The sequence below is a fragment of the Anticarsia gemmatalis genome, chromosome 1, assembly GCF_050436995.1.
Source record: "Anticarsia gemmatalis isolate Benzon Research Colony breed Stoneville strain chromosome 1, ilAntGemm2 primary, whole genome shotgun sequence".
NCBI classification, from domain to species: domain Eukaryota; kingdom Metazoa; phylum Arthropoda; class Insecta; order Lepidoptera; family Erebidae; genus Anticarsia; species Anticarsia gemmatalis.
Window position 1 is genome coordinate 6108415 of NC_134745.1, and position 70730 is coordinate 6179144.

Genomic DNA, 70730 nt, shown 5'->3' on the forward strand with positions numbered 1-70730 from the left:
TGCACGGCCGTGGGCGTGGAAGTGGGCCAGCATGGTGCATGATGGCCCGTTGTTTGGCGGACGCATCAGCCGTTTTATAGTCGTCCCATTATCTATGAAATTATCTATCTACAAAATCTTTGACTGCGACGCTTTTCAACCAAAAATATTTTTTTACCCATTGTCAAATTGACAATTAATGCCGTTTTTGCTGTTATTATTTAATTTTTATAGATATGGTTATTTAAAATACAATACACCTTCAAAAACTATACTAAATGGGAGTAACAGGAGTGTAAGCGCTTATTTATGTAGTGAACATAATATACCTACTTACTTATGTGAAGTAAACAAGTTTTAAAACATCGAAGAATTTGTTATTTTCAGGGAACAGGGTTCCAAGTGCCCTGGCTGTTCTAAACGAGACAGTTGTGATAGTTTCCAAAAAATCGTTGAACTGAAAGATCCTGGTTTGACCATATATTGCCATATTTCGCACCCGGAAGAAGTAAGCGAAAGCAAAGCAATTTCTTTTAAGTTTAATGCATAGACGTATCAGCTAATCCCCTATTTATTGGAATTTCTTTTGTCTTTAACGATAAGTACAACTGAAAACAAGTCAAAGTTTAGGACTATACCCACCTATTTATCTCTAGGGCCGCGCTCAGATTGATCGCTCGTTTTTATATTTCACTGGTACGAACATAATATGACGATTGATCATAGCCTACTATTGTACGTAGGTATGTATCGTGTATCTCACTCAGTTGACAAATAATCGATAGCCACTTCGCAGTAGGAACACACCTACAATGCTTTTTTTTTCAAACTATGGTGATTGATGAATTATGTCACAGCAGCTGCAGTGCTGTATATCGGCTATCAGATTGACATACATAGACATACTAGTTGTCAACTGAGAAACACAGTAGGTACGCATGCTGCGGGCACCCTCATCATCTTCTACTAATAAGAACGTGCGCAATATTCCCTTGTGCCGACTACTATGTTAGGTAGGTATGGTATATAAATAAAACCTAGAGGTTCCACTTGCTGTCCGTACCTAAGTAAGTATCTACTAAGAGCTATACGTAGGTACCTACTTAGTAATTGATTAATAACAACTTAACTATTCAATCACTAGGGTAGTCGAGCTGGAAATACTGCAGCAACGACATCGCAATGTACATTCATTTTACATAACACGGAAGACATTGATATCACATCTGAGGATTTAATATTACAATTAGGTAAGAAATTTTTTTTTACGTGAAGCACGTTAGTACCTACTTATCATCGGAAAAATAAGTCTCTAGCAAATTCACGTTCTGAATTTCAAGTTTTACGAAAACACATGGTCTAATATAAAGAAATCTGTTTCCAGATAAAAATGCCATTCCCTGTCCACGTTGTAAACAAATACTTGAACATGCTCAGAAGTTACTTGCTAAGGTGCCTATCATTGATAAAAATGATATTGTTGGCGTATGTGATCATTGTCGGTTAAAAACACGAGCACAAGAAACTTGTATAAAATGCAAAGATACTGTGAACAAATTCTTGCTAAGCCGAGGCGTACAAAAGGACGATACAAAAAGGAATATCAAATTGTGGTTAGACAAAATCGGGCTCGTTTTAAGTAATGTAATTTCTAAAGAGGCACCAACAAAAACAAAACTTCGTTCATATTCCGAAATAGACTTTGATCTAATAAAAATACAATCGTCCAGATCATTTCGCGAAATTAAAACGGAACAAATGTTTCGCTCAGAGGCAAAATTATTGCACTCTCTTGTAACAGAACAAAAGGGTAGAGATCGACCTTTAAAAAAGCCTGTAAATTTTAAAGAATACACTGAACCTGCAGACATATTTCCCTTGACAAGATCTGATAGTATGTCGCTTTCATTCCAAGACCATTTAGATGATGACTATAATCGTAAGAAATCAGTAAATCGATTTATGGACGAAGAAATTAATATCATGCGAAGAAAACCGGAACATTTAAGTAAAGAAGATATAGATCGTTATTTAAACGAAGAGGAAAACATTATTCGGCGCAAACTGGCGAAACTTTCGGTTGAAGGGAAAAGCATATCGCAAAAAGTGACAAAACAAAAACAGGATAAGGAACAACCAGGAGATCGTTTTTTAACAGATGAAGAAAAAAATGTTTTGCGCAAGATGGCGGAATATGGACATGATAAAGAACAACCAGAAGATCGTCGCCTGATTGAAGAGGAGAAAAACATTCATCTTAAAGCAACAAAACCCACGCTAGATAAGGAACAACTAGGAGATCGTTCTCTGCCCGAAAAAGAAAAACATGTACGTGAAGAAGCAAAATATGAACACGATAAAGAACAACTAAAAGATCACCATTTGACTGAAGACGAAGGAAACATTATGCGTAAAGTGACAAAACAAACGTCGGACATAGAACCGGGAGGACGTCCTGTAATGGATAAGGAAAAACAAGAACCACAAAGAGATCGTCATTTAATTGAGGACGAGAAAAAAGATCTTCACAAGGTAACAAAACAAGGGCTTGATAAGGAACCACCAGGAAGTATTCCTGTGCCAAAAGAAGAAAAACGTGATACTCGAGAAATTACAAAATACGCACGTGATAAAGAACAGTTAAAGGATCAACCTTTGACAAAGGAAGTGGAAAGCCGAGAGCAATCGGGTGATCGTTATTTAACTCAAAGAGATAAAGATGTTGCACGCGAGGAAACAATATCTGTGCATGATAAGAAACAACGGAAAGACCAGGAATCGGATGAAAAGGAAAAATTTTTATCTGATAAACTTGCAAAATCTACACATGGCAAGGAAAAACTAACAGATCGTTTAAAACCAGAAGAAGAAAAAGGTGCTGCACGTGAGGTAACAAAATTAACGCAAGATAAAAAACAACCGACAGACCGTCATTTGTCTGAAGAAGAAAGAAATATTTTACAAAAAATTCAAAAATCGACTCACGGGAAGGAACAATTAGGAGATCATTATATGACTGAACCAGTAAAAATCGCTGAGCGTGAGTTAACAAAATTAGTGGACGATAAAGTGCAACCGAAAGATCATCAACTGACTGAAGATGAAAAAAACATTTTGCAGAAAATCACAAAATCAACGCATGTTAAGGAACAACTAGAAGAACGTTATTTAACTGAAAAAATTAAACCCGCAGTCCCCAAGATCACAAAATATACATTGGATAGAGAACCACCCGGTGATCGTTACAATGCCGAAAAAGATAAGTCCTACATGCCCCAGAAAATTACAAAAAATATGCAAGACATCGAGCAACCAGGAGTAAGTTACTTACCAGAAGATAAAAAAAATATTTTACTCAAAGGAACCAATTTATCCCAAGATAAAAAGAAAGAACAAGAAGACATTTATTTATCAGAAGAAGAGAAAAGGGTACTTCGTAAAGTTACAAAATTTACATACGATGAAGATCAGCTAGGAGAACGATTTTTAACCGGACAGACAGCAGACATTATAAACAAAGGAACAGAATATATAGTTGGAATGGAAAAACAAGGCGATAGCTACTTAACTGAAAATGAGAAAGTTATTTTACGTAACATAATGGTAAAGTCTCAAGACAAGCGAAAGCCTGAGGATCGACATTTAACTGAAGAAGAAAGGAAGGCTGTGCGTAAAATAGCGAACTATACGCTCGACATTAAACTCAGTAGTCTTTCTACGGACGAGAAAAAAAATGTTTCACTTAAGGGCACAAAATATAAGGAACAACAAGGAGATAGTTATTTAACTGACGAAGAAAAAAAAATTCTACGTAAGGTCACAACATTTTCACATTTAACAGAACAAACAAAGGATGATATTTTAACAGATGAAGAAAAAAAGACTTTGCGTAGGGTGACCAATGTAAAGGTACCAACAGATATAACTACAGAAGAAGAAATTTTACTACGCAAGGTGACAGAAGTTGAGGCAGAAGATTTTTTGACTGAAGTAGAAAAGGCAACTTTACGTACAGTTTATATAAAGTATACGAAAGAGAAGAAGTCAATAAAGAAACCCAAAGAAAGTTTACAAGCCGAATTTAAAAACTTAATACAGTCTAAAGTAAAGGAAATAAGTGTGGAAAACCTTCAGAAGGACCTGAGTTTCTTTTTCCCTAATATGTCTCAAGCTGATGTGCGTAAACCAAAACGACGCGTAGTTACTTCAGCTGAACTTATCGAAAACACACGTGAAAATCTTCGGTTAAAAGCTGAGGAAGAACAAAAGAAATTGGAACTAGAGCGGAAAAAACAACTCGAGGAAGAGGAAAGAAAAAGGATTGCTCGTGAAGAAAGGAAAAGGCAAAAAGAAGCAGACCGACTAGAAAAAGAACAAAGAGAAAAAGAAGAAAAACAAAGAAAGCTAGAAGAAGAAAAAGAAGAAAAGCGCAGAAAACTCGAAGAAGAAAAAGAAGAGAAACGAAGAAAGCTTGAGGAAGAAAAAGAAGAAAAACGTAGACGGCTCGAAGAAGAAAAAGAAGAAAAACGAAGAAAGCTCGAAGCCGACAAAGATGAAAAACGAAAGAAGACTGATGAAGATAAAGATGGTAAAACTAAATCAACTGAAGAAAAACGAAAACCTGTCAAGGAAACTACTAAACCGCTCGAAGAAAAAACACAGAAAAGCTTACAACCGTCAGAAGAAAAAGAACCAAAGAAAAGGCAATCACTTGATGAAAAGGAACAGAAAAAAAGACCGTTAGATGAAGAAAAAACAAAAGTAGCGTCGAAAGTCGCCGTGGGTAAAAAGGAAAGCTCACACGCACCACAAACTAATGGCGATATGGAAGCACTAAAACAATTACGACTGGACCACGCAAAAAATAAGGAAGAAGAATTAAAAAATCGAAAAGAATTAGAAAGGCAAGAAAAGCTTGCAAGGGATGCTGCTAATAAAGCGCAAGATGGCAAAGAATTAACCACGACTAAACCTCTAGAAAGTAAACCATTAAGAATAGAAACTAAAGATAAGAAACCAGCACCAATTAAAAAAGAAGAACCAGAAATAGAAGTTCCAATGAATCAAATAAAGCTGCGTCAACCTAGTATGGACGATTTAATGTTACGTTTAATTAAAATAAAACAAGCCATGGATCCTCATAAATTACGTACACGTCCAGATGTCGATCATCGAACATTACTCAAAGAGCGCGATAAAATAATTAAAAGCTTACGTCATATGAGTAAAGATTCGGATATGCAATTGACACGTGAATTACTTGAGCGTGCAATGATCGCTGAAAAAGAAGCTGATGAATTAAATGATATCATTATTGGTGATAAAATTGCAAAATATAAACTACCGTTCCCGCCTGCTGAAACTGAGACACAGGAAGCAATTCCTATGGTATTTCACATCCAAAACCTAGAAGATCCTCCTTTGGTGGTACTTCCGCCTAAGGAAGAAAAAGTTGAAACCAAGGTGAGTAATACGAATGTCGAGTAATTAGAATTACTTTGGTGTTGTCCATAACTACTTATTAGCTGTCCTGCTCATGCCATTCTTGTTATGACCTGGCTATCCCGGTAAGCGAAGCGCTCACAGAAAGATCCATATTATTCAGCAAACCACCGTGCTTTATAAACATTGCCATAATACATTGCAATTTTACACAAAAACCATGCTACTCGGTCGCTCTGTAAATACTACATCTCTTCGTGAGCACTTTTAAAAGTGATAGTTTTTGGTGCCCTCGGTCGGATGCCAAGCGTCTGTAGTTGGTACAATCAAATCCAAAGTCCAAAAGTCGCGTAACGGCTTCATATATTCAAAACCTCTTTATTTTATTGCAAAATGTTAATAAATACCTGAACAAAATTAGGTGAAATTAGAATGAACAAAACGTTTTAATCAATGCCAAAGTTGTTAGAATAATCTGCATGCTTCGGAGTATAGGAAGATGGAATATGTTAAGCTACTTTTGAAGCTGACTATGCCTACAAGTAGGTAGGTACATATATACACTTAGGTATGTGCGTTATTATTCGTCAAAAAGTTTCCTGTGGAAATGAAACTGGTGAAAAGATTGCACCGATTTTTTTAAAATAGTAAAGTTGTTCTTATTTTAAATTGCAATGTCGTGCACTTTGTAAGGAACTTTGTCGGGTTCAGTTCTACAAAATAAAACTTATTCACTGACTAATATTAATATTGTTAACTATTATATAAGTAAGTATCTGTATAAGTAATTGTAAGAGTTTAGAAAGTGCTGTGGACAAGGGTTATATGTGTTGGTAAGGTATCTGAAATCAAATTATTTTGTAGCGTAAGTTCACACCTCTTTTGACTAGCTACATCAATACTGGCTGACAAACTTTCTAAAATTATAAAAAAAGAACATTTTACCTACCAATTGTCACATTATATTTATGAAGTTTTAGTGCGATATATTCAATTTGTTTTACGTTTTTATTTTTAGTACTTTATCAAGTACGGTTTTGATATCCCGTTTATTTACGAACAAATTATATTCAACAGTATAATTTTTCCATCCGATATGTCAAAGAAAAAAGCAGCGGTGGAAACGGTATGTTTTGCCTTACCTACAAAAGTTTTATAAAGGGGAATAAAAAATACTACGTCGCTGATGTTTAATAAGCATATTATTAATTAAGAATGTATTTACAAAAATATACTAGCTTGATACATAAGTGTCAAATAAAAAACGTTCGGTATACAGTCGGTGGAGAAATCAGTGAATAAGTACGTAAAAAAATAAAAATATAAAGTGGACATAAAACCTCTTTTTTTTAAAGTCGTATAAAGCCGAGGAAATTAATCGAATTTGATTATAATCATCATCGTCATCATCACCATCATCGTCATTGCGTACCTGGCATTTTCAAGCGTAGATCACACTGGCACGTTAAGAGAAAGACGCGTTTTCTTCTGCTTTAGACTTTCATTGTAATAGTTCCTTAACCAACAAAAAAAAATCTTTTTTATGGTCATGTTAACTGATAGCGTTTAGTAGAGTACACGGTAACACGCTACGAATTTACGGTGTTGATCCCGGTCGCGGTCCTAGTATGATTTCACTGGTTCATTGTTAAAAACATGACCTATGTAGGATTCGATTTTAAACACAGTTTACGGAGGACCAAGAGGTCCAATACATCCTGAGGATACTTAATTGAAGGTAAAGATTTACATCGCTAGCGACTCATACTTACCAAATATTTTAACGACAGCTTCCTTCTGGCAATATAAACTGGCGCTGGGCGTAAAATATGTGACGCGGTCGGTATTGTATGCGACTGCCGCGCAAGAGGTCTCGGGTTCGAATCCTGTGTCGGGCTAAAACATCTTCTCTGTTTTCTGTTAAGAATTTCTCAGAGATTGCCCGGAGTCAGGAAGTTGAGGTCATAGAACTCCGTACCCTCGGATAACACGTAAAGCCGTCGGTCCTGCGCCTGACAGCCACGGGCTATAAGAATTGAAGAATAGACTGTATCTGTGTATTGTGCACACACTTGGACACTATAAACAAAGTCCTGCACCGCTGGCCAGTTTCAATGAAACTGACCGCCGCCGCCGTAGCCGGATATCGTACAGGACATTATTATAAACTTTATCTATCATTCCTGACGAAAATAAATACCTCAAGATGATTGGCTACCAGCGCTGAAAACAGAGATAAAAAGAAAACTTATTTACAGGTTGACCCAGATTTGACTAAAGGTATTATACGGTACGCTTTGTCCGATCGAACTTTCATCGAAAAGGGTTGGACAATGCTGCCTACTGAAAAAGTGGTGCGGAAGGTATGTTTATTATGGATGAATTGAATTAAATTAGGAGGTCTCATATCATAAGCGTGTATATTTTTATGGGTAGGTACTGGTACCTACTTTTACAATATTTTAGCGTGATTAGGGAATGGCTTCCTGTCTTTTTTATTCTTATTGGAAATAATAGGTAAGTAGGTATTTGATCATCTAACTCATCAAATGAAAAGATTAACCCATTAATGCCCCACTGCTGGGCAAGGCCAGAGTCTCCAGCACCTAATGAGGGAGGCTAAACTAATTTGTTGGTTTTATATTACCAGATGAATGTTTATCGAATGCGACCTGCTCATCCCGAGTTTGACTGGTTTGAACATAATAAAAATAAACGCCTAATGACCTACGATACCGGTGAGAAATTAGCAGAATTTGAAGAAAGTGGACGCGGTCGATGGTACTACCGAAATGGTCGTCTCGCTCTTGACTATTATGATGCAGAAGGTTACAATTATCTCGTTGCATTTGACTATTACATATCGACGTATTGTTATGGTTTTTACGTAGGTACTTACGTGCTATAACTCTAGGGTCCCGCTTTTATTAGCAGCAAAAAATAAGGGACTTTCTTCACTGGTTCCTTGGCTATGTTAGATGTCTTGCGGACTCTTGCGACGCAATACTCATACAGCGAACGAAGACTATTTCGAATATATCCAACTTTTTTCGGAGTATAATATTAATTCTGTATTTTCTTGTAGAAACAAACGCTCAGCAACGGTTTGTGGTGTATAGTAGTGGAGAACCTGACGAGCGTGGCCGATCACACCCAATAACAATTCTTGCAACATTTGATTATCTCGGTAATGGCATAGTTTTTGATCATGCTGGTAAAATAAGGTTAGTACATTATCGATTTACTCTTATACAAAGTACTTTATGCGCTAAAACAGACAATAAAATTATTATTTGTAACTTAAATCGTTGAATAACAATGTATTACGTCTCGCATTCAGGCTCAAATACAATCAGACGGAAGGTGTTGTGCTAGATCGCGGTATTGGTCCAGTATCACATTGGAAATGGCACACTTTGAACGACCCTCCCGTTTTGCAACAGGTCATGATAGACACACAGATGGCTCATAAAGATCCTGACATATACAAACTTGGAGGGCCAGGTGACAAAAAAGCTCGTCCAGATAACGAGGAAATGCTGGCTATTGAATTTGATAATTTTATCAAGGAAAAGAGTAAAAAGTTATCTCAAAAGTTTAAACCATTCCAAATAAAAATGAAAGCTCTGAAGATCAATGAGCATTTTTCATTAAAAGTTCTCGATCAAGCCACGATATATTTGATTTATCGAGATGGATCAACGAATTTAAAACTTAACATTGGTATGGTATTAGATCACCAAGAAATTGTAGATACTGATACTGCTGAAGTAGGAGAGGTTTCAAACAATCTGGAACGTCTACCAGCACGCACTGATAGCCTTGCAGGGTTGCAGCGTAGCGTAGCGTATGCTCAACGTTTTGAACGAATGCGCACAGAGCGCGATCGCAGGTTGCGACCATCAGCACCTTGTGCTAGTGCTGATCTGTTGGTTGCGGCCGCTTCTCGTCCCCTGCGCCCTCCGTTAAGGACCGTGCCTAGTAGATCTTCGTCCGGCACCGGTATATGTAGGTGCAGTAGAAAACCCCCCAGTAATGTATACTATAATACTCGCCTGACTTGATTTTTTCCTAACTGTATTACTTAATAATTCGTACATATTTTGTTTGTGATTAATTTGTAATTGTTTATTTTATATAACATAATTGTCTTTTTTAAGTGCCTATGTAGGTAATTATTAATTATTTTATAACTTCACCTATATTACTACTTAGAATGTTATGTTTTTCGGAAGAGGTAAAATTTCCAACCACGTTTATTCTAACGCCTACCTGACTGTGCTGAACTATTGTTACGATGTATGCAAATATTTTTGTATGAGTAGGCCTGGCACATGTCGTGAGTGTGAACACCATTTTACAGAATGCCTGTAGCTACGGACGCTGCGGCGCGTCTGCGTAGGAATATTGTTATAAAGTTCTTCTAGAGCTTACAATGTTACAATGCTAGTCTTTTATAAAAGTACAAGGCATTTGTAAAAAAAGTCTCGTTATAGCTGATTTTCGTTACTAATTATATGCATCTTTGTTTACCAGTAGGTTTAAAGATCGTGCTCACAAGTTGTGCCTGGGCTGTAATTTCACTTCATAGCTCGCGCCAAATAACTTTGAGTCTAAATATTGCCCCGAGTCGCTGTTGGGATTCCCCACGGGGGAAGTAATATGTTAAAAACAGTAGATTTGGAAGGGGAGGTCAGGTGACAAAACAGTTGGTCTCCGTGATCTCTTTAGAGACATTTAAGAGTCCTAAGTCTCTAGTTGTTGATTTTTTATTTCATCGCAGCAGAAAGCGACACAGCTATTTGGCGCCAACTAAACCTTGTTTTTACCCACCAATTCATTCTTTGCAGACCTTAATGCCAAGAGTTCGCATCGGTTTGCCGGAGAGGTCTTCCTGTGCCGATGTTCTATCGTGGGTAAATTCATATAAATTTTAAAGTGATCGGAATACACATGAGCGTACTGTTGTGCAGCATGCGAACATGTGATCGACTTGGGAAGGCGTACCATAATGACCTATCCGGTGGACCGGAGCCAGCTTTAGCATGCGGAAACCTTCAATGTATATTTTTTATTAGTATTATTAATAAATTTATGAGTACCTATCTACAAATCTCTTTTTATTTCTTATCCCTGCAGCTGTCTGTTAACTTATTGGGTGAACAACGATCTTATTCGGCAAAAGCTCATTGTAAGCACGCACGAGTGCAGAGTTGAGTTAAAGCCGACGTTCAGTTGGTGTAACATTGTGCGGATCCCTTCATAAATAAAGTATGGTAGCTTATATTTTTCCATGTTACCTACTTAGGTACTTAACCCTTACTTCCTACAGAGATCTAAATTAACACATTTAACTGCGACATGCATACTACGTCGTGTATGCTGCGGCTGGTTGTCAATAAAATTATACTATGCCGTCAGATACCTATCGATACGGCTATTTTGCCTGTTTCTTTAGAGTATTAAAACTTACCCATGTATAATTTGTTTTGTCTGGTTATAATTAAAAAAAATAATTTTGAACGCACCATTACTCTGTCAAGATAATGACAGTCATTGACAGAAATTGACAGATTAATTTGAAATGGACGTCATGTCATTAATGTCAGCTAGTCTGTGTACTCAGCAGTAGTTTATTTTGTTAAATAAATACGCAGTGTTTCAAATAAAATGTTAAAAGCGTAACTGGTTTGATTACTAGTTTTGTATATAATTGCCCCGTAATATATAAACGAAAATGGTAAGTGGCTCTTTGTATTATACATGTGAGTACATAAGAGTAGCAATGGTACAAATTAGTCTTTATCAACTTTATGATTCAGAGTTATCAGGACGATCCCAGTTGTTATGTGGGATCCTTTCCCAAGGACTTCAGTTACGGACCTTTTGAACAAAATGGTGAAGGCGACAATACGTCATTACAGGAAGATCACAAGCCTCGAATTCTTTTAATGGGACTTCGAAGGTAGGTCCGCCTTTAAGATTATTCCAAAAATAATTTAGTAATCAGTACGCCATCATAGGCGTAATAAACCTCAAAAGCCCCAAAGAATAAATAATTTGTGTATCACCACCAATTGTGTTATGTATGTCCAATCTTCTAATTGAGAAAGTCACTTAGTGGTAGCTATGCCATGCATAGCATTTTAATTACTCATAAGACTCTTATAAGAAACATTAATGTATCACAAAGGTTTTAGCACAATACAGTGGTTTTTGTGCTAATAAAGGAATTGTTATAAATATTGTTATGTTTCACAGTGACAATTGTCATTTTTCAGATCAGGAAAGTCATCTATACAAAAAGTAGTATTTCATAAAATGTCGCCAAATGAAACTTTATTTTTGGAGTCGACAAATAAAATTGTTAAAGATGATATAAACAACAGCAGTTTTGTACAGTTTCAAATATGGGACTTTCCAGGCCAAATAGATTTCTTTGATGCCACTTTTGATTCTGACACAATATTCGGTGGATGTGGAGCACTGGTGTTTGTTATTGATGCTCAGGTAATTATAACAAACTCAAAGCAAACAATTACATTAATGAAACTATTAAACAACCAACTGAGATTTTGTTTTATGACTTTCAGGATGACTATCAAGATGCCTTGGAAAAATTGCAACTTACAGTCACTAAAGCTTACAGAGTAAATAGTAACATTAAATTTGAAGTATTTATACATAAAGTGAGTATAAATTGCCTTGTTTTGCAATGAATATAGTAATTAATACCTAGATAGAGTTACATTGTATTGATTATGTTAGTATTTAGTACATACTGTATTTACCAATGACTTATCATTGAACATAAATATGTGACTCATTAGTTACAAACATCTGTGTATTGATTAAAATTAGGACAAACAATCTGTCATAACAGAAACTTGTGTGTGGTAAAATATATCATGTAACATGTGATCAAACCACTGCTTTGTGTAGTGGTTGCACTTCCCACGCTAGTGGTAGGGGGTTCGGACAGGAGGTAACCCACCATTTATTTATAAGCAGTTCAAACAATACTTTCGCAAACAGAGATCAGCAGTATATCTTATAAATTATTTTAAGGTTGATGGCCTGAATGATGATTACAAGATGGAGTCTCAAAGGGACATTCACCACCGAGCAACAGAGGACCTTGCTGAAGCTGGTCTGGACCATGTGCACCTCTCTTTTCATCTCACCTCCATCTATGATCACTCTATATTTGAAGCATTCAGCAAAGTTGTTCAAAAGTTGATTCCACAATTACCTACACTAGAAAACCTTTTGAACATTCTTATATCTGTAAGTATGACTATTTAATAATATTATTGACATTGATTGATTAATAAGGGACCAGTTGTTTAAAAAACCTGCTTTTAAACAACTGGTCCCTTATGTTGCCAGTGTAGTGGACTGAAAATTCTAGGGGTAGAATTTTATGTGTATGTAATTTGATCATACTTTTTTATAGAATTCTGGCATAGAGAAGGCATTCCTCTTTGATGTGGTCTCCAAGATATACATAGCAACAGACAGCTCTCCAGTGGACATGCAGAGTTACGAATTATGCTGTGATATGATTGATGTAGTCATTGATATTTCTTGTATATATGGGTAAGTAATACAGTTAAAAGGTAATAATAAAATAAATAGGTTTTTCCCTAATGGGTGGCTAGGAGGCATAGAACATTGTGACAAATGCAAGGAATATGGTGTAGGTAATGCTTTATGATGGATGGATTTTTCCTTGTAGACCCCATTTTGTAAAATGCTTATTTTTGTTGCATAAGCTTTAGCTGACAACAGAAAACATAATATATATTTTGACTAATACTATGCTTAACACAAGGAATGTAGAAATTATGATTATAATCGCGTTGGGTATCTGAATCTGAATATAAAATTATGTAGATAGTATAATTTTAAAGTCAAAATGATTTATTTTTCAGTATGGTGGACGAAACTGAAGTGAACACATTCAACAGCCAAAGTTCGAGTTTAATTAAGTTGAATAATGGCACTGTGCTGTATCTTCGTGAGGTTAACAAATTCCTCGCGCTCGTATGCATCTTACGAGAAGAGAATTTCCAAAAACAAGGTAATGATCAAAAACTTAAAAACAACTGTTCTGCTAAGTAACTGATATTGGCACGTTATGGTACATTATTATTATTACATAGCAAGGCAATTACATAAAGTAACATTAATAAACATTATTTATCTTTTTCAGGTGTGATAGATTACAATTTTCTGTGCTTCCGTGATGCTATTACTCAAGTGTTTGAGTTACGCAACAAATGTCAAAATGCGATCGCGTCGAGTGCAACGTCGGGTACTCCAGAGCCTGTTCCAAACGGCGCAGCAGACTCTACGGAGAGTACTTCGGACCGCTCGCAAACTCATTTACCATAGCATATCAACACGACGCTTATTTTTGCAACGTTAATTTAATATGTATGATCTATATTTTTAAAATAAACATTATGTGAATAAAAGAGCATAATTACGTTATTAATTAAGATATTTTATTTAGCTGCGAATATTCCCTAATTCTGTTTTTACTTTGCTATGTGGTTAAGATGGTTGTATTGCTGAAGCCCCTGATTATGCAAATATATATGCAATACTCAGATTAATCTAAGGGAAAGCATGACGTTGACCCAAAAAATACAAACTCTCATTTATAACGGTAGTCAACCCTTAGAAATAAAAGAGTTTGTATTTTGCTACCGAATAGAATACAATGGAATCCACATCCTTGGTACAACTTTAAGATTCTTCAATCAATGTAATGTCAAATCAACGGAAATAAAATTTGTCAGACCTGCTGATTGATAAAACAGGTGTTCAGAAATTATTAGGAACTAAAATATTTTTTGCAACCAGATTATCAGAAATGCAACAGTGAGCGAAAATAATGTAAAAATAAAAACCGCCGATAATATTGTACTCTTGCAATTCTATTGCCAATTTGCCAATGTCTGTCAACTAATTCTGTCAAGTGTCAAATCGGGAAAATAACCTTACGTTCTCGGTATCTTTTGTTTGTGCTTGCTATTCTATTGGCGTTTAGATAGTAATTAGAAATAAATTATTTTCTCTGCAGTACGTAGTGTTATTGATCCCTGAATTGAAAAACAAGTTTTTAGGCCCTCAAATATATTGGTAAGTACTCTACGAATACAATTTTATGTTCTTTTCCCATCGGTATACGGAAACATATTTTGTCGTTTCCAGTTTTGTTCTCATAGAAAATAGAAATACATTTAATTACGAAATCCTATTCGCTTACAAAGATAAAGCCGAAAATGTTGTGTATTATGTTATTCTACGTTGAAGTTAATAAAGCTATTATGTGCTACAGAAAATAACTGATTAATGGGTACAGTCGAACAAAGGAACAGAGAAAATTATTCTTTACCCGCATTTTCATGAACATTTTCGAGACGTCTGACATAATGTCAGGATGTTTGTTTACAACTTTTAAACCTGAATACCCATGGAATTAAATTAACTTTATTTTATGTTATCATTATTGATCAGCAAATAAATTTAAAAGGAAATTTCATTTTTATAGAACGATATTTCAACGAACGATATTGAAACAAACTTTCACTAAACTATCATTACAACTTATAATGTTGCAATAGCCAAATCCTAATAACTGAGATTACATTACTCATAAATGTTAGTACATGAGAGTAATATGTTTCTAGTGACCTTTATTCTGCAAATAAATAATAAAATAAATTGGTACCCCAAAAAAAATTTAATGTTGCAGTAGCAGTTCTTGACTATTTATACATATATCACTCATCGGGTAATACCTATTTATAATGATTTTATGAATTAATTTTAATAATGATTAATTACTGACTATAAGAACTCTATAAGGTTATCATTTATAGTAGGTAAGTAAATTACATTTATTGCCATGCAATTCATGTACTTTCCTTATTATGGAAATTGCTTTGTGGATATACCAACAGCAGTTCGAACAAAGTTCTTTATTCTTTGCATTATGTAGTGAATCATCAATGATATGATTTATGTATGGCTTTACAATTTGGATTCATAATATAGAACCTATTGAGTGGAATTATAAAATTGTTTTTTAAATAATATATTAGTTCTGGCTTTTGTCTGTGGTTGTATAGATTAAGCCTTTACGGTATCTTACATTTTGAGAGATAAGATGATATGATGTGAATCAATGTATTATACAACATTAAATCTCATTAAGTCAGTGACTAAGTCATAAATAATGAGGTCTACTTTTGTTTCCTAGCCCTATCCAACTATACCAGCCTGTCACTGGATATACTTTTAAAGAATGTTTATCTAATACAAGTATTTAGATATTGGACTATTACTTAAAACAAATTATATAAAGTTTCACACTTTTAACCTACATAAAGTCTAGAATTGACTTACCTGACATTTATAACAAATTTTGGTACAAGGCTGTTTTTTTCGTTGTTATTGTAGCTAAGAGCCAGGTTTAAGATTATTTTATTCTTAAGTAATATTTTGCATTGAATTATACTAAACAGGATATTTTATTTTTTTGAAAATTATGAACACAACAGCTCTACCTCTGATATTCTTTTAGTCAGTAAAAAAAGCTATTTTGCATAAAAAATCTAATTAAATAAAACTTTGGAAGTAAAAATTTACACAATGTATAATATTTTGAAATATTACGTTAAATACACACACCTTTCGAAAACAGATGGAAATATAAGGCCCAATAACGAAGAGTGTAAAGCATCGTGATTTAAATCATGCGGAAATTTCGTGCTATCTCTGTGATTTCAACATGTGAGAGTAATATTTCAGTATTTACTTAAGTATCATCCATTATAGAACTGAAAAACCCACAGTGATATTACGGATGGTTGGGATGATATTTACTGTTGTAGTTACTAGCACTATTTACAGTTCACTGATTTAATAATCAAACTGAAATTATGAACAAAGCTGCTATTTGTATAGAATCAAATAATGCATAGCAAGTGACAAGCGGCAAATTACTTAATAAAAAAAACTGGCTAAAATGATAATACATAGTGTCTGGCAGACTCGAAATTGCTCAAGGCAAATAAATAATTAAGTGCTATCAAAACGAAACCAAGGCCTCATAGTATATAAATTTTATGCAAAGGCAACACTCTGTATTATTGAATGCTACTAAACAGCCAAGTCAGCAAAGCTCCACTGGATTCTATAAATAGGCAATATTATAATCCACTGATTACATCATTGTAAAAATACTTTTGACATTTTTTGTGCTAAAAGTTGGCTTGGTTATAATAAATTATAAGTACAAATGATCTAGCCTATACATATTATGATCTTTTTAAACCCACTGAAATGTACTCCAGTTTTACCAAATCCTTGGTGCTCATTTATTTAATATATTATGACCTTCGAGAAGATTGCGAATTGTACATTGACGTCATAATCTTAAATGCGAATGCTCGAAAAGATTATCAATTTATGTGGGCCATTTTAAAATGAACGTCGCGTTGAACGTACTGTGTCATGAGTGATACGAGTTACGGTTCACCGGATGTCATAGTTTATTTTCTTGCGCGCTGCTCTCTCGTGTCAGCTGTGACGTAGCAGTGAACATTGTGAAGTTTTATGATTTGTCTGTACATGCAGAGTAACTTAATTCAAAAGTAATTACAACATGACTTGTAACACAGAGGACCCTAAAAATAGGAGAGAATTATAGGAATAAATGCTTACTAAAAGTCTTGTCTACTAAGAAGACTGCAAAAACAAAATACAGGTTTAATTTATTACAAGTCCTTGAAAAGATTCAAATATAAACTTCTACTTGCTTTTAGTATTTAATTATTTCAATCATAACCACTTACACGCGCGATAAAGCCACAATCTGTTTATGACTTATGTGTTGACCGTTAATGAGTTACCTTGTCGTAATTTCTTACACTTAATAATTGACACCAATTATTCGTGAATTTATTATAATAGTTGAAAATAATCCTTGCCTTTATTTCTCTTTTTGTGAGCCAAAAAAAAAAATCAATGACAATGACATTTTCTAAGAAAAATCTTAATACACTATCACAATGGTTGCCCGAAGAGATAATCCTGCTACACCATCTTATATTATTAGTTGTTCTTCTTTTCACCAAATAAGAAAAGATACATAAAAAAACATGTAAATGTATACGTCAATTCTTTTTATGAATACTTGTATTTTAAAGTTAAGACGATTTGTATTTTTTTCAGTTTCTGGGAATACTAGAAAATGCTTCCTTGTTCCTTAATTTCGTTTCTTTTTTGGGCAAGGTTTATCCAGGTAGGCCACGAAAATGTTGGTGCTATACCTTGGACATCTATCTGGGTGTCGGCGTAAGGTAACAGTCAATTTCTGGATAGACCTATGAATAAAAGATCAATGGGCAAAGCATTTATTAAAAAAATATCTATGTTCTAGATCATTCTAGAATTCAGATGCTAGCTAATATTTTTCCTTGTGATTTTCATATTGCGCTCTAAAAAATCAAATTCTGTGGTTGATAGACCTGTTTAATTCCAGTTGACCTTAACTGAGTTAAATGATAGCTAATAGGCTATTTTGAATGTCTTCCTCAAAGACATTATTCTGCATTTAATTCAGATCCTCTCCGAATACTACTTCCTGTTAGTTAATTGGAACTGTCAAGGCTCAACGTATAATTAAAGGTCTTAGATAACCAGTAGATAAATTATTATCTAAGTCTATTGCAGTATAGAATCAGCAGCTACTTTTTGCTCTGCAATTCCTTACTTGACGTTCTCTTTGTTTTACCGTGAAAGTACAATCCACCTGTAAATTATTTTCTAGCTACTGCACCTACCAGATAATTATATGAATCTTAATTGGTTCACGTAGCAGAACGACGAATTCGCGCTACACCGTAATTACGGTCTGTCCAGAAATGTTGTACATTAAAAAGTGAGTTTATCATTCAGATAAATTGGTTGCGTAATGTGTTACGTGATTTAAACATTATAAATAGGTACCTATTAGATAAAGAGTTTAAAACTGAAGGGGGCGTGTATCATGAGTTGATAAGTTAATTTTGAAAAACATGTTTTTCCGCATATTGCGACTAACAATACAAGAGGCACGCGCATAACTAGATGTCGAAGGCCATCCGAGCGATAATATTGGTGCGTGCACGCGGTTTTCGCAAAATCGCACAGGCGCGATTATACTATTTAGAAACGTTGATATACGGTTGAAAGTACCTCGTACGTGATATTTTTTTCAAGTCGCATGTTAAGCTTGACCTTGTGGTTTAAATAATACGCAACAGGCATCGTGCGGCGCCATCGTTGCTCTCCGCCAGTCGTAAATACACGTCATGACACACCCATTCCTAGACAAATAAGGTGGCTGTATTCAGTTACGTAGATACGATACACTATTCATTTGACATTAGTTTTTATTAAATGCGCACTAAATAACACGTATATTCTGTTGATATAAACAGAAATCAGACACACCTCCTGTTGTGATCGTCAAAAACTTTCGCCTCGCTGAGGTGACAATGTTTTTAAGTACTGAAATTAAAATTAAAAGTAGACTGAAACACATTTCATTCGACGATTTAATCCAGAAATGTATTTAGTCATTTCTGAATAACCAAAATACTTTTCCGTAAAGAAAAAAAAAAGTTGTTTGAACTACGCAGTATTTTCATTTTGTTTACGTGACACATGCCTGTAGGTGTAATTAGTTTAGTTATCTAATTAATTTATTATGTAACACGGTTTATTGCCTAATTTTATCAGCCTACAATGTTATCTTTAATTCTATTTGCATTTTTATCCAGCTACCAAGATAATTGTTTTGTAGATATGGGTCAAGCCAAGTTTCAGGCGTGTCGGGACCGTACACTTTTAAGGAATAAGTTCGGTCCTGGATGTGGTTTTAAAAAACAGATGGTTTTTTTGCTTTATTTTGTTTCGGAATGTTTGTGTTAATTTTGTATTCAAGACAATAAAAACAGACATAGGTACCTACACAAAATTCTTCAGATAAAAATGTATGTTAAAGAAATTTTCAGTAACAGTGAATAAATTTACATACTTCCAAATTAGATACAATAGGTAACAAAACAGAACAGATAATAAGTTTAATAAGTTCACCTATTTATAATTTCAACCACCACACCCAAATGCTTTGGACTAATTCTTGAATAATCTTGACACACCTACCTATTAATATTACAACATTGAAATACTTCCTGATCTTAATCATTACAACAGTCTACTTACTTCAAGGAATATAAACCGGTTACCTATCTATTTGCTATTAGAAACAATTATAAAAAAAATAATTCAAATCAAAATTACACTGTTGGCGCCACGCAATAAACATGACCAAATCATCAAAGTTGTCAGGATATCTCAAATCTCGTCAAATCTGGATCAAATTCAAATGGGGCCACACGAAAAGCTTAAAGCATTATCTTTCAAAATATAAAGATAACATTTGAAATTCATACCTGCACTGATATTGTTATGCATAAAACAACGTGAAGTCTCTTGGCTAGAGCTATGCGTTTCGTACGAGATAAACAGATAAACACGCATTGTTTTTGTTTACTACTCCTTGCACTTGTATGACGAAAACATTGAATGTATTGTGAGCAAAATAATATAGGTAGTATATTTATTTTGACTTCTGCTTGAGATAATGTAGGATGCCTGTCCTAAAGTAATAGGTTTTGCTGACAATATTTTAGCTACGCAGTGTTAGAAGCGTTCCTTAAACATCTATAATATTTTTTTTTTATTAATGTTATTCCTCGATAATGCTCGGAAGATTTGGCATTGATAAATTTCATGGTCGTTCAAAAACCTTATCTCAACGTGAAATTATTCAGTAGCACACCTACACTACACTGTCATGCTTCACAAATTTATTTTAGTTATATCAAGGCCACGTAAAAATTCTTTCTTTTATGTTTACTGGTAACATTTTGACTTTAAATAAACATTTTTGCTCATTTTTGCAATTCATCTTCTAAAACTGTACTTATAAATAATAATAGTTTAATTGAATATATTTTGTTACTTACTGTGTAAGTGAAAAGAGAACCAGAATCATCAGAATGTCATTCTCGTTACGTACCACCATGTAGGGTATGTTGCTCATGTCTGTCAGCTACATCCACGATTAATTTCCTTTTGTATTGCATGCTCGTTAGCTGCGTAAGGTAAACTTTCGTAATCATGTGGCGCGACATCACGCCATGTCGCCCGATCGACCCAGCGTACGCTGCCCGTACATCGCACCACGGCCTTTCAGCGCTGGGCGGCCGTTCTCCATACGTAAAGTAAGCATAGTGAACTCTACAAAGCACATGGACGGTCGTGTGATTGTATGACTGATATTTAATAGTATCATATCGGCTGTACGTTGAGTTACCGCCTACGTCACGCGACGTCAGCTCATCGGCGGCACTTGGACACTCTCGCGTATCGGCCCACCCACACCAGCCACTCACACACAGTTTACTGGTAGAGTCGGTGCGAGCAACACGTGTCGAAATCTTACCTGTGTTCGGAATCGTGTACGACGATATTGCAATTGATTGCATATTGTTTACAGTCAAAGGAAACATTTTGTGCCTTAGAAAGTTATCAGTGAAATATTACCATCAGAACATTTTTGACTAAGGTAAGTCCGTTTCTTGCGATACGTTCGTATGTTGTTCAACATTCGTGCATCAGGATAAATTATTTTTGCAATTTTTAGTAACTTGCAATTTTCAATATGAACAATTATTGTTTTTTTTATATAAGTAAATAAAATATTCCATTTTATTATCCAGTTACCTTTTAGTTCTTGATAATGTAAATTTATTAGATTTTTACTTATCGAGAACATGGTATGGGAATTCCAAGAACCTTGGTGTTAGTTTTGAGTTATAATATAACATATTTTATGTTGCCTAGTTGTTGTGTAGTCAATTACTTTTGCAGTATTGTGTACAATCCTTAGACGAACTGAAATATTGCAGTAACACATAGGCCTTCATGCTATTATAATCTTTTCGTTTTCACTTTTAACTTTCCTTGCCGGTTGAGAGCATTAGCGTTAACAAGCATTTTATTGTTATTTTATTTTCTTGTCAAACGTTACTTCTTATTACGACATACCTACATATAATAACATTACTATAATACGTATAGCATAGTCAACTATTTCTGACAATTCGCTTATGTCAAGGTTTTTCAAAGTGTGATACAAAATTTTCCTGTGGAATGTCTGGCCAAAGTCTATTATGAATGAATGGTCACAATATTATTTATTTAAAAAGCAAACACCTCTAGAACCGTGTTTTCTGTAAACAACAACACAATATTATTGATGTTTATTCAAACTCAACTCGACATCAGATAATATGTCTCAGCTGTAATGACGTGTTTTTAGTCTTTGCAGTTAATGTGTTTCTGTTTACCTCGATGACTCAATAATACTTAGAATGGAAATAAAATGGAAGATTGTAGGAAGGTATGTGTCGTTTAGCTTGAAAGACAATGAATTGATATTCCTTTTCTAGCTAATCTTGACTTTGAAACTTGTTTCCTTACAGTTCATTTAATTCCGTTCGAATTCGACCTCCTTTGCAAAGGTTTTTATTGAGGATTAATCGTGCGCCTACTTCAAAAACCAGCAATGAGAACTCACCTCATTTCACTCGTTTTTGTTTCTCTATACTCTTGTTATATTACTTTAGCCTATCGTTTAATATGTAAGTATGTTATCAGGAGCGTGTTAAGCACGTTTTATATGTTATTAAATCTAATTAGTACAGTCGATCACGCCATAAATAAGCAGGACGTATCATATTACCAACGTGTATCGATAATTTAATTATCGCAAGTTATCACTTCATAGACATTCATATTATTTTCTCTAAAAGCAGTTGCGGTCTGCTATATTGATTTAGAACTTTGTCAATTAAGCAGTTAAATATAAACAGGACATAAATCTTTTCTGCACGCACGCAACGGGAAAGTGAACGGAGGAAAGACTGAACGGAGTTGACTGTAAATAATGTGGGGATTTTATTATTACTGCCAAATTAATGAATTATTATTATTATTGTTAATAACCTATCTATATATCTTATAGGTAAATACTTGTCTGCCATCGAGTTTTTGAAACTTGACGTTGAAGCGTTTCTGCGTTCATCAATTTATTGTCACTAGGGCGTGAAAAGTGCGTGGAAATCACTATCATGAAGATGTTATTATTGTGTTATCGTAATCTAACATAGTTTCAAAAGTAAAGTAAAGCTTGGATGTTATATAAAAATATTATGATTCGTTTGCCACAACATAAACATTCAGCGTGGAAGTGACAATTCCGGAACAGGAGTTAAAGAAAAATGTGATGACATTGAAGTTAAACGATAGTACAGTAGCGTTTTCTTTGTCGTAGGCTGAATAAGAATCTATCTATTTCACCTTGTCTATCGGACTGTGTTCACCTATGGATTATAAACCGTTGGACAAACACGCGTGTTGTGTCGAAACACGTGAAGACTTGCGGTATGCTCGACTGACCGATAGATAAGGTTTCAATAAATACTTGTTTACTCTTATATCGCGTTGTTAGATCCGTTTTCCACACGTTCGCGTGAAATACGTTATTACTGGCTGAACTATAGGTCAATTTTAATAACCTGCGTTATGCTAACACGACTTTACTTAAGCCGTGCCTAGCAGTTTTGTATAATTAGAGTGGGTTCTTACAAGTTGGATTCTGTACAAAAGTGTTAGTTACGAAATGTTACCACACAAGTTCGAGACGCATTTGGCCGTATTTCACTTTTGATAACGGCAAACTGCTATAACAATAACACAATTAAAACTGCACCCAATTCAAATTAATATTGTGGTACGGAAGTGGTGACAGACGCTGGCCGCAACCCAATAAAGCTAGATAACAAACAATTTCGCAAAACAATGTAAGTAGTACCTACTTAACTAAGTTCGACGGCACAAATGTCAAAGTACTTTCGTATTTAGCAAAATGCAAAAATGAGTGTCAACGTAATTCTGCTTGTCAGTCATTTAATATGTATGAATGGTTGAAAAATAAATAAGACCTTACCACAACAGCGGTCATGCTACTTTTTATCTTTAAAAAGTACGTAATCGATAATTTATATTGTGATTAATAAGGATAATACTGAAATTTAATTGTTCAAGCAAAAATATTAATGACAATTAGCTCAAGAAGACTAAACTTTCCTGAAATTTTAAAGTTCTATATGCGTAAGCCGATGTTGTATAACGCTATTGACCGCTAATTAATTACAAACTATTCCTAAAAGCGGTGATATTCTTGTTCTAAGTTCATTTGTCTTTGATAAAGACGACAACCCAAAATTATGATCTCGGACCGGAACACTACTGCACATTTAGTAGCAATTTTTATTTATCCGCACTTGACCGTCGTCCGGACTACCCCCAACGCAATATAAATGGTTATATTTAGCAATAAGTCGGAAAATATAACGGTTAGCCTGCTCGTGTAAATAACCTTTAGCATTCCAGTTCCAGGGACTGTTATTATCTATTTCGTTTATTTTTAGTCAACAGCTTGCATCGGCCCTGTTTATATTAATGTTATTTAAAGTTTATGTAGGTTTAAATCTTGATAGTTTCTATGTTATTTCATATATGAATACATTAACTATACATACATGAACAATTTGAATAAGGAAGAGTCGCCAAATGCCACCCCCTTTTTGAAAACAAGCCATGAAACGAAAAAAAAAATAACTTTAATTTATTCATACAAATAATTAAAAATGCTATAGAGTCATCACAAAAACTTTAAATGTAACACTAACACCACTACTAACACCCTACTACTTAAATAATATACTTTTGAATATTACTTGCTAATTGAATGCTAAAAATATAAAGCTCTGAGAGTTAATGAAACAAGTCTCCGATGTGCCAATGACCAAATAATTAAGTCAACTAGCATAAAAACCATAGTCCGTATTCTAGGGTACATGAACTTGCCAACGACACAAGCCGCTCGGCTGTTCCTCTAGACTAGTGTAGACATTGAACTTGAAGCCCTTGGTACATAAATAAGTTCAGCTGTCACTCAGGTCTCCTTGGACACCTGCCACTATTGCTCATTAGCTCATATACTTGGTGCCTGTACATCTATTAAGATATTTTCGTTTACCATACCACCGCAGTGCTAGATACTATTTATTCCGTTCACGTTTGTTGCGAATTCTCAAGGCAATCTACTATTTTAATGGACTAGTAAAACTTTTCACAACATTTTATACGTAAATAGTGGATTTTTATAACATTTACAACGTGCTATTGATCGTCTCAGGGTCTAAAATGTTATCTATTCAGGACAAGCTGCTTCGCTTATTGCTATTTTGGTCACAATCAAAACAAGGAAATTTGATCACTGGCTTGCTGGTCACATATTTTTTCATTTCCTGTAAAACCCTGGGTATTTTCCCATAGATTCAAGCCAGTTATATATTCTTCGTAGTGGTCACTATGAAGATTTTATCTAGGTGTATTAGTCTGCGTCATGGTGGTACCTATTTATAACAATATTAAGCAAAAGTAGGTACCTGGCTACGTACGCCTGATAATAACATCTTTATATAAAACATAGTTGCAGTACAAAGTCCATGTCCGTTATTGATAAATCTTTGCAATATAATGATGACAGCATTGTATGCATAGTAGTGCATTCTGATATAGAGAGATCAAACGTCAGTAGACAAAATATTATTGTATTGTTATCATTATGAGATAGTCACATCTTGCCAACTTCTCTTTTAGTCATTAACTTACACGCGGTGTCATGTGTAATGGCGACATGTTTCGCTATTCTTAAAAATTAGTCATAGTGAGTAGATACGGGGGGGCAGAGTCCCCGGAGCGCGTCGTTTCGCACGTCTCGACGTCGAACGCTCTAGTTCAGCACGCTGTGATCGCGTGCCGTCTACACGGATCAAACTAATCTCACTTTAACATTTTGTTGATAGCCGTTAGTTAACATCACTCGCTTTTTTGCTCAATGAATAAGTAATTGATGTATTCAGTTGTTAAAAAGAGGATTTTCCTAATTTCACGCTGTCCACAGTTACATTGATTCTAACAGATTTATGGATTTAACTATTTCGATTACCGAAGAATACCGTGTTAGTCAGTGACCCCAATAGTTTCTACGAATAAGTGCTTTATTATACATGAATAGGTATTGGTAATTTTGTATCTTCATTCTCGACCATGCAACATTGAGTAATATCCTGTGTGCATTGATGCTTAGTTATAGCACATCTACTCGAGTGACTGAACTCATATCAGTTCGGACTATTTGTGGTCCGCAGACGTGGCCTAACTTCGTTACAAATATAGACGTAACTACACGCCTAAATAGGGCATGGCAGTTATGGTCTAAACTCTAAACGATCTAAAACTGGAATGAACGCAGAGTGAAGATACCGGCTATAAAATAACGATTACAGTCTGTTCAGCTTGGCGGCTGTTTCACAATAGAAATTGATCGCTGACACTCTTATCTGCAATAGGTGATTTAAAATACCTTTCGATTACACATGTGAGGATTTATCTATGTTTACGACTTAGTTGAATGGATACGATAACCATCTTAACAACGAAAATGTGTATTACGACGAAATATTTCACTGATTCAAATCAAAAATGTCAACAGCTTAATATTAACACTCACTGAAACACACACGAGCAAAATTAGTTTTCCCAGAAAATTGTCCTCCGCTACTTCAGCCCTGGCATGCCCTTTTAAGCTTATAGCGTTCAATAGAATACAATGATTTATGTTATTTTTCTTTTGTTTCAGGAAACCTAATGTTTTTGATCTCAGCCCCAAAATGGGGTAATTTATAAGATTAGTAACTGGAAGTGTTCGTGTTAATACATACAAATAGATAATATAGTTATAACGAAAAAGTGATATAAAAACTAGCCGCCATGTATTCTATGAACTATATTGGCAAGTTTATTGCTAACTTTCGTGATTTTTACAACGAGATCAATGGTGCGACGTTGACGGGTGCCATCGACGTGGTAGTCGTCGAGCAGCCCGATGGAAGCTTCACATGTTCACCCTTCCACGTGCGCTTTGGGAAACTTGGCGTCCTACGCTCCAGGTTCAAAGTGGTAAGAATATCCTAATATTTTAATTTCCAGCATGTCTGTTTAACCGTGTACATATCAAACAAATAACAACCAAATTAGTTACTTTAACAAAATCGCGTTGACTCAAGTGTTTCTAGGAAATTATTATATCGTGCCTCCATTAAGTATATCAGAAAGAACGTGAATTATACCTACGTGAACTATAATGATGGAACAGTAGCTGTTTACATTAAAATTAGTAGGCAACTATTGTTAATGACAATGACGTTGGTAAAATAATTTGTAACTAAGAAATAAAATGTAAGAAATCTACTATCGGACGATTTGTAAGCAAACATTCAACGAACTAGATCGCTAAATAGCTACAACGGAGGGAGCAGGAATTTAAAGGCCCACGTTAAATTTAAAAAACTTGTTTGGCCTTCAATTCAGTCAAGCAACTAACCATCTCCCAAGTTTGCGACATCTAGCAAACCACGCCTTTGTATATTCACTCCGTTCATCGCGCCGATCGCGGGCGACCAGTGTTTTTTGCAATATGTCGCTGTTCTGCCTCATTTGCATTTACGTAAAGCTATATGTTTGTTTTGATACGTAAGTGTTTTAGCCTTTTCCGCGACGCACTTATCATTATCTATTCATTTCTATAAACAGTTTACTTTAGTTTTATAAACAAGTTAGGTACATTAACGCGGGCCCCTTGGTACGAAAAGATAAAGCTCTCTAATTTTTTTGCTAGATTATGATCACAGTGAATGACAAGTAAATTTTTTCCTGAGCAGTTGAAATGCTCAACAAAAACTAGCGAGCCAGAGTTCTGTCGCTTAGTCGTCCGTCGAACATAATATGTTGTGTTATAATGTTATAACATTTGGATTGCTTACATAATATTGGTTGTGAAGTCACGCATTTGGCAATTGATAGGTGAACGCTGAATGTTGCATAAATTAAACTTAACTATTTGAAGTACGTACAAAGGGTTATTTCATATTTATCCGACCATTTCATCTACAAGCTTATAACAAGAACAATGTTATGGTTCAGTTCAAGGTACTTATTGAAAAGAAAGTCGGTACTGTTGCTTCACACCTCGCTTCATTACGAGGGTTCTGTTATGGTCAATTAATAAAACAATAAGCGGAAAATAAACTACCTGCCTACTAATCGGAAAGTACCTCTTCATTATTGGTTCCTCTTCATAATTTCGGAAGTCTCAGTAAACTAATTCAGAATTTTCTACAAATACATCAGCCTCCTTGAATTCGTTCAAAGTATGTGAATGTAGTAAGTAATTTTATTTTAGTCTAGCTATGTAGAATTGTAGACGAAGCAACTCGTCGACATTCTTTCTCGTTGCTGTCGTATACGCTCAATGCACGCGTCTCGAATCTAGATTGTTCCAAGATTTACAAGAAAAAACTTATTTACGATGATAATTCAGTGTTGTAGTTACGTTAACAGATGTTTCTGATTACCACACTATTGAAACTACGTTAATTCCAACGTGAATCAGAATAAATATTATTATCTGAATAAGTTAAAGGTTTAGGTTAGATAAGAAAATAGTTGTTAATCGATATGTAATGACGTATAAGCCGCACATGATAACAAAAAAGATAAACAACGAACGATAACTAATAATGATAAATATTGAGTGGGATAGCTTATTATAATTTTAGTACATTATTTAGTGGTATGTAAGGGTACATTGCCAAAATGAGAGAAGGAATCTGCGTCTTATTCACATCGAGTGAAAATTGGAATAATGCCAAAGTAGGATACAATTCTCACCAAGTAGCTGAAGAAAATTTGGCACAAATTATTTTGTTCATCCGGCCACCTGCTTAATTTTTTAAATATGAAAGCATTGTATTCTGCGCAATCGTTTTCTTTAGTATAATTACTATTGAATTGACTGAATTTTAAAGCTACTCTGGCCCGCAGCATCAATGAATTGACTGTATTATTTATCTCAACTCATCGGTTGTTATTTTTAGCTTGCAGTTGTACTGCACATTTTTATTCGGAAAAAAGGTACGGACGGTGGTGCTGTTGTAGCTTGTAGCAAAATGTGCGTTCTGACAATGATATAATATGTTTGTGTTAGTTGTGTCTGAACTCGTAAATAACATTTGAGTTGTTTGTAAATTTTTGTCTGACATTTTTATAAACAGGTGGACTTAGAGCTGAACGGCGAGCCTTTGAACATTCATATGAAGCTGGGAGAGTCTGGTGAAGCTTTCTTTGTAGAAGAAGTTGGTGAAGACGAAGCAGAATGTTCAGCGCACTTGGCCACCTCGCCCATTCCGGCTGCACGGTTTGAAGAACTGTACGAGCCCAGACGACGGAACTCGCTCTCTGTTGTAGAACCAGACCATGGACAGGCCTCAGACTATACGAAGAGAAGGTACCTACATATTGTTTTTATTTGACTAAATAAACGAAAAAAGTGGATTGAAGATTTAATTGTTATTTATTGTACATTAAGTATAATAGAAGGTAAAAACGAACGTCCAATCATAACCCAACTACATTCGCGTGTACAACGATGGAAAGCGAATTTACTAATACATTTGCATTATTCTCACTAGCGATTATGTTAATGGTAACCGCACTATAAAATTGCACACTTATCCGTTCCACTTGATACGATATATTATGTTCTTATCATAAAAGTGTTTCTATGTAGCTCTTAATTTCTACAGATACACGGCCGATGGACAATCAATGCAAAAACCTGACCTAAGTAAAATAACCAAGAAGACTACCAAAGAGGATGAGACAAACAATGACCATGACGCGTTATTCGAGATGGACGGCCTCGACGAGGCGACGGACAAGACGGACGGTAGAGCACCTAGAACTTTCGCGGCGACGCAGCTCGGCGGAGCTGAGAGTGAAGCTCACCAAGTGGTACAGAAGATCAGCGCACACAATGACTTCCGGCCGATCGATGCCGCGCCCTCCAACCAGGATGAAGTGAAACAAAACGGCAACGGGAAGAAAAAGAAAAAAACGAGGAAAGCAAGTTCAAAGAAACACCAAAGAAAATCATCGACTAGTTCTATTTCTAGTCAGTCAGATCGTGCGGGGTCCGAGCAACGCGTGACGCAGCCGGCGCCCATCCCCAATGTCACCGACATCAATTTCTTCAGTGACACTGAAGTGACTGCTGCCTCTCTGAGGTAATTATTGTTTGTTTTGTTTTAATATGTGCCGTCATATATAACAATACCATTGTTTGATAAGTACCTAATCCTCCAATGTGTTCTCGTAACCCAAGTGATTGTGTGAGAACATTGAATTTGTAGCCAATGAAGTTGTTGTGTGGTTGTATTTGAGCGAGTCGCCTGGTTACAGTGAAGAGATGTCCAACCTCAAGCTGACCGGTGACAACCGCATCCCGCTGGCGTTGTCGGACACCGCGTTTGAGGTGCACGCCGCCTCCAGACACGCGTAATAATTAATAATAAATAACATCGTTCACTACGCCTCGCTTGTTGCAATAAACACGACCTAATTAATCGTATTGTTAGACACATAAATAAAAGCTATCTCGTTGAAACAATTTAACGCTGTAGCTTTTGTAAGTCGTACGCAATCACGCTTGTCGTAAAGTAATTATTATAGTTGTGTAGCGCACCGCTCGATACCTAAAATCATGTCTGTTTTAAATCACGTAATTTATACTTGTTTGCCTCTACCATAGTAGACTTGTACGATCCATATTATCTCATTGAAATACCTCTCTTATATAATTAGATTACTAACGTATAATTTTGCTAATTGCTACATTAAAAAAAAAACAATATAACCTACTTATTGTAAAAGCATCGCAATTATTTTTATTCAAATTAATTTATTAAACACTGACCCATTCTTTTTTTTTATCAATGGCTTCAATTTAGTTTATGAGTCAGAGCGGATGATCATTGACTCAATGTTTTTCCAAATAAGTGCACCTTATCGAATTCTGTGTATAAAATATTATTTTCCTAATTATCGACATCAATGATTAACACATTATTTTATAATTTATCTGTTTCGAATTGGCGTCGTAATACAATACCTAAATTGTTACCTGATAAAAGATTATTGCGAATTGCAATTAATCCATATCCGTATGACAGCGAGATAATAATACACTTAGTCAGTGGTACTAACTGCGTATTTAAGTGCCCAATTCTGGTTACGTAATAGAGTGTTTGTGCTAATAGGAGGGGTTCTCGCGGCGGCACGCCCGTTCAATCGGACACGGAAGTGGAGCTAGCGGGCCGCGCGACGGGTGATAAATCATCCCAGTCGTGGCGCTGGGGCGAGCTGCCCGAGCCTCCCGTGTGTGGGAGCGACACGCCCGCGTCGCCGACGTCGCCGGGCTCGCCAGCGTCGCCCGCGTCGCCCGGCTCCCCCGCCTCGCCCACCGAGCCGCTCAGCTCCGACGAGGAGCGGCCGAGCAGACGCGGCGTGCTCAGTGGAATGTTCCGCTTCATATCTCCGCGCGACGCCGACGTGCCCGCCGAGGGCGTGTACCTCGACGATCTGGACCGAGGCCAGGTCGACCCTGATCTCTATTTCCCGAAACACCACGCTGAACGTTACCGTTCGGGTAAGTTGCAAAATTATGAAATCTCTGCATTCTATTCCATAGTTGCTTACTCAAAACAACGGTTAATGTACGTATTTTTTTTATTCAGGTCCTACTGGCGTCACACACCCTACTACCGGTCCTACAGAAGAGGAGTACGAATCTGGTAATGGACCGTCTCTACCTCAGTCCCCAGCGTCGCTGGAACCGCCTACTCTCGATTCAGACGATGATGAAAAACTTCTCGCCAAGTAAGAAACGATTTTTATATGCTGTTTATTCAAGGTTCGCTTAAAATGATGTAAATTTTCTATTAACCGGAAATGGCTATTAACGAAAAATAGTATTTCTAGGGGCCAAGTGGGTGTATACGTGCAAGAGGAGCGCGTGACCCGCGCGCTGCCGTTCGAGGAGTTCTGTGAGCGCGGCGGCGCGCTGGCGGCCGAGGGTCGGCTCGTGGTGCGGCTCGGCGGCCGCGCCATGCCGTGGCGCAGCGCCGGCCCGCTGCTGCTGTCCCTGCTCGCCTACAGACGACCACTGCCCAACGTAAGTCATTAATATTATCGATACCTACCCTTTTCAAACTGTTACTTAATAAGCTGATAAATTGTTCTTTAAACCGATAGAATAACATTAGTAAATATATTTTAAAATCCACTTAAATCAACAGTTGCCGAGGAAACAAGTTTGCCAAATTAAATTGGCACGCAGACGCTAACCATATTTTCAAAATGTATATTGTTTCGGCAGCGCGTGTTGGAGTCCCTAGAGAAAAGTTCAGAGAAGGATGAGTCAGCGTCCCGCACGTCTGACAGCGCGGTGAAGCCACGCAGCTACTCGTGGTGGAGGTGGCCGCGGACCAAGGCGGACGTGGAGCGGTAATACACGACATACTCAACTTACACGTCACCTCTCACCTACATCCCCCTATTTATAAATAACACTCGTCATATTCTAACGCTCTATGTCATGCCCCGTATAAATAGACTGCTTTCTAGACGACTTTGGAATCAAACAGTCTTGTAACAAAAACATGCTCATATATTTATTTAAATGAGTAATTGATCTATATGAGTTGTTATCTATCCCGTTTATATAGTTTGGCCGCTAACCAAAGTTTTGATGCTATCCTTCCGTAATCGTTACAATAAATAAATTATTTTATTATCCTGAATATTTTAGATCTGAAACATCGCCCCCGAAAGATGACATCGTGAAAGAGGAAACAGTCGTTCAAGTCGAAGAAGCCGGTGTGTTGAACAATGTTAGTGAAATTGTGGAGGAGAAGGAAAAGCCGGTGCTGAAGGTGACCATCGAAGAGCCAATCAAAGAGAGAGATAGCCTAGAATTCCCTATCGAGCTAGAAGATGACCATGTTCCTGAACCACTGCCTGAAATCAAAGAAACACAAGACCAAGGTAAGGATAAAAAAATAACATGCATATATATTTAGTACTCATCAACATACCTAATACTTTGTTTTACTAAAGGTGTATATTGATAATTATAAAATATTAATGAATAACTTTTTTCCTGTACAGTGGACCGCCACGACAGCTCTTCAGACTCCGACCAAGATGGTCAAGTGAAGAGGCCTTCTCGCAGATACTCTTCCTTCAGAAAGACTCTCCGCTTATCTTCTGAACAAATCGTAAGTTTCTCTATTCACACGTCTTTTTAATATGCGTCTTGTCTTACTAGTTGTTCGTTCTAATGTGTACGATGTGTTTGTAGAAAAATCTAAATCTCCGCGACGGAATGAACGAGATGGTGTTTAGTGTGACGACGGCGTACCAGGGCACCACGCGGTGCAAGTGTAACGTGTTCCGGTGGCGCTACGACGACAAGATCGTCATCTCAGACATCGACGGAACCATCACCAAGTATGTCCCACTACATTATAATAATACTAATTAATAATACTCATTATGACGGACCGAAACTAACTAATCGACTTAAACACAAAGGATTAAGTATTTTGTGACAGCTAAGCATTAAATACAGCAGATATTCTGATAAGATGAAAATGCGGATGATTATACAACAAATTATTATTTTTATTTTATTGTAGGTTTATCTTTGTTTATCATTAATCTTTTTTGTTATTTGACGCACATTTTTTATTATAATGTGTTATTGTTCAGGTCTGACGTGCTGGGCCACATCTTCCCACTGGTGGGAAAAGATTGGGCGCAGTCAGGCGTCGCTCAACTGTTCACTAAGATTAAGAACAACGGTTATCAACTACTGTACTTATCTGCACGCGCTATAGGACAGGCGAGAGTAAGTAGAACATAATACTTTATTATGAATTGAGGTTACTTATTATTTTTGACGGTGATTTGACACTCGTGTCTAGTTTTTTGTGATATTGAGATTAAGGTGGAATATAGTTTCTCCTCTTCCCCTAGCTTTGATGTTCAATAATACAAAACTTGTTTTAGTTGACTAATTCTCAATTCGCAGTTCAAGGTTCAAGTATTTTTTTGTTGTTGACAGGTGACTCGCGAGTACCTGCGGTCGATCAGACAAGGTGAGGTGTGCTTACCCGACGGGCCACTACTATTGAACCCCACATCCTTACTGCGAGCCTTCCATCGCGAGGTCATCGAGAAGAAACCAGAGGAGTTCAAGATACAGTGTCTCGCTGATATCAAAGCACTCTTCCCCCAGGGCTCTAATCCTTTCTACGCCGGATACGGCAATAGAGTTAATGTAAGTTTGATCTACTTGACATTACATTTAACAATGATGACTTTGTTTAATATATCATACTAAGAAATGATTTCCCTCTGTTTACAGGATGTTTGCGCCTATCAGGCGGTTGGCATTCCGATCGTGAGAATATTCACAATCAATTACAAGGGCGAACTGAAACATGAACTGACTCAGACATTCCAATCCACGTAAGTATTCAACATTTGGCTTTTATTAACGTCACTCAGTGTTTCACATTAGCGCGTCACTAACAAGGTATTTACTCTCTGTATTGAGTATTATATTTTTATTTCAGTTACCACGTGCAAAGTGACATGGTCGATGATTTCTTCCCACAACAGAAAACGTGATATTCGTTAAAAGCTAGTCGCAGGTTTAGGTGTCAGTAGTAAATAGTGTTAGTTAGAGACAGATTAGCGAGCACGCGCTATCTAACCGGTAAGACATGTGGAATGACTTGTAAGGCTTGATCACGTTAAAGGCGGCACATTCATACTTTCTAAATTTCAATAATAATATCATGTAACAAAATTATTTAATAACGCCATTACTTCTGAATACTAAAAATTATACTACCAATAATCATCGACATGTCATCTGTTTGTCTGTTATATGTTTGTCAGGCTTTAATTTATGTGTTCTGTTATAAATTTTAATGTACATATTGCTAGTGTTCCTTCCTTTTCTGTGCATAAATACGACATTGGTTCTAACATTCATAATAATAAAAATAATCGGAATTAGGTGCCATTCCAATAAAATCACTATACTTCTATGCACACTGTGTTTACGTGTGTCAGTGATTATGTTAATGTATGTAATAAATTGTTATTTTCCTGCCCTAATACCTTCTTCGCATAGTAACAGTACTTAATATATAACGTTCACAAAAATAGCACGCTAGTGACTAACAAAAGTTATACCATTTGTATTGCCTTTCCTTTTTGTGTCGAATATAAAAAAAAATATCTATAAGACTATATATTTTGAATATTCTTATGTTTAAATTTGATCAATTTATATAAAATCGATTTGTATATTTGAATATGTAGTGTAACAGGGTATGTTCTGTCGGCAGGTACTCCCACATGTCGGTGCTGGTGGACCAGGTGTTCCCGCCGGCGCAGTGCGAGCCCAGCGACGAGTTCTCGCAGACGGTGTACTGGCGCGAGCCGCTGCCTGAAATTGAGCTGCCCCCTGTATCCCCACCGCCACCTAAACATCATTAAGTTTAATATAACCGACATTATTACAGCCCTTATATTCTTCACGATTTCGCACCACGAGTATAATGCCGGTTCGTTCCTAATTCGAACTATATTTTAAATTTTCATATAGGCTTTGCTTACTCCAAAAATAGAATAATATACTAACTGAAGTGATCTAGTGATAACACCAGTGATCTTCGGGAGGTAGGAGTGGAGTTTGTAGACTTTGCTGAAATGAGTTTAATTTGAGATGTTCTAGATATAGGATGTTTAGTTTGTTATGCTGTTAGTTAAAATATAGATTTAATTAGGTGTAGTGAATACCAAAAACAGAAATGCTTAGCTTGTAGTATCTCGTGTGTGTCACGTAAGTTTGAATGTTGTCCTGTGATGTGTCTAGCGGAATATTATTTTGGAAAGTCTTTACTTTTTGCAGTAATGTACGACTTTAATGAGGGTGATTAATATTATTATTTACAATTTTATTCTCTGCGAAGACTGTATACAAGGTTGGTAAAATGGTTTGCAGATTTAGGTTACAATGGAATCAATTGAAATTTTGGTTTCGTCGATTATGTAAGCTGTGATGTCGTCGACTGATAACGATGCTTTATTTTTATACTGTGATTACCTATTTGTACGTGCTAAGTTATATTTGTGTTAGAACAATACACATTCGTAATGTGCAGGGGCTTAGCTTCTGCTAGATATATATCTATTCATTTGTAATCAAACACCTTTGATGATTTTGAAACATTGATTTGTAATAGTTAATTTTATGTCTAATTAAAATTTGGTATATTTTTTAACTTAATTTATTGTTGTTTCTGTGATTGTTTCAATAAATATTTTCAGAAATAACGAAATACTTTTTGTTTTTATATCAACTCATCTCATTCACCATTATTTCCTTCAATATTTGTCCCCCCTTTGCCTAAAACATATACGAATAATTAAATCTGTTTATAATAAATTAAAAATATTAAAATCCTGTTATCTTGTTTAACTTTACCGTCGAACACATAATGAACCCATTTATGTCGTCAACTGTTTGTATAGCCCTAAATATTAGACCCTATAATCGCTAATGGCTATGCGTCTGAGGAATCTTTATCAGCTACCGCCACAGCAGTTCTTTAGCGTTCATGACATTAAAGTATAAATAAATATTGGGTCACATTAATCAGACATACAGATCCGTGAAAATATACCTATAATATGAAAAACTAAAGCTAGGTATATTCCTTTATTATATTTTTAGAATGTTATATGGCGGGTAAATAATTGATAGATACTCATCCATCATAACTTCGTCTGCGAATTGATTGATTTATAACAGAAACATTGTCTATCAAGAAGCGGCAGGGTGGGTAGGTACGTATCTCGGAAACATAAACGATGTTGCAATCAATTAGGCTGGTCTATTTTATATAAAAATACAGATTAAATCCATTCCTGCTATGCTACGATCACCTTTTCATGCAGTTAGATCAGTCTCCGAGCGTTTAAATTTCACTGACTAAGCGCAAGTTAGAGACCGCGCACTCTTTGGGGATGTTTAGAGAACTGTCAGGCAATCATGGTTTCATCAAGATATTTTTCCTCAACACTGTAGGAAAGAATGTCAAAAAATCATTGCTTTAAGTTTATTAGCTTTCAATCACTAGATCAGGCGAATTCTTAGTTTAGTTTTTTATATAGATTGTATAATTCAAGGATTTCAGTACAAAGACAAGCCATGCTTATGAGCAGGTTTCATTTACCTAAGTACTGAATTTAGCTGTATTATAAAGTTACATCAAACAAGTAATAATATCAGATGTCACTGATATTATTACTTGTCTTGTACTTCCATTAGGTCCTAGGCCTTGGGGTCTGAAATCCTAGATCATTTTAATTTTGTTTGTAGAGCCTTACTCTTTACAGTATGCATTTTTTTTAAACAAAAGCTAATTACATTTATAGACATGAGAACTATACACACAAGTTCTCTTGAGATATGAAGCCCTCATTTCCACCTTTTGAAAACTATTCAAGTTTGAAAAAGGGCTTATCTAGAGAGAGCTATGCAAGGAATCCCATGGAAGCAGATATTTTTACCCCCGACGCAAAAAGAGGGAGTAATATATAATGCTGATTCACCCAAACAGGTTTATAACCAGAGGAGTTAAATAAAATGTCAAATTTTAAAACTATAGATATAATAAAAAGTAAACTTAATCACTATGTTTCATCTTCTTCCATGGCATCTTCTTCTTGGTCATCATCATCATCATCAGCTTCATCATCACTTGGCATGTCAAGGTCTTTGTGGAATCCCTTACCTTTAGTCCAATGACATTTTATTACAACCTTAAACTTAGCCATTTGTATTCCCAACAGTTTCAATATGCTTGCTTGTTCTGGAGTTAATGGAGCACCTTTCTTGCAAACCTGAGGAAAATTCGAAGATTTAACACAAGGTTTGTTATAGAATAATTATATTATTCATGAATAATATCGTAAAAAAATCTTGATACTTGAGTAATAACAATGAAACAAAAACTAAAACTCAATTTCTGGGAGTTTTGTAATAGTAAAGGTAAACCAACATATCATAATTTTTTTTTTATCCTTATACATATATAGTGTAAAGTTAGTTTATCATTCCTGTAAATAATATATCTTTGTAAACATACCTGATATTCTTTTATGAGAGTTATAACACCTCTCTCTAATGACGTTGGCAAACCGAGTCTTCTGAGGTGAGGCTCTATTGTGTGTGAGAAGTCTTTAAGCGGGCCTTGAGGGAGTATCACATCTTTAGTAGCTACAAACCCAGCACGGGCATACTCTGCATCACGGAATTCTTTGAACCATTCTAGCACATCAGGAACATCTTTGTTTGTCATAAGAAGACCGCATTGTCCCTTTAACCTTTTTGATAGCTGCCAAAGAGAAATATTGTAAAATTTGAGTATAATATTAAAATATTGCAACATAATGTTGTAATACACATTAAATTGATTTATTTCAAATATTGGTTTACCAGATTGAGCTGATCTTCAACTTCGTCACTCTTAGTCCTGCCGAGTGCCACAGCCATCACTTTATTTTTACCAAAAAAGAATCTTGAGTCTTTCCACTCATTACGCAAGTCTTTAAGTTTAGTGTTGCGCATGTTGTCAACCGTAAATAAGAATATGTGTTCATATTTTGACAGTGAATTTCTGATCTCTTCTATAATTTTTTGTTTCAGCAGTAGGCCCTTCTTGTTTGTTTTAGTCAAGGAAACTATAATGAAAAAGAAATGTTACACACCAAATATTAACAAATCTAGCTGTATTGAGTATTGTACTAAGTATTGTGTATATTTTATAATATCAGCATTAATGAACATAATACAGTTATCATTTTTTAATTGAATATATTGCGTGCATTTACGACGTTTGTCTGTCTGCAATAGATTTATAGGCAATATTGTTAGTAATCGTTTTTGAAAACTACAATCTGGAACATAATTTAGCGTGGTTGTTAAAAAAAGACACAACGTAGAAAATTTTAATGTAAGACGTTGTAATATTAACTAATTCTCAGGTCTTTTGCCCTTACCTTTCTTATCTCTTTTAGATTTCGGCATTTTGTATAATTGTATGAATTCAGTTTATTTCTTGTGGAATCTAAGACTTTTAACGCACTAAAGTCTAAGTTTAACCTCAAAATCAAAATAAAGCACGGTCGCGACGTGCATATGACACAACTTTGACAGTAATTAACTTACTACAATGACGGCAATGACATTTATTACTTTGGTGTGACCAGATTTCATTTTTAAGAACTAACAGATTCACTGTCTATGGCTTAGATTCAACGAACTTACTAGCATTTACTTTTCACAGCAACTTTTTGTAGTGTTTTCGGAACTTTTATCACTTGTCTAATGCCTAAAAAACACTTTTAACCCGTACTATGTGAAGATGGACACACGCCTTATCTCCTTGCGGATTGCGGTAGGTAAACTATATTACGCAGAGAGAAGGTAAAAGTTTTGACGTCTAGTTAATACCTACTTTAAAACAGGATAGGTAATATCAATATTAATTTGCGACAATAGTATAAGTATAATAACAATTATTATATGTCAATGAGTGTAGAAAGAGAAAATCCACTAACCCCCGGTTTCTGAGTACATTTAGCGGTAGTTTATCTATTCAATAGCGTTTTTTGTATGAGCTGTAACGCTATCAAATAGATAAACTACCGCTAAATGTACTCAGAACCCGGGGGTAAATGTGGTCACATACAATTTTAAAAAATAATAGAAAAGAGGTACCTAGGTACCGTAAAACGGGGTGAATAGAATTCGCGGGGTGAATAGAAAAAAAATCAGGAAAGTTTTCAAGCCCAATATTTGAGTACTCCTCGTTGAAGAATTTAGTTCAAATTTGAAATGATTACACGTCGATATTACTTCTCTGCGGTGTCATAATTGTTTAAATGTTTAAAATGATATTTATACCCAAAAAAATGCTTCAAAGACAACCGTCCTCGAATGCCTTAATGTCGACCTCCAAAACTTTGGATTTAAAGTGGGATTTCTTTTCTAATGAGTTGTTTGAAGTGTTTATCTCTTTAAGTGTATATTAATCTATAAAGATACAATATTGTTAATTGAAAAAACGTTTTTAAACCTAAAAAATATGTTTAAATCACAGAAATAGTCATTTTTTTGTATAAACGGGGTGAATAGAATCGTTTGAAGGGTGAATAGAACTACAGTATGGGGTAAATGGAAACATAGCAGGGTTCAATAGAAACGCGTAAGGGGTGAATAGAAACGAGTGAGGGGTCAATAGAGATTAATAAATAGGGTTGTCAAAAACTGTAAACAAAATTAACATAAACAATGAAAAATTAATAGTTATTAATGTTCTGAAATTCACAATATCATTGTATCAAAGTTATAACGGCAAACTACTGCATATAGTATGAAAGTTAGTTAGGTTATCTTGTTTTATTTTTTGAGTTAATCTATACGAATCTATACTCATCTATACTAATATTATAAAGCTGAAGAGTTTGTTTGTTTGTTTGTTTGAACGCGCTAATCTCAGGAACTACTGGTCCGATTTGAAAAATTCTTTCAGTGTTAGATAGTCCATTTATCGAGGAAGGTTATAGGCTATATATCATCACGCTACTACCAATAGGAGCAGAGTACGGGTGAAAAATGTTACAAAAACGGGGACAATTTTGACCCATTCTCTCTTGTGTGATGCAAGCGAAGTTGCGCGGGTCAGCTTGTGTAATTATCAACGGTTATTTCAATTTTTAAACACACAACCTCCCTTTTCAGCATGTTGGATAAGTCGTCTTTGGCAGCCCTAACAGTTTTTCCATTCACCCCTTTGGTCGTTTCGATTTACCCCTATCGCTGGGTGAATAGAAATTGACCATTTTTTTAAGGAAATATCGTAAAATTATGCATATTTTTCGACAAATATGGTTTTAGCTCTTTCTTCATGGCGCCGGACATGATATAGAATAACCCGACAATAAAAATAACAAGTTATTCGCAACAAATTTTTAGGACAAAGTTGAAAATTGTTTCTATTCACCCCGTTTTACGGTACTATTACACGAAATTAGTAGTGATGTGCGATAAAAGTAGGAAGATATTCTGTATCAATCAACGTCAAAGTAGTCAAGGATATTACTGTAAAATGTACGAGAATTGATTACTAATTATATATATTACCAGTTGTTTTAAAGTGATTCGTAGCAACTATCCATTTCAATTTTTTTAAAGCAAATTTTGACACACTTATTTGTCGGGAAAAAAACTCTCCTAGAACTCCCGGGTACCTGGGTCATACATACAACAGCGGAATTTCTAAAATAATTTCGCTGGTTAGGTATTTACCTATTACACTGTTGTTTATTTGGATGACAGAGCTTTAATGCATGATTACAAATTATTGCCGACTTATCTACGTACCTACGTATTATTTAAAAAATTGAGTTTTTTAATTATGTATTGTATATTTCAACTTGTTATCGATGATAAGAAAAATGTTAAAATTACATAGTTGATCAGAATTAAATTATGCATGACAAGATGTATGGATGTGAATATTATGAATAAAGCGAGGGAAGTTCGTAAGGCTCGTTGGTGTCTGCCTACTCCTACCTGAAAAAGGCGTGATTTAATTTATGTATGTATCGTACTACACTACGAACGTACCTTCGTCTAGTAAATTTTAGCCTAAACTAGACTGATGTAAGACCACTTAATTACCCTATGTAATATTTGTTAACAATAAATTGTTTTAAAATTAGTAGATACCTATGTTATGTCGTACCCACACCCATAACGTAAATTAAGATGAACAATGATAAACAATAATGATCGTATAAACAGAAGTATAAATTATAAACCCTGAACATATTTTCGGACAATACACCTTGATAATAACAATTTGAAATAACGCGGCAGTATCGCAATTTCCTGTTAAAATACCACGCGGTCCAACATATTCTTGTTGGGATCTTCAGTTTACTAGTTATCTCTTTTATTACCTGTACCTAAGAAAGAGAGCATACTATAACAAATGCTTAATATCAAACATTGCACAGTCTCTGTATCGCGCTTCGCTTCCTCGTATTAATTCAAGATGGCCGACTCGTAACGTGAACCCTGTTCCGTTTTTGTTTCCCCTCTGGCCCCGCTGCCGTCAGTGTAGTATATCGTTCACCGCAAGACAAAAACCGATATTGTGTTGTAATTTGCTGGTTTAATTACTTTTTTTCCCTTCCAACAAGTAAGTGAATAAAAATTATATTACGTGAATGTAATTTTATGTGTTTACCAAAAAGTGTCGGCGGTAAAAAGTCGTTTTTTCACAAATCTGTGACTGTGACGCATAGAAGGAGTGTCCTTTGCAGCAGCCATTTTGCCTGAGCCGGCGACACGATTTCGCGGCGCGGTTACCTTGCTATTATTTCTAAATTTTTGTAATCGGTATTTATGTCCTATATAAGACATTAGCTTGTATCGTGCACGATATAGATTGTTCTATAGTTATAGAGTTTACTTACTACGGATTCGTCGCGTAAGTTGGTTTTTTGGCTCTTATTACATTTTCTTCATACGTGACTATTATATTTTTGGAATAAAATACAGGATCCTGAACTTTGCTTGTGAGTCGTTACAGTTTATACCATACTTTATACCTGTTACTTGTGGATCGTTTAAAATGCGTGGGCATGTCGTATGTTGGCGTATTCGTAGAGGTAACTAGCGATCACACTAGTGCGTCGTAATTTCACCGTGCGTAGTCATGCCGTTATCTTGGTCAATTCAATAACTATGTAATGTCATTGGAGCTACTTATTGTGTATTCTAAGGTAATTTGAACTTGAATATCTAGACAACGACAACATTCCTTTCACCACATTGTCAGTGTGATATCATTTGTAAATTCCGTTGTGTAATTTGGCAAAGGTTGTAATTAGGTAGGTTAGTAGTTTTCACTACATACCTTCGACTTAGATAAACGCCATACAAATGGGCACGTGCGTGACATTGAGGCGCCTGCACAATGATCTTTTATGTGTGCTAGATAATGTCATTTCTATTAAAATGAGCTATACGTTAAATCACGAAGTTGATGGTTTTCCTCGTTATCTGTTGAAGGCTCCTCTCTAAAGAGTATAATATATTAGTACCTATTGATGTAAGAGGAGTTTGCTTAGTTGGTTCAGACTAATTGCTTGAGTCGCTTCCTTGCTTTTACACTGAATCTAATTTTCTACATATGTCTACAAAAAGTTACTGATAATCTGCTAGTATTTATATATTTAATTGTAAGTAGTTCTTTATAGCATTTATAAACTTGGCTAATCATGGACATAACTTGGCATCCACATAATAGATGGAAGTTACCTACGGCTTTAAGATCTTTACATTTATATATTACTATATTGATCAAGTGATACTACAATCTCCTGCCAATTCTACATTCATCTATAGCTAAGTTATTATACTATTTTATCCATGTAAACGTATGATCATTCTAAATGCCATGCTTGTTTATGACACATTGCCCTTCAAAGGTTGACATCATCAGTCATGATAGTTCTTATTTCCTAACATATTATTTATGATTTTCTAGTTAACAATTATGAAAACCTACTAATTCCAGATATTTCTTTTGTTAGAAAATATGAGTTAACAACATTAACTTCTGATCTGTTTCTGATTTGTATTTTTTAGTTATATCATGTACAATTTCAATAAAATTATTTAAAGTTAATTGTTATTTTACATTATCTATTGGCAAATGTTTGAAAATGGGTGGTACAGTAGTGGGTGGGGGTGGTGGGAGGTATCCTTGGGGTCATGACCCCACCTTTATCTATATATAGTTAGGTTAACATTTAAGTTCATAATTGTATAAATTTTACAATTAATATGAAACCCACAAAACACTTAGGCATAATACTATGTACCTACATGTTTTTTTGTAGTCTAGTGTGAGGAACAAGGACTAACTACTTTGAGGATACTCTATAGTGATTTACTCCAAAACCATTAGGAAAAACAAGCATGATATCATAATTATTATTATATTATCTACAATAAGTGGTAGGTTTAACAGATCAGAACTGGAATTTGTACAAGTTCTATCAGGCAAAATATTTTTGTGTTGTTATAAGTTAACAAAACAAAATTTTTCAATTACTAAAATTTTGTTTTCTAAAATAATTTTGTTTGATGCATAGTAACTAACGCAATATTATACATCGTAACGATCAGTGCACAGCATAGTGACTAGAGTCGTATAGAGAGCTATAGGTAGGTAGATAAGGGTAGCGTGAGGTAGGCGCCGGGCCGACGGGCGCGGTGCACGGGGGTGTACGGCGAGGGTGAGGGGTGTGTGCAATCGTCGCGCTAGTCGTATTTCGTCTGGAGTGTTTATCCCGCGTCGGCGGATCAATACTGTTGGCGCAGTGGCGGTGACCAAGCGGCCGGCGCGGCGACACGGCGCGTGCCTAGCCTTCTAGTTGCTTGAGTCTGTGAGATGCTGTCAAACCGTGCGGACGCCGCGTCGATGTCGCGTTTGGCGTGAGAGTCGCTCTTTGAGCTACGTTGAATTTTCATACTGCGCTAGAGCGCCCGTGAGCCTCTACCCAAGGTGCGACAACCATCCATGATGACTAATACCCTATAAGCGATTCGCTTCGGTGAAAGTGACGCCCAACGATTAGTCTTTCTGATAAATTTCAACCAACAATGAATCGTCTCTAGTGGTCGATTCAGTTGGTTTATTCGTGATTCATACTTCATTGCAGGGGCATCAGTGAAATAGTCCTCTCCCAACGTCCACGATGTCCGTCGACAAGGAGGAACTGGTGCAACGCGCCAAGCTGGCGGAGCAGGCTGAACGATATGACGACATGGCGGCCGCGATGAAGGAAGTTACGGAAACCGGCGTCGAGCTGAGCAACGAGGAAAGAAACCTGCTTTCCGTTGCCTACAAAAACGTGGTGGGCGCTCGACGGTCGTCATGGCGCGTCATCTCCTCCATTGAACAGAAAACCGAAGGCTCGGAAAGAAAACAACAGATGGCAAAAGAATATAGGGTTAAGGTAGAAAAGGAGCTCAGAGAAATCTGCTACGATGTTTTGGTAAGATTTTTTCCCAGATTCCAGGTTTTTTTAGCAAGTTTCGATCGAAGTCCCTTGTCTATCCCCAGTCAATAGGGTGTTGATTTTATCGTAAAATTAATTCCATACTTAGTAAGATTAACGTCAGTTGCCGCCATCCTACGCGAATGACGTCATGGCATTTGCGCCTCGCCAATTTGAGGGGTGATGCAAGCGAGCAGTAGCCGTGGTCATTTCCTCCGCAGTCATAACGTTTTTGTTAATCATGGGCGTTATAATGTTACTTAGCACGTGAGAGCATGCAGGGCGCGGTGCGCAGTTTTCGCGGGCGGAGAGGGTGGGGTGACGTACTGCGCCGCGTCATTGCGCGCGCTGCTATCCCGTTTTCGTTCGTTGCCCCTGTCTTAAATCTTGTAGTATTTCTACAATCATCCGTTTTTATTCATTTAGCATAAAAATGTAGTTCAAAAATCTTATTCAAATAATATCATTGTAGTTGGGACTTGCCTTCTTACAAATTCTTCAAGTTTATTTCTCAAATTACAATTTTAAATTTTTTGTTTTAGGGTTTACTCGACAAGCACCTAATTCCTAAAGCTAGTAATCCAGAAAGTAAAGTATTTTACCTTAAAATGAAGGGTGACTACTACAGGTACCTTGCAGAAGTGGCCACAGGAGAAACCAGAAATTGTAAGTATTTAGTAGAAGTTAGATCTATATTTTATTACGAGATTATAATATGAATTATTAATAGGATTACAAATGTTTTTTGTGTACCATTCAGTTAGTTAACACCACTTTACATTACAGCTGTTGTAGAGGATTCACAGAAAGCATACCAAGACGCTTTCGAGATCAGCAAGGCGAAAATGCAGCCCACACACCCAATAAGGCTGGGGCTGGCGTTAAATTTCTCCGTCTTCTATTATGAGATATTAAATTCACCAGACAAAGCGTGTCAGCTCGCCAAACAGGTCATTATTTGTGTCAGTTACGCATAGGCTCTGTGCTGGCTGGCACGAGGGAGAAGTGCAGGCTAGGCGTATTAATGTACTCGCTTGTCCCCAGCCGTCGTGGAGGACTCGCAGAAGGCCTACCAGGAGGCGTTCGACATTGCTAAAGCCAAAATGCAACCGACCCACCCCATCAGACTCGGCCTTGCGCTCAACTTTTCCGTATTCTATTACGAGATAATCAACTCCCCTGCGCGAGCGTGCCACTTAGCTAAACAGGTTTTTTGAAAAAGAGAAAATTGTGTGTTTGACACAGTATTGTAACTTACTAACTTAATCTCTTGCTAGTGCATTGAAGTTATTTCAGTCAGATGCATGAAGTTACAAGTTCTTTCAACGTTCTAATAATCTGAAACTAGTAGACATTATCAAATTCCACTAATATAATATTAGCATGGTCGTGTGAAAGCAATTAACCTTTTAATCCTCGATCCAGCCAGCATCAGAGTGTTTATTTATTACTCTTATATACAGAGTTAATCTTCTCTTTAAAGAGAATGATTTATAATTGTATGTTTTATATACTTATTAATTATTCGTCATCGGTTTAGATTAAATGATGGTATGTGTTTGCAGGCGTTCGATGACGCGATCGCTGAATTAGACACACTGAACGAAGACTCGTACAAAGACTCGACACTGATCATGCAGCTGCTGCGAGACAACCTGACGCTGTGGACGTCAGACACGCAGGGCGATGGCGACGAGCCCGCCGAGGGTGGCGACAACTAATCTCGCGCCGCGCTCACCCCCAGCACACGCATTTGTTCTCATTGGTGTTTTATAAGAAAACGAGTAACATTCGAGAACGCCGCGCGGCGCGGGTCCTCCGCCGCTGATGCGAGCCGTCGCTTGTAAAAATGTTAAAAATGTCGTTCGCAGCGGACCTTCACGTTCCGTCTAAAATTAAATGTTATGTGTCATCTTTGACGGTTTTGTATTTCTGTATTTACACTGGATTACAGATATCGAGCTGACCCGATGAATATAAATATTTATAACTTAAGTTATTAAAATTACGGTTTCTTAAGTTAAAAGTGTTTTCCTTTCTTATAGAATAAAACTTAACAGCCTGGTCGGCCCCAAATTAACATTCCTTTCGCCGCATGTCCGCAGTGAAATGGAGATCATGATGGTGAATGTTATTTTAAAAAATTATGCTATTAGTTATTTTAAAATTTATTGAAGTGCGCCCAAAATTGACCCAATGAAATATAGATTTTCATAAAATATAATAATTCCACCTGTATAATGGCTGTATCAAATTAGGGCACAAAAAACTTGTTAGTGTCTTTGTGGTTTTTGTGATGTCCTCTAAAATTTAAATATTACCAAAGGAAGTCTTTTATTATTATTGACATTAACCATTTTGTTGTGCCCATCACTGATTAATAATAGCATTCTGAATTTTCAGGCATTTATTAGCAAAATAGTTTTTGTGATGGCCAATATTGTAACATTTCTGCTGCATTTTATCAGCCATTAATTAATCTATTATATTTTTCATGTTTTCACCAATAAACTTTTGTATTAAATACAATTTTTAGTTTTAGAACCAATATATTTAAATAAACCGCCACCTATTTACCCCAAAAATGTTTGTCTACATTTAAAATCTGAGTGAAAAATTGAGAACCATACAATCCATGACCAAGCGGTCTTTATCCCTATGTGCAGTTTCAAGTTCTTGGTTTTTTTTCGCAGTTTAACTAGCACATATCCCGCCCTCATGACGTATTTAAAAACGGTATATTATTCCACTAAATTTAAACATCTCGATCAATTTGTATCGTGCACTGAACAACTTATTACAAAGTGAAACCATAACAAAAGACTCACAGACGTGCAGGAGAGTGAGAATTTCGATTTTGTTTTGCTATCTAATCATTCATATCCATAATGTTACGATAATTATGTAAAATTTTATCTTGCAACACATTGAATTAATTGCCTAGCAATGCAACAAATTTATGATTTTATTTCTCCCCTATTACTATGTATGTAATTGCTACTACGTTTTATATGATCGCAATTGATCAAGATGTGATCGCACTAGCCAAGTAACTTCGTGAGTTAAAATATAGCAGGGAGAAAAGAATTAAAACTACTGAATGCAGACGTAACGACGACATCGATCCTTTCCGTCGCCTGCTGTTTGAATGTTCTTACTTTTCACATAAGCCTTCTCCCAGCGGTTTGCTGCTGTATTCAGACAAGAGTCATTTAGCAGGTTCTAGTAGATTTTCACACTCTCAGGGCGTAATATTGTTACATAGGTAGGTAGGCTCTGGTACTTATACTGAAGCACTGATCATCGTCCGCAAAAAGGTTTTTATTTAGCCGGTGCCTGTACTTTTTGAGATGCACCTACCTGTTTAAATAGTTAAATGTCACGCTCCCAATACTTAGTTGGGAAAAAGATGAATAATTATACCGACGGTCGCGGTGCTTAAACATATCATTTATACTGGGCCTAAACACCTACATAGCTTTTTATTTTACGGACATTCTTCATATTGCTAGAACATTGCTTTCATGTCATTACGGTTTTTGTAGTAGGTACCTACACCCGACAGTTCGATGTTCACCGCCTCTAGTATTGACATGATTTCATCCATTTTCTGCCAAGTATCTGGTTAATGATAATGCCAACAAAACGTTGCAATTGGCCCTAAATATTCCCGAAGAAGGTAAAGTAAAATTAGCTGCTTGTACACAAGAATTGACGAAATGCTGATCAATGACTAATTTATCATAACCGTTTGAGTCCTGTGATGTATACGTCTGTTTAAATTGGTTTAATATGTAAGTGAGCCTTACTAGTTACTACAACAACTTGGCCTCGTTTCCCGTCAACTTACTTTGTGCCAAGTTGAACATGCTACAAGTGCATTAGGGACAGGGATTACTTAGGGACTTATCGAGACCGTTGGTTTTCCACCATAGACTTGTGAGGTAGCTGGGTGGAGGGAGGCGTAGCGAGACAGTAAAAGGTGTCCAAGTTATGTAGCGCGAGGATGTGATGCTGAGCTCGAAAAAGGGCACAAAGTCCCTAGTTGTTTATCCTTAGCCAATCCTTGGTGGAATAGCAGTCACAAAAGTTTGCACTTGCAAACTTAAAATAATTATTAATTATGATTGTCTTTTTTTAATAACTTCACCTTCACCAACGAGAGAAGAAAATGACTACCACGCTCACAAAGATTTTTAAGTAAATGTTGTATATTTGATTATGCAAGCTTGCAATCTTAGGCACTGTGTGTTTGTGCTGCTGTTAAGTTAGCTTCAGTCTAAAGATTACTCAGTGGTTGACATCACTGATACAAGATGTATGTAAGTAGAATGTAGATGTTAACAGATAGCTACAGTCTAGTCGCGGTCGCGGCACTTGAGCTACCGGCTACATGCCGCCAACTTACCCATATAATAACAATAATTTAACTCATTAAATGTCCCACTGCTGGGCAAGAGTCTCCTTCCGTAATGAGGGAGGGGTTAGGCCTTGAGTCCACCACGCTGGCCAAGCGCGGGTTGGGACCATATTTAGGGAAATATGGGTTAGTTGGCGGCATGTGGTCGCTAGAAAACCAAGGGGATTTCTTACGTTTTTCATGTGCCTGCCATACGCTCACATAGTACCTACATTATACATATGCTGTAGAGACATCGTTAACTTAAGCGGTTACATTATAGGTAGATACCTACTTATCATTAAATAGGTATTATTTACCTCCTGAATAATATGTGATAATACAACATTTATTTTTGGTTATTACGTGATACATACTCGTATCTACCTACATATTAATTATTCAAATTGAAGTCGGTCAATGTTATGCGCAATAGTAAGTATTTACGGAAATCTCAGACTTGGACAGTTGGTGTTAACAGCACTTGACCGGTATTTGAACCTTGCAAAATGTAGAGCGTCTTTAGTGTCTATAATATTCTATGAGAACCACATTTAGGAATAAAAGTAGAATACTTGAGTAGGTAGGTAGCCTTACTTATTCATGTTATTTTTGCCCGGCTGCGCAACGCAAAGAAGGGTTACCTATGTGATTAGTAGTCTACTTATGTACCTACTTATACTAGGTACCTATATATCTTTTTGGCACTAGAGACCAAACTTGCGGTCTTTTTTGATGTTAGGTATTTGATAACTTTCTTTGGTCTATCGATGTGCAGTAGGTATAATAATTCTTTTATTCGTTCATAGACGCACTTTAAACTTAGAATAAAGTAAATAGAAGAATATCAGGACGCTGTCTACAAAATTTTCTAAGTACCAACACATCATTAACGCTATGCTATTATCGCTTTGTCGTAAAAAGTGAAGTGGTAAGTAGCTAAGTAACTAGGTACCTACCTACCTATGTAGTTGATTTCATTATGATCTAGCGCTAAGTTAGTTGTAGCCGTTTATTTATGCGACATGTGTGGTGGTTTGTGGTATGAGTGTGCGGTTGTTCCGGGGCGGCCAATTAAGGTTTCAAGGGGAGCGAGACAGGCCCTGCTGTCTGCCGTTTCCCCTTTGTTATTTGCGAAGTGCATTACGTTGTCTGGATACAAAATGTCGTGATATCAATTCCAAATTATTAAAAAAAATAGTTTTTTCAAGATGAGCACTTAGTGTAGACACACAGATTTACGTTTTCAGTAAGCTCGACTGTAGTGATAAGTTATACCTACTACCTAGGTATATGCGTTATTATCTAATGTAATTTAAGAATTTAGGAAAAAAAATACAAAATTTTCCGTAATTAATATTTCGATAATTTGACTGAATCCGAAAATTATGTTTTAGTTATTTAATTAAGTATAAATCATTTAATAGCTGATTACATGCATAATAAATATACCTACCTATAACTAATTGATGAAAATTACTTAATTAATGAGTTGTGATATTGGTGATCAGTGCTTTGAAAAAAAAAATAGGTACTTACCTAAGTACCTAGGTATTAAGACTTTTGATTTGGATAATATGAAATACATCTGCTGTTTTTAAAAATAAAAGTACATCTGTCTTGAAAAGTTTATTACAAAACAATAAAAAAATATACTTAAACTAACTTTATCATAAATGCACCGCTTCCCACTTAAGGAAAATATACTTCTGTATATTTAATATCTAGTACTTAGCTCTACATAGTACTGGTCCATAGTATGACTATTCGACTGTCTTTTTATATTTTTATTTGGTATATCGTACGACAAAATAGTTTTTATACATAATCTAGTTGACTTTACATATATTCAGGCCAGTACTTATTCACATACTGAAACCGTACCTAGATTCGATTGATCATTAATTACATAACAGTAATACGTCATCACACGTTATTTTACAAATAATTTGTATAGAGATCTATTTACCAAAATAAGTACATACTTAAATCCAATAATGGCACTCTATATTTCGACTATTCAAATTTTCTTACTTGACTCACTGGTTAGTAAAATATCGTTTATGCATCAGTTCATCATAGTAGATATCTTAAATTTACAGTCTTAATTGGTATTATACGTTATCGGTTTGCACGTAAGAGCCAAAAGAAAAAGATTTCCTAACTCGGGGCAATAAAATAATACTTAGTAGTGGTCGCAATAAAGTTGAAACAATATAAGTACTGCTGGTGGCTAAGTTCACTGAAATCATTTCATCGTCGTGGACCAATGATGTTTGGTTGCCTTGCATTGTTTTTGAGTAAACATTGTACGCGGTCACAATCGATCGGGGCGTACACAAAACGATGTACACCACAATAAGCCACAGTGATAGTTTTAATGCTGCAATTGACTCAAAACATTCCAGTTGAGATAGAATTTTCTTTATCCTTAATTTTAGGATAACCAATACACCGGCCACGGTCATAACGATGATTGGTAAGAACAAGTTGAAAACTGCAAGGATAGAGTACATGTGAAGCCGCTGGCTGGTGTCCACAATAGTACACAACACAACATCATGATCCAAGTGCACTGTAGTAGCCAACACAAACTCGGGCACGCTTAGTGAAATAGACAGGACCCAAATAAATATTGTTGGTTGGATCACCGAAATTCTTTTACTTGTCAGTCTATAATCTAAGTTCATTGTTCGCGGTGGAGTGGAGGAATCACTACTTGCCACTAAACTATGACGCGAAGATCTTATTTCTTCATCTTCATCTTGTTCATTCCTTTTGATTTGTTTAGTTATAGCTTTTTCTTCAAAGTCGACGGTGGCGAGAGAATGCAGTGCGATGGTGGTCACCAAATATGACGACACAGTTGAGGCAAACACGTTTAGTCCTCTATACGCCACACAACTCTGGTTGCCGAAAAGCCATGTTCGCGTATTCAATGACCACAATTCCGGACATAATGATGCTCCAAGTATGACGTCTGCTATAGCCAATTGTAAAACGATAGTCAGCAAACCTGAAAATAAAAACACAAGTAGATGAAGTCAGTTAAAACACAGATACTAGCTACCTCGTAAGTATTCAGAAATAAACTTAATACAGATAATGTATTAACTTAAGCATGATCAAAAAATATGAGTCGTTATAAATTCTAACTGCTTCCAAGAAAACTTTTTTAAACTAAAATGAATACTGGTACATGGTTAAAAAACCCGCTAAAAGTTAGTCCGCTAAATAGTTTCAAATAATTCCAACGCTCTTTAAAAGCTATCCTAGACAGGTACGAAGAGTAATGTAAACTTGTTTATGTTTACCACTTCGTGAAGTTTTGAAGAGTGCGGCCAGGACCGAGCAGTTGGCGAGGGCGGCAGCGCCGGCGACACACGCGACGTACGCGGCGACCACGAGCGGCGGGAGGAGCGGCTCGGGCGAGTGCGCGAGCTCCGACATAGCGTCGGCCGTCCGGGACTGTATCGGGATCAATGACTCGCGGCCGCTGCGTCACCCGCGTTCTCCGCCGCCGTCCCTCGATGTGTTTTTTTTTCCAGTAGTGATTCACCGCTGTCCGACCATGTGGAGCACACAAGGGCGCGCGAAAATGCCAACGACTCGAGGTACTTATTACTGTAGCCAGTTCCACACAATTTCTCACTCTAGAATTTGTCTAACTCGCCTACCGACTGGTCGGTCCTTGAGCTATGTTTGTCGTTCTCGCCTATCGAGTGTAATAAACTGCGTAAAGGGCTATGTGTATGTGCGTGCTTTAGTTCATTATTATTCTGCGTTCGCAAACTACTACCGGCGCCCGCATCGAGGAGACGGCAGTCCTGACTTATGCTAAAATTATTTCTTTGAGCCGGGTATGAAATATTCCATTCCATATAAAGACATAGGACGAATCAAATAATTTGCATAATAGTAGATATGTGTAGAATGTCACCGATTGTATGAAGAAGTAATAACTGTAGCTAAGATAATATTTTATTAATAACTTAGTTGTTAGTCCGAGTATATAATAAGGGTCGAAACAAACTTGGCTTAACTTAAATTTTTACACGCTTAATTTTTTTTTAAGTAGGTGGGTGAGCATTTTTTTAAATATCTATTGATGTTAAAGAAATAAAAACTGAGCTAATGAAATGGCAAAAATGATTCTGTTAAACTGTTAAAAGTAAGTAAAACAACTTATTTACTATACATATATTTACTTATTCTATTGAGATGAATAAAAAGTAAATGATAGTTGTAAGCTTCAACTCTTTACGACTAGAGTTACGAGCTGCGAGTTTAACATGCGTATTAACATCACGTACAGTCTTGCACCACTTTACAATCTTGCAATACTCTGAAGACTTAAGGAGTATTCCTGATAGGTGTATTGCCTAGTAGCTCAACGTAAAAGTACAAAAATGCAGACATTCGCACTGCATACCTATATGATATGCGCCTTTTAAAAATAATGTAGAGTCCATTCAACAATGTTGATACTGATAATGTTTGTTTTTCTATAAAAACTCAATAAGATAAGTTAATCTTAGCTTAATTTTAGTTAAAATTGCTGAAATGAATTGTTTTTTTTTGAGGGTATTGCCACTCTGATTTTAAGTACCTAGCTAACTTATTTTGGTCCCGAAACTGTCGTTTCCTCGAATGCTTTATCTTTTGCAGTTTGTCGTGTGCTACTACCATGTATTACTTATCTATTTGTAAACACCTACATGTAGAAGGCGTAAAAAAACTAAGATCTGTATAATAATGTTTAAATCTGACAACTGATCAATGTAAGAGTGTGGCATTGCGTGAGAGAATTACGCGTGACACGATCGCCTTACCGAACGGGGTGTTCTATTATAAATAGAGTGTAAAAAAGGACAAAGTTTAACTCTTAACAAGCTTCAAGCAAGTAAGCATCATTGTTTCAGAGAACATTTTTAGAAACATATTATAAAGGAGATGACCAAGAAATGTATGACGCTGTGCCCCAGAATGTACAGAGATCAAATATATGATAAGTACCTAATTGATAGTCAAGACCTTCTAAATTAAGAATTAAAAAGGTTCATAAAGCAAAGCAGATCTGGACAAAAGTTAGTTATGCTGTATTTTGAAATAAACAAACGCATGGAATAAACAGATATTATCGATATTGCACCGTTAATGTACCTACTTATGTATTGTGTTTGAATCTTCTTACCCTTTTACCTTACAAAATAACGGATAAAGGTTAAGGCATTTTAATTTGTTTGGTATTGGAACACTTGGAGCATTCTTTCTGGCGTTAGTCATCATTTTTATCTTTGTCCCGTAGAGTTGGATTAATAGAGACATAAAAAAATATCAATGTAATAGAAAATTTAATCTCGGTGTAGAGTCAATTTAAGAATTAGAAATCGAATAAATATCGTACCTCTACCTAATACCTACACAGTATACGTATAGCTAAGACGTTGGATTCCACTACCTGCTAAAACAAGATATTGGAATGCTCTTGCTTCCGAATAAAGTTTACATTTCAACATTAAAGCTCCTCTTAGAGCTACATACACAGTTCACAGACAAAGAAACTGAATAAGTTACTAGTACATATCACAGATTCAGCGAAACGCTGACCGCTTCAATTAAAACAATTGGTAGTTGCCATTATGTTATGTTTCCCAGAAGACAGCACTTACATTAATCACTATCTTCAAGACTTAAACATCGATAAAGACTATGCGGGTTTACATTATTAAAGAAATTATGATAAGATACTTACACTATAAGCCTTAAATTTATTTTATGGTATCCGAGGATTCGTACACATATAGAATTAAATTATATTGTTTTTTTTCTAAATATAAACATTACCCGGAGCCCTCCTCCTGGTTACTTTTCTAAGATGTAGGTACCTAATTATGTATGTAATTCGATTAGACTATGTAGCGGTGAGGGCGCGCGTGGCGGGCTGCACTGAACGAGCGAGTGGCCGCGTCCGTCAGTCGATATTGTTCATTTGTTATGATTAGCGGAAGCCGATGACTGTCGGCGAGGTCGAGTGATGGATGACTCGCGACAATGCTCCTCAGGGGACGCGTGTGGGCGGTGTCTTGACAGCCAAAATCTGCACTTTCCTTCGACTTTCTCTCGGAGGTGCGAAAGGTGTTCACTTCATTCGGGGGCTCGCAATGCTTATTCGGTAGCTGGCGCCTCATAAGTGTACGCGTTCTAATCGCGCGCGACGACGATCGGTTCGGTCCCTCAGCCTTCCCCGCACGGTGCATCGCGCGTGTCTCAGATATTCAAAGCACCTGCATGCGACTTCCGAGTCCAAGTTTATAAGCAGTGTACCGAGTGTGCAGAAGTAACTCATCGAGTGGCTGGTGGAGAGCGATGTGAGGCAGTCATGGCGTTCAGGAGTGACATAGTGACGGTAGCGATACTGTGCGTGCTACGAGCCGGTGCGCCTGCGCGGTTTCCCGTGAGTAAGCTTCAGTGCGAAGGCGGGCGGCCGCTTCTTCCTTTACATATTGATTTATTACATTAGCCTGCGTTATGGCTCCCATTATTTTTTAGGTACACCATGCACGTCCTTATATTTTTAAGTTAATGTTACGAGTCGACAAACTAGAATTGTTTGTCTTTCAATCCAAATTTTCATAACATTTTCGCGCCATAATGGAACTTAATAAGTATAAATTTTACGCGGCATTTTTCGTTCGAGGCACCACGGCAGAGTTAGTCGAAATTATTTAATTTTACTTGAAGCTTTGTTGTTTGTCGTATGGTTAGTGGTCAACCTAGTGTCAAAGTTGTTCAAGCCGCCCGAGAGGCCTTTGACGTGGCTTAACGACTGTTATCTTAGTAGACAACAACCGGGACCGACTTTTAACGTGCCCTCCGAAGCACGGAGACGCCCAGCTCAAATACCACTATGCGGTCACCCATCTATGGAATGACCGCGCCAATGGTTGCTTAACCCACAGATCGTTTACCGACCGGTGAGCGCAACTGGCTATGGGCGCCTCGGAGCTTGAGCTACTTGAAGCTGATTCATATGTTATGCCAAAATTAATCCAAATTTTCCTGAATTTAGGTAAATAATTAGTTGACGAACGACTGAACTTCTTTGTTGGGTGTAAAAACGTTATCACTTTGATGAATGATACGTCAAATGATTCGTCAAAATCTTGGCACATTTTTTTACCTTTTGAGCTTAATGTGTCCTCAGAATATTATAATGGAAAAATATCATTTCATAAAAATTATATCGTCTACAAAAATAAGTTTGGCTTAGCTGTAAAAGATAGGTTTTATAAGATGTTCATCGAGTTCTAAAAATAATTTGGTTGAAGTATTTAAACTTCGAAGTAAAAAATATAAATTATTGTTACATCATTATTTCATGGTTTTTATGTGTAATTTTCTCTTGTTGTCTACTGTAATTTGTTGTTACAGTAGACAGTTGTTACAAAAACATGTACATATAGTCATTAATTTAACGTCGGTAGTCGTATTGTGAACGCATATCAAAGCATATGAAAAACAAATTAATTAATACATTTAAGACATGCACAAATAGTTTAATTCATCGGCAAACAGCGCGTAGTACGAAGATAAGAGTTATTATGATTAAAAGTAAATGATTTTACTGAATGTCTTCTTTATATGGTATAATAATTTAATTATATTTTATAGAGCTATATCCTATCTATACTAATATAATAAAGCTGAAGAGTTTGTTTGTTTGTTTGATTGTTTGTTTGTTTGTTTGTTTGTTTGAACGCGCTAATCTCAGGAACTACTGGTCTTTTTCTTTCAAATTCTTTCAGTGTTAGATAGCCTATTTATCGAGGAAGGCTATAGGCTATATAACATCACGCTACGGTCATTAGGAGCGGAGTAGCAACGAAAAATGTTACGAAAACGGGGAAAATTTTGACCCATTCTCTTCAGTGACGCAAGCGAAGTTGCGCGGGTCAGCTAGTTTCTAGATAAAATGTCAAACCATAAAAGTATCATAAAATTAAATTTTAAATAGATAAGAATTCGAAGTTCTATAGAAAAACCGTGAAAATTATGATTTCGATAATGTTTGCAATGAGTAAAGGGAGAAATAATTAAAACATTGATTATCATCATTATGGTCTTCTTCATATCGGTATTTATAATATTTTCATGATATCACGACGCGTATTTATGTATCGTATTTACTGCTTAATAAAGCTATATTCTTTGCCGAATGTTTGTAAAAAAACAAACTTTTATAAAACATGAATCTAATAGTTTCCGTTTCGGTTGTGTAATTGGTCCATGAATTTCTTTGCGTATGTGTATGTGCGTTTATTGCGTTAATACGTTTGCTACATACTCATAGATCTGCCATGTGTATGTTGGGAGTATCAAAGGTATTAATTTGTTCTACATGTTTGTGATAAACAGATGTAAATCGTGGTCACATATTCCATGTCTGCTTTCTTGTTAATCTGTCATTCTTATGCTTACATGAAGTTGAGATTAAATGATATAGAGTCAGAAATAGCACTAAGTAAACAAAGTATTTCTGCGGCAACGTATGGTATTTACTTACGAAAATAGAATAAGTGGCGTATGTATATGCAACACTACTAAATGTCCTACAATTGTGACATACATAATACAGTCATATTTCATACGCCAATAAATACCGAATAAAGGACTAAGCTTCGACAGTTATTGAAAGCAACAACAATAAGAAATGTAGGGAGCTAAAATATGTATAGGTATTTTTTGTAGAGTTGTATACCTTATTGAGATAACAACCCTTACCGTGAGGGTACACGTGCAAGGGAAAATTCGCTATATTAATAATACGTAGGTCCCGCCATACGGCCTTGATTTATTCGTTCGTAGGCGGCAGGGGCTGAATGGATGGAATTGATTAATGGAGTGCAATTCTTCATCATATGACAACAGGAACCTCATATTCCTTTACATGATACCGGTTTTTATTTTAAAATATTATCCCGATTCGTCATATATTCAGATTACTCGTCATAAAAACATATGAGCCGCTGCCGTTCAAATATTATCTCAATATTGGTAGAACCTTTTCAGACTTAGTTGTTAAATGACGCACACGCGTGTATGCCTAGTTAGATCTCTTAAGTAGTTTTTAGTTTGTAAAACATCAAGAATAGGCTATGTAAACGATTTCTCTATCTTTTGTAGTAGCCGTCACAGATTCTGCACCTGCGTAGCGTACGCACCGTGTAAAAGATCGCTGTTAATTGTACGCCAATTTTCAGCCCTATGTTACGTATTGAAAAACTTGTCAATCACGGACTACCTACAATGCACATTTATCGGTAACTATTAAAACTTTCACTAAATTATAGTACATTATCAACGGGTGTACGATACGATTTTATTTTGACAATTATATTACGTAATAGTGGTGCAGGTCTTTCGCGCACTGGATCACGTACCGAGTTACACAACGCTAACGTCAATGTTGAGTTTTTCAATCGGCTCTCGATGATTCATAGCGACGATTTATTGTGGCCGCGCGACGCGAGACGTGCCCGCAGCCTCCGTGTAATTGAGATCGATACAGTAACTTTCATCATCGGCCACATACCGACGTAACACTCACTATTGAATGTCAAAATTAAAGTTATTATTACCGACTCTACTGTACCATTCCACTTATACACAGCCGTTAATAATTCATTGGAACTCGCATTGTTTCGCTTACAAGAAAAGGAAAAACAAATAGTTTTACTTTCCCCTTTACTTCGCTCTCATCCGCTAATATCGAGCCTACACTTAGCTGACTCACGTGGACTTGATTTCGTTTTCACTGTTCCCCATCAGTTTGACTGGCACGCTCTAATCAGTACACTTACCCACTCTCATACTTAACTATAAACAACTGAAACAACTTACATTTTCATTGAGCGACTGACGCTAGACAACTATCATCCATCATACGGATTGCGAAAACAAAGCGAAGCGAACAACAAACACTTAACAAAGGCAAAAGCTTTTCACTGAAAACACAGTTAAGGATCTAAAGTCACATCCATGATAGTTTAACGTATTATGGTGTTATTTTAGGTGTATTTAAGACTGAAACGTAATTATTCAGTTTCTAAGTAGACGATATCTAATGGCTTTATAATAGATACAGTCGTTTTCAGCCGCGGGCAGTAGGTAAGTGTATGTAAACAAGAGAATTAGTAGAGATCGCTGACCTAGTTACTCACGGTTCTAGCAAATTGATGAATCAATACATAAACATTATTCAGGCTACATTATATTAAAAATAACTGCCAGTAATTAATTTTGAAAAATATGTGCATGCCAAATTCTATAAACATATTTCGAGTATGACAGATGTATCTAAATAAGGACAGTTTAGTGGCATTATGATGATTACTTAACAAGATTAATAAAAGTGTGGTCTAGTCATTAATAAAACCAATAAAACTAGTGTGAGAACGTGTGTCTGTGACAATGGTGCGAAAGCGCCCACGAGACGACGCTCCTTGTCGTCTTGTCGTTCGACCTACTTCATTACAGCATTTATCATCGCTTTGTGCGGATTATTTGAATGTTCCTGATACCTACATTGATTGTATTGTTGGAAAAAACAGCCCAAGTAATAAGGACATCGAGTAATGTTCGATGAATGATAGCTTTGCTCCTGACAACTGATAGCTAATTACCTTGAAATGGCGTTAGTCACAACAACATCACATTGTCATTAATATCTTTTGGGTTTACTCTTTTAAAATACTATGCGATGCTATGTTTATTCTCATCAATAATTGTACTAAATAAACCGTTTGTTATTCCCTACTATGAATAAATTGAGAAGGACCACTATTTTGTCAAATAAAACATACTTTTAATTCTGAGTGTCCAGTCACTTGTCTATGAGACCTACTTAACTATCTACTAGTACTTACTAACTATAATTTAATAAAAGTGTAAGATAAGAAAGCTTTTATTCGATGTAGCATTCATTCGATCATTAAAATTCTCGATGCAATCGGTGTAGTGTGTAAGTACGCATTAATGTGACTCATATGCATTTATGATTGCGCTTATAGTTCGTAGAATCAAACTTTTGGAATGGATTAACCTAGTTACATTAAACAGTAAGTGATCATTCATCTACTTACACTAAAGTTGAGAAGAAGATAAGTATTCAACTTTTCCCATAGGTTGTTACTCCAGTATTATTTAAGGTACTTTTAAATACCGTTCCTTTCGGGAAATCAAGTAATCTCTTTAATTTATTGTTTATATTTTTCTAAATCTGTTATAAGCTTTCACCAAATGAATTGAAACTAATTTCGGCATTCCAGAGGGTTGGGGGTTCGGACATTTTATTTTTGTAATTATATTGGATAGGTATTTGATGTATACTCATTTAATAAAAAATAACAAGTACCTATGACCCTTATATTTCGTACAAAAAACCTTAGACTCATTAATGTGTACTTTTCAAGTACTTGTTATCTATTGTTTTATTGGACAAATGTTTGATTAGCCGAGATAATTGTTGTATCATGTTGTAGACGTAGGTAATCTTTATTTCGAAGTAGCTCTTTCCATTGAATCCTACCACGTGGACTGTATTTCTACAGTCATGTTATTTTGGTACTTTAACAATATTGACAAGTTTCATAATAATTTGTTCAGTAGTTTAGGTGTAATTGAGTATCAAACATACACAACAAATTATAGAATTTTCCAATAGAAAGACTGCATCCGTGGCGCAGTGGTTTAGGTCACCACTCCGTAACCATTGCGCCGGGAGGTCGTGGGTTCGATTCCCACACGGGACAATTATTTGTGCGATCCACAAATAATTGTTTCAAGTCTGATTGTGCTTTATGTCCGTTGCTTGTATGTTTGTAAAAGTCCCCGCGACACAAGAGCAATTCTTAGTGCGGGAGTTGTCTTTAAAAAAGCGAAAGAGAAAAAGAGATACTTTTGCTACAACACAATAGTGTTCAAACAATTGTTTGTGGAACACACCTCTCTATTGTGTGACGGAGTAGGTGGGTAAAGTCTACAAGGAAGATAGAGTAAACACAGCCTGAACTTATTGACTCAAATTGGCTCAGAACAGAGCTGGGCTCTCCCGTATATTTGCGGAATATGTCTAGCTTTCGTCGGCAATGTTGACATTATTGATTTTGGCATACTATCTGTTGATGGCGAAGTAATTGTGTTGCGGGTATTTTTTGTCGGTTTGACCTATTTCACGCCGGTGCTTAGTAACTTAGGCACTGAATTGAATAAATTACTAGCCATATATTTCTATAAAAAAGATATTTCTAGGAGTCTCAATGTCTTTTGACTGAACCTGTACCATAAACCACATAGTCGTATGAACTAAATTAAGAAAAAAAAAATGAAATCTTGAGTATCATTCTTACTTCTTAGACCTAATTATTACGTATTTTTTTCTTAATAAAATATATTGGCCAGGTTTATTATATTTGTAGTCTACTAGAAGACTGGGATCATTTGACATAGACCGGTTTTAGGTCGACTATTTCATTAAATACGACCTTCGTTTAATCCAAGTTCATGGCGAAACCGAAACGTTGAGAGGCTCCTTATAGGCTGAACTCGATACTCTCACATTACAGCCACTATATTACATACAGCAATTAGGTCGAATTTAAATTTTAGCCGTATTGTCATTATTGTCAAAATAAAATTGATCGTATGTTATTTAATTGTGTGTTAATATCAATCATAACGTGTTTTCATCTAGTGTGTTTAACAATATTAAATATTAAAAAGAGCTTGCATATTTTTAACATACTAAATAAGAGTTTATTTAAAAAACAAAATTGTGTGGTTTTTGCATAAAGTTCTACGAAACATTTGTATTACGACATCGTTATGCATAATTTTATTACGAGATTGTTTTCGCGGTTTGAGACAAAAACATTGATAACACCGTGGCGTTTTCCTGTAAAAAGCAACCTCTATAATTGTATTAACTAAATCAATAACTAGGTGCGAGTTTTAAAAACAATTTTAGTATGTAATGAAATGGTAAAAATTATAAATAGTTTCCAATGTAATTTACCATGGATTAAACACTTTTTCAATAACAGGAAGTTTTTCAAAATAAAGTCTAAAAACCAACAGATATAGAGCATGCTCGTTTGTATACTGGAAAATACAATTGTTTCCTTGTTACATATTTTTAGGCATGTTAACTTTCGCCTTTGGGTATCAATGTTTTATAGTTATCCATAGAAGCCCGGAGGCCCGGAATAAAAGAATCACTCTTTGTTAGTAACAGTAAACTTATGTCAAGCTACGAAACAGATTTATACACTTAAAATCACTATTATTTGGAAATTCCCTTCGAGTTGTTCCAAATATTTGTAGGTACTAGGTATAAATGTATGCAGGAAAATCAGAGAAAAGTGAAGCTATGTTTTTTGTGTTTTAATATTATAATGATTGTATTTATAAGTTCGTACATTCTCTGAAGCCAATGTTGTTGATGACTCGTCGGTTATTCCGCCTATAGAGCACCAACAAAACCGCAGAGATATAAGATTGTGGTCACACTGTGGTTTGTCGAGTTTGTGTCGGAGATTGACGAGGCTTGCCTGCATTTTCATGATCAAAACAAGATGACAAATAAAATTATGTTGGTTACGAGCATTGCTTGAAAAGCGGCGCCTTGGAAAAAAGTATGAAATATTTTCTCATGCGGTAATGTTCGGTTCGTAGATAAGTGCTACGGCGCTGACCAATCGGTCTATGTCGATAGCCAACGCTACGTGAGACTCGTAAGATTCAGACCGGCGTTAGAATATATCACGGTTAGAAACTTATATAGTTTTTAGTCTGTAAGGTACCATTTGCGCGACAGTTACTGTCTATCACCCCTTTTTACAAATTTTATCACGTACGTGGATTACAGCAGGCTAGGTTCGCGAAACCACTAAACGCACATATTTTATGTAGCTTTATTCTCAAGACGGGGCGCAAAGGCAAAAAGGTCTTCCGCATTGTTTGAGGCAATTGCTTTTTTCAAACTACAGCGCCTCAGACTCATGTTTGAATTATAAATACTAGTATACGTAGGACTTGAAAAATCGTGCCGCAATCCTAACACATCTGGTGTACGCAGATATTTTACCAGCAAAAGCTTGTTTTTATTGCGTAAAAGTAACTTCATTGTTTTTTTAAACCATTATTTTGAAAATATAATGGATCTCCTTCAGTCTTGTTGAAAATAATTCCTGTCAAATTTTGTTACAATCAACGTAATCGTATCATCTATGCCGCCGCCGCCGTCCTTAATGAAGTTAAGTTACGCGCGACACTTTATTTACAAGCACACATCTACTTGTATGAAAACATTTTATATCTGTATATAGGTTCATTAGATTCTAATGAGGCGTTTAATAGCCTTAAGTCGCATATATTCATCTGATGTAAATCCCATGCTCAATTTTTATCCGTCTGTGCCCTGCTATACAGTTGCGAATTTTTACGATAGCTGTTGGCATGGGGTCGAGCTCCTAGTGATAGCAATATTTGGCTTCGTTTCAAATAATTCTTTTTCGCAGCCTACTTTAAGAATAGGCTAGTTATACCTATTTTGGCCAGTACATAAGCAGACTATGATAATATTCGTTACCAATAATATAATAAATTGCGTACTTTTTCTGTTGATGATGACTATTCATGATTTCAGGATTTATTTTCTTTACACGGATGGTGGACGAACGCGGATCGTCTTCAAGATAATTCAGACATTCAAGTGGTATACCTGCCTGCTCTATTGCCACGAGAAGCACAGCTTGCAGCCGACAAGCCCACCGATGACGTCCCACTACCGTACAGCTTCGATGCATTTGGACGGTACGTGAAATTATCGTGGTTATGGTGCTACTCACGTACACAGCATATTTGAAACTGTTATTACATTACATAAACGTTGATTTCGGTCATAGAAATCATTTGGAGGTAATGGTAACGTTCGGAATTCCGATTGCGCAATGTGGGCGGGGCTTCGACTCTAGAAACAATGTGCTTATTTATGTTCATAATTATATGATTATGCCGGAATCAGGATGTTCTACTTGCACAATTCGATCAGTCAGATCAAAATAACATATAATTAAATAACATTTGCAGAAACTTTGAGCTACAGTTGGTGCCGAATCGGCGTCTGGTGTCGCCTGAGTTTCGAGTATGGTCTGAAGTGGGTCAAGAGGCCACGTTATCGTCCGTCGATGCATCTTGCCATTTTCTGCACACTGGACCGAATGCAGTTGCAGCTTTCTCAGCTTGTAGAGACCATGCACTTGTGAGTTACATCTTTCATTTATAACTCTAATAATAAATTGACTAAGGACCCTATGATAAAACAAGCCTAACTGTTCTGCAGCCAGGTGATATCAGGATAACAAAATAGTTGTTCGGTCTATTCAGCAATCTTAGGCTTTTAATTCTTGCTTCCTTTATCAGATAAACTATTATTAATTTCAGCATGGTCTGATTGTGGTTGACAATTCTACCTACGAGGTTCGTCCTCTGCCGCTGGGCGCTGGTCGTGCAGAGACTGGTAGTGGTCGCACTGCACACGTGATCAGGCGCGCGCCGCCTCCTGCCCCGCCCGGCGACGATGCTCGGGTGCTGAGACCGCGTGTACGCAGACCACGGGCACACCCACCACACGTCAAGCCAGGCCCTGCCAGCTACACCATAGAAATAGCACTGTTCTTAGACGAAGCAGCATATAAAATCTTCTATCCTTTCCTCAACTATAGTGAAGCCGATTTACGTGATATGCTCCTGGCTTATATTAATGGTGTAAGTAGTCCCTGTACCACTGGAGAGTTAAAAATCTACTATTTGATGATAGAAACAAAGGTAGCTTTATTAGAATTTTTGAATTTGAAACTAAAACGAATTAGTGGATTTTACTTCGTGATGTTTAATACTTTTAAGTCACTATACTGTTTATTTTTTTGACTACTGGTGCACATACCTGTTCCAGGTGCAAGCTCTATACCAGCACTCATCATTGGGCACGCACATACAACTGTCTCTCGTGCGGCTGACTCTACTACGAGCCCAGCCATCATCACTGTCATCTCACGCCGAGCGAGGGAGGCTGCTGGACTCCTTCTGTGCATACCAACGTTCACTCAACGTCGAAGACGACGATGACCCTCAGCACTGGGACATGGCACTACTTCTCTCTGGGTAACTACAGACAAACGCTGGTAACTGATATAGTCGAACACTATTTAAATAAGCGTATGTAGAATAAGTCTATTTACAACCGTTATTCATAAAATATCTAGCTGCCGAGATGAAATAATTACGTTAAATGTCGTGAACGAGTTAGCGGTTAAGTGCGATTGTATTTGAAAAGCGGTGTGAAATCACACATGCACCTACATTTCCGTTTGAATAAGTATGTAAACAAATACTTCAACCCGACATGCATGCATGCACCAGTGAAAATGTGCAAATAACATACTCATGTTTTTAGCATTTCTTGCGACCACAAAATTCCTTTAGTTGTTTGTTATTCAAAAACAAAGTTTAATAACACAATTTGTTTATGGCATTACACTTTTTACAACCAAGTGAAACCTTTTTAAACCTGTTTTTTTGTTAACATTTTTATTGCAGGTTCATTCGACCATTTTTGCATAAAGCACTCGTTATCGGAAATTTTGGAACGAAGACTGATACTAAAATTAACAGTTTACAAGCAGTTAAATTTAATCACTGGTACTGTATTAAAACTGTTTGAAACCTAAGCGACAACTTTTCCAAATTCCAGGTTGGATTTCTACTCGGAGGAAGGTGGTCGTCGTAACGGGGTGACGATGGGTCTGGCGCCAGTGGGGGGCGTGTGCTTGCCGGCGCACGCGTGCGTCGTGTCGGAGTTCGGCACCTCGGACCTGCTCGGCAGACCCTACCCTTCCGCCGGCTTCACCTCCGTCTATATCCTCGCACATGAGATCGGACACAAGTCGGTTACAAGCACATCTAATATTTTTTTCAAATCATTTCACTATGGTGTAGTATAGAAAATTCAAAAAGTCCTTGATTTTGTATCTTATTTCTTAGATAAATCAGTTTGCATAAGTGCTATAGAAAAACCGTGTTCGTTATCAATTAGGTACTATTTTTATTTAATAAGTACATTACATTCAAGGTTATTGACCTGCAATCGATTTTGTCGTTGATAACTTAATCATGTTCAACTTAATTACATACGGGCTTGTGCCTGTGCATAATTATTTTTGCTAAACCAATTTTATAATAATTACGGCAAATGGACTTATACTTATTTCTTGATGTCGCTCATCCAGATCGACAGTGACGTAACTGCAAATTTGTAAATTTTACACTACACCGTTTTTAAGTTGTTATATTTCGTTGTTATCGCCCAGTATTCGCGCGCCAAAATGGAATATTTCTACAAAGACTTTTTACACTCTTACGAGAAATTTTTCCCTTCCAACGGGGATTAAATAAAGGATAATTTTGGTATAATTAAGTCATTTTCGGTTTTTTTGCAGTTAAGTCACAGTCGCTCCGGATGAGCGATGTGTAGTCCGGAATTCTTTGTTCCTAATACTAAGAGATCGTTGAACTAGTAATATGTGTGGTGATGTTCCAGCCTGGGCATGCACCACGACGGCGCGGGCAACAGCTGCGCTCGTGACGGCTACATCATGTCGCCGTCGCGCGGCACCACGGGCGAGGCCTCCTGGTCCACCTGCAGTGCGCGCGTCGCCGCTGAACTACAGTAACGTGTTACATTCTCATCCTATGTTTCACATTTAAACAATTAATTTAGGCTAGATTTTGCATCCATCAAATAATATGCCAATTGTTCGGTGATCCGTGGGTGGGGGGCATACTAATAAACTTTGGAGTACTAGGTAACTGGACTCCACGTGCTAAGTAGTCGCAAAATCTAAGTATACAAATCATCTACGCCGCTACTAATACGCTATTTATCAACGTTTAGATTGAGAGGGATCTAGAGAGCCCTAGAATCGATATAAATAAATTATTACTTAATACTTCTGTAGATGGGCAACCTGTTTGTTCGATGGTGCCGAAGAAGATGATCTAGATGCGCCCAGTGAGCTGCAGCATGAGAGGTTTGGAGGAGCGCCCGGCGCTATCTGGAATGTCAAGAAACAGTGTGAGGTATATAACGCTAACCAAGCATTTTGTTTATTCAAAGAAAAATCTGATTGGATTTGAGTAATTTAGTTCAGTTATCCTGAAGTTTAAATCGATATTAGATCTATACTATCTATATTCCAAATAATAATATAATTACTTCTTGAACCCACAATGCATTAAGATCACACCTACTATATATTGCCTGTACTTTGGTGGTACTTCAACTAGTTTATAAAAGACTCTTTTCATTAGATCTTTTTTTTTATTATCTAATCTTGAACCAAGCAACTATAGTATAAATACTTTAAAGAAAACCCTGTCAGAACTGTGATAGTGATAATAAGGCTTTGGTCCGCCATGATTGCACGTGTGGTGTCAGATCCTGCTGCGAGACGCGGACGCGGCGGCAACGCCGGCCGGCCCCGCGCGCGAGCACTGCACGCAGCTCGCGTGTCGTACGCCGCATCGAGCTGGCTTCTACTACGCCGGGCCTGCGCTGCCCGGCACGCCTTGTGGACATAACATGGTCAGAAACACAAGATTTACTAAGTTTAACCTTGCATTTGTTAAATTAAGTATGAAATGATGATTTCAACCCTTATCTGCTCGAGTGTATATCTGTCTTGATTAAAATGCATTGAAAATAGATCCAATTAACAGTATGCGTGAGGTATTGTAAATGACTAAACATTCATTCAGTGGTGTCAAGGAGGCGAGTGTGTGCCGGCGGGCCACCTTCCTACATCGACTACGACAACCCAAAGTCCTGGAAGCGATGACAGCAGCAACAATGAAGTCACCAGTGCCGGTGATGGAGCGAGTGCGGGCTGGGGGCCGTGGCGCGAGGCAACATGTCGCTCCGGCTGCACGGAGCGCGGACGTGGCTTCAGAGAACGAAGACGTGTGTGTACAGCCAGCAACAAAGCTTGCCAAGGAGCTGGCTATGATGTCGTACTCTGTGATGATACTAAGGTTCTCTCAACATGTTTCATATTTACAATTTAGTTTCTAAATGCGCGTATTGTGTACGTCTTCTACGAAACATGAATAATAAATTAAAAATATAGCTTGCTGTGTTAAGCGTAGCGTGTACTGTTACATAGCAAAGGACACAGTGAAGCATGTAACGTTGCAAACAACACCGTGTAGACCGTAGCACGTATTGCAGCATACAACACAGCAAAAGCGCGTAGCACTTCGCGTAGCAAGGACTCGGCGTAGCACGTAGCACATTGCGTAGCATAGAACGCTGCGTAGCATGTAGCGTACTAAGTTGCGTAGCAAAAGACTACGTAAAATGCAGCACGTTGCGTACCAAAAAAATGGAACAAAATTATGTTTTACCAATTTATTATGTCCCAAACCGTCCTTTTTATTTAAGAAAATTGCATTGCATCTTCTTATCATACCTTTACAAACATCTTATACAATGGTTTAATCAGGTATGTGGTAAGAAGAGTCGAGTGAATGCCAACGAGCTGGCGGCTCGCAAGTGCGCGGAGTACGCGGCGTTGCTGCCTGAACTGGACGCGCGAGGAGGAGGACTGCAGGCACCACACGACCCGAGTGAGTTACTCACGTACCTGGCCTAAAGATTATCTATTGTTGTTAAGATTTTTAAGTATATTTACTATGTCATTTGCTCAGTATTGAGTATATATACTAAGATTTGAAGAAAAATCTAATTGTACCTCTAAAGTAGACAATTGCTATTCTCTAATGCGTAGCATAGTGCGTGAAAAAATTCGCCAGGCGTTCGACTGTAGTATCAAATGATGCTTCTACTACTCGCGTCATCATGCTCTAAAATTTTCCACAGGCGCTTGCTATCTAAGAACTAAGTCTAAGAAAAGATTTCCACTTAGATGCCAATGTCAAAGCACACATTAGTAATAAAGTTTATCAGTTCATGCAACAGATGTCTGCACATTTAATTTCAAACGAGATAATTGCTCATGACGATGTGAACTTACGACCTTTCCATTTGATCTGTAATCAACGCCTGTAGTTAGTGTTAGACTATTCACTCGGTGACCACGACGTTTACTATCTCTATTTCCGTGACTAACAGATCAACACGACTTTATCCTTTAGTTTACCTCGTGTTGATAACTTTCAACTACTTTCCTGGATTCAAAATCATTCTTCTATAGCTTAAAATTTGTGAAAGGACTATTAGAACTGATTCAGTAGTTTGAGGAAATACTTTTTATTCGTATACAAATAATGTTTACATCCATTTACCTACTATGAAGTACGAGTGTACATGCATATGTGTGTGGTTATCAGCTCGTATGTGGATGGGCTGCGCGGTGTTCTGCCGGCGGGCGTCGGGCGGAGGCTTCTACGCGCCGAGGGTCGAGCTCAACGATGCAGGACGAGACCCTTACTTCCCTGATGGAACCTGGTGCCACAATGACGGCAATCAGGACTACTATTGCTTGCAGCATCATTGTTTGCCAGAGGTAAGATTTTAGCTAGCAATTTTTTTTGCTTTAGCCTTCTTCGTTGAATTATTTCTTAACACGCAATGATTGTATTTTCCATATTCCCAGACTAATAAAACTAATTGTTAGTTTAATTTAGGAAATTTGATGATGCGTAACTTAACCATATATAGTTTTTCAATCGAGCTTGTGATTTTAAGTTTACTTATTTTCCTTCTAGCATCAAATGTCAAGTTTCAAATAAGAGAATAATTATTATTTCACACGTCATAGCTTTAATTTAAATAACTTATAACACGTCAACGATGTCTTATAAGGAAAAGTGCACATTTTAGAAGTTGTATTTGGAAACAACATGCAATGACTGACTCATTTATTCTGCTTACAATAACATCTGGAGTTTATTGCCTTTTCTATTTTCGTATTATTTTCGAATAAAATTGACTAAATTATTTATTGTCCTGTTTACTTGTTGGTGTTAGCCACAAGGTGACTTAATTCACGTCCATTATGTTAGATCATTAACATTCACTTATATGTTCGGTGTGTAGGCGCTGCTATTTGTTCAAGCAGGTTGTAAACGATGTAATCCAAGATTTAAATTAACAATTAGATTATGAGACTTGTTTTTAGATTTAATAAATGAACGGGGAAAAGCAGTATTTTAAAATTTTAGGCATACATTTTAATATTCAAACCATTTATATGGATACATGGGATGTATATTGGTTACCTACTATTTGTATTTTACAGAAATTTTAATAGTATTATTTAGATTCCGGAGCAATTGTCCGTGTAAAACAGTTATGCATTTATACAACGACAAAACAGAGGGAAGTAATTACCAAATGAACCGTAAATAATTGTCGGAAATCATACTTCTGTGTAGATAATTAAGTTTT

The 70730-nt window shown here is 36.5% G+C and overlaps 7 protein-coding genes across 14 annotated transcripts in view; 5 read left to right on the forward strand and 2 right to left on the reverse strand.

Moving 5' to 3' along the window:
- The first annotated feature begins 2163 nt into the window (after nucleotides 1-2163).
- Nucleotides 2164-10528, forward strand: LOC142979117 (uncharacterized). The gene is made up of 6 exons (XM_076123912.1): nucleotides 2164-5462; nucleotides 6499-6547; nucleotides 7680-7784; nucleotides 8072-8249; nucleotides 8507-8645; nucleotides 8762-10528. The coding sequence occupies exons 1-6, from the start codon at nucleotides 2164-2166 to the stop codon at nucleotides 9483-9485; spliced, it is 4494 nt and encodes a 1497-aa protein (XP_075980027.1). The 3' UTR covers nucleotides 9486-10528.
- Nucleotides 10529-11013: 485 nt separating this feature from the next.
- On the forward strand, nucleotides 11014-13921 carry RagC-D (Ras-related GTP binding C/D). Its single transcript, XM_076114915.1, has 8 exons — nucleotides 11014-11161; nucleotides 11244-11386; nucleotides 11703-11931; nucleotides 12015-12110; nucleotides 12490-12708; nucleotides 12878-13020; nucleotides 13356-13504; nucleotides 13637-13921. The coding sequence occupies exons 1-8, from the start codon at nucleotides 11159-11161 to the stop codon at nucleotides 13816-13818; spliced, it is 1164 nt and encodes a 387-aa protein (XP_075971030.1). The 5' UTR covers nucleotides 11014-11158; the 3' UTR covers nucleotides 13819-13921.
- Nucleotides 13922-14414: 493 nt separating this feature from the next.
- On the forward strand, nucleotides 14415-36008 carry Lpin (phosphatidate phosphatase LPIN). 5 transcript variants are annotated; one of them, XR_012959499.1, is made up of 17 exons: nucleotides 20798-21115; nucleotides 26324-26643; nucleotides 28797-29029; nucleotides 29328-29807; nucleotides 29983-30078; nucleotides 30840-31228; nucleotides 31317-31458; nucleotides 31552-31753; nucleotides 31958-32085; nucleotides 32390-32625; nucleotides 32749-32858; nucleotides 32942-33090; nucleotides 33352-33490; nucleotides 33707-33922; nucleotides 34010-34113; nucleotides 34221-34363; nucleotides 35004-35142. XR_012959499.1 is itself a non-coding variant. In XM_076114932.1 (16 exons), exons 2-16 carry the CDS (start codon nucleotides 26455-26457, stop codon nucleotides 35152-35154), a joined length of 2964 nt encoding a protein of 987 aa, XP_075971047.1. In that variant the 5' UTR covers nucleotides 14415-14571; nucleotides 26324-26454; the 3' UTR covers nucleotides 35155-36008. The 5 variants fall into 5 exon arrangements, 4 of the variants coding, with proteins under 4 accessions (XP_075971047.1, XP_075971041.1, XP_075971052.1 ...); XM_076114932.1 differs by lacking the exons at nucleotides 20798-21115; nucleotides 34221-34363 and adding an exon at nucleotides 14415-14571 and having other exon boundaries at nucleotides 35004-36008; XM_076114926.1 differs by lacking the exon at nucleotides 34221-34363 and having other exon boundaries at nucleotides 20799-21115; nucleotides 35004-36008.
- A 1309-nt stretch (nucleotides 36009-37317) lies between these two features.
- On the reverse strand, nucleotides 37318-38886 carry RpLP0-like (ribosomal protein LP0-like). The gene is made up of 4 exons (XM_076114216.1): nucleotides 38725-38886; nucleotides 38162-38406; nucleotides 37812-38060; nucleotides 37318-37566 (listed from the first exon to the last, which is right to left on the reverse strand). The coding sequence occupies exons 1-4, from the start codon at nucleotides 38750-38752 to the stop codon at nucleotides 37357-37359; spliced, it is 732 nt and encodes a 243-aa protein (XP_075970331.1). The 5' UTR covers nucleotides 38753-38886; the 3' UTR covers nucleotides 37318-37356.
- Nucleotides 38887-41775: 2889 nt separating this feature from the next.
- 14-3-3zeta (tyrosine 3-monooxygenase/tryptophan 5-monooxygenase activation protein zeta) lies at nucleotides 41776-47334 on the forward strand. Of its 4 annotated transcripts, none has more exons than XM_076114957.1 (5): nucleotides 41776-41933; nucleotides 44467-44802; nucleotides 45348-45471; nucleotides 45592-45755; nucleotides 46371-47334. In XM_076114957.1, the coding sequence occupies exons 2-5, from the start codon at nucleotides 44503-44505 to the stop codon at nucleotides 46524-46526; spliced, it is 744 nt and encodes a 247-aa protein (XP_075971072.1). In that variant the 5' UTR covers nucleotides 41776-41933; nucleotides 44467-44502; the 3' UTR covers nucleotides 46527-47334. The 4 variants fall into 4 exon arrangements, with proteins under 4 accessions (XP_075971072.1, XP_075971080.1, XP_075971089.1 ...); XM_076114965.1 differs by lacking the exon at nucleotides 45592-45755 and adding an exon at nucleotides 45850-46013; XM_076114974.1 differs by lacking the exon at nucleotides 41776-41933 and adding an exon at nucleotides 42063-42224.
- A 3486-nt stretch (nucleotides 47335-50820) lies between these two features.
- Nucleotides 50821-53331, reverse strand: LOC142973348 (uncharacterized). Its single transcript, XM_076115003.1, has 2 exons — nucleotides 52519-53331; nucleotides 50821-52220 (listed from the first exon to the last, which is right to left on the reverse strand). The coding sequence occupies exons 1-2, from the start codon at nucleotides 52652-52654 to the stop codon at nucleotides 51319-51321; spliced, it is 1038 nt and encodes a 345-aa protein (XP_075971118.1). The 5' UTR covers nucleotides 52655-53331; the 3' UTR covers nucleotides 50821-51318.
- Nucleotides 53332-53517: 186 nt separating this feature from the next.
- The window catches only part of LOC142973336 (A disintegrin and metalloproteinase with thrombospondin motifs adt-2-like), a 24063-nt gene continuing 6850 nt past the window's right edge, over nucleotides 53518-70730 (forward strand). The window contains exons 1-12 of the mRNA XM_076114991.1: nucleotides 53518-55661; nucleotides 63912-64078; nucleotides 64355-64526; nucleotides 64709-65032; nucleotides 65220-65428; nucleotides 66018-66209; nucleotides 66864-66992; nucleotides 67282-67402; nucleotides 67761-67907; nucleotides 68081-68353; nucleotides 68824-68947; nucleotides 69671-69846. Of these exons, the coding sequence (XP_075971106.1) occupies nucleotides 55587-55661; nucleotides 63912-64078; nucleotides 64355-64526; nucleotides 64709-65032; nucleotides 65220-65428; nucleotides 66018-66209; nucleotides 66864-66992; nucleotides 67282-67402; nucleotides 67761-67907; nucleotides 68081-68353; nucleotides 68824-68947; nucleotides 69671-69846 (2109 nt within the window). The 5' untranslated portion in view covers nucleotides 53518-55586. The remainder of the gene's footprint in view (nucleotides 55662-63911; nucleotides 64079-64354; nucleotides 64527-64708; nucleotides 65033-65219; nucleotides 65429-66017; nucleotides 66210-66863; nucleotides 66993-67281; nucleotides 67403-67760; nucleotides 67908-68080; nucleotides 68354-68823; nucleotides 68948-69670; nucleotides 69847-70730) is intronic.

Bases quoted from the DNA above. Each gene is read 5' to 3' on its own strand.
- LOC142973348 (XM_076115003.1), bottom strand. From the start codon at position 52,654: ATGTCGGAGCTCGCGCACTCGCCCGAGCCGCTCCTCCCGCCGCTCGTG. The intron at 52,221-52,518 runs GTAAACATAAAC...TTTTATTTTCAG, and splicing joins CTTCAAAACTTCACGAAGTG to GTTTGCTGACTATCGTTTTA.
- RpLP0-like (XM_076114216.1), bottom strand. From the start codon at position 38,752: ATGCCGAAATCTAAAAGAGATAAGAAAG. The intron at 38,407-38,724 runs GTAAGGGCAAAA...TTTTCATTATAG, and splicing joins ATCTAAAAGAGATAAGAAAG to TTTCCTTGACTAAAACAAAC. The intron at 37,567-37,811 runs GTATGTTTACAA...AATTTTCCTCAG, and splicing joins CTCTCATAAAAGAATATCAG to GTTTGCAAGAAAGGTGCTCC.
- RagC-D (XM_076114915.1), top strand. The intron at 12,111-12,489 runs GTGAGTATAAAT...AATTATTTTAAG, and splicing joins TTGAAGTATTTATACATAAA to GTTGATGGCCTGAATGATGA. The intron at 13,021-13,355 runs GTAAGTAATACA...TTTATTTTTCAG, and splicing joins GATATTTCTTGTATATATGG to TATGGTGGACGAAACTGAAG.
- LOC142979117 (XM_076123912.1), top strand. From the start codon at position 2,164: ATGGCGGAATATGGACATGATAAAGAACAACCAGAAGATCGTCGCCTG. The intron at 6,548-7,679 runs GTATGTTTTGCC...ACTTATTTACAG, and splicing joins AAAAAGCAGCGGTGGAAACG to GTTGACCCAGATTTGACTAA. The intron at 8,250-8,506 runs GTTACAATTATC...ATTTTCTTGTAG, and splicing joins TGACTATTATGATGCAGAAG to AAACAAACGCTCAGCAACGG.
- 14-3-3zeta (XM_076114957.1), top strand. From the start codon at position 44,503: ATGTCCGTCGACAAGGAGGAACTGGTGCAACGCGCCAAGCTGGCGGAG. The intron at 44,803-45,347 runs GTAAGATTTTTT...TTTTTGTTTTAG, and splicing joins AAATCTGCTACGATGTTTTG to GGTTTACTCGACAAGCACCT. The intron at 45,756-46,370 runs GTCATTATTTGT...ATGTGTTTGCAG, and splicing joins CGTGTCAGCTCGCCAAACAG to GCGTTCGATGACGCGATCGC.
- Lpin (XM_076114932.1), top strand. From the start codon at position 26,455: ATGTATTCTATGAACTATATTGGCAAGTTTATTGCTAACTTTCGTGAT. The intron at 33,091-33,351 runs GTATGTCCCACT...GTTATTGTTCAG, and splicing joins ATCGACGGAACCATCACCAA to GTCTGACGTGCTGGGCCACA. The intron at 33,923-34,009 runs GTAAGTTTGATC...CTCTGTTTACAG, and splicing joins GATACGGCAATAGAGTTAAT to GATGTTTGCGCCTATCAGGC.